At 41.0% G+C, this 65,783-nt stretch overlaps 2 protein-coding genes across 2 annotated transcripts; one reads left to right on the forward strand and one right to left on the reverse strand.

The window, feature by feature from the left end:
* Positions 1 to 5,941: 5,941 nt before the first annotated feature.
* Positions 5,942 to 38,239, forward strand: HACD3 (3-hydroxyacyl-CoA dehydratase 3). The gene is made up of 12 exons (XM_054688163.1): positions 5,942 to 6,162; positions 15,117 to 15,159; positions 17,497 to 17,570; positions 18,305 to 18,469; positions 20,207 to 20,258; positions 21,526 to 21,636; positions 27,713 to 27,840; positions 29,274 to 29,386; positions 32,632 to 32,738; positions 33,590 to 33,721; positions 36,846 to 36,918; positions 37,486 to 38,239. The coding sequence occupies exons 1-12, from the start codon at positions 6,076 to 6,078 to the stop codon at positions 37,526 to 37,528; spliced, it is 1,128 nt and encodes a 375-aa protein (XP_054544138.1). The 5' UTR covers positions 5,942 to 6,075; the 3' UTR covers positions 37,529 to 38,239.
* Positions 38,240 to 38,854: 615 nt separating this feature from the next.
* INTS14 (integrator complex subunit 14) lies at positions 38,855 to 59,434 on the reverse strand. The gene is made up of 10 exons (XM_037502743.2): positions 59,336 to 59,434; positions 57,520 to 57,675; positions 56,588 to 56,706; positions 56,007 to 56,149; positions 54,356 to 54,448; positions 52,476 to 52,620; positions 51,014 to 51,147; positions 44,885 to 45,003; positions 42,386 to 42,451; positions 38,855 to 39,761 (listed from the first exon to the last, which is right to left on the reverse strand). Exons 1-10 carry the CDS (start codon positions 59,408 to 59,410, stop codon positions 39,510 to 39,512), a joined length of 1,302 nt encoding a protein of 433 aa, XP_037358640.2. The 5' UTR covers positions 59,411 to 59,434; the 3' UTR covers positions 38,855 to 39,509.
* Positions 59,435 to 65,783: the final 6,349 nt, after the last annotated feature.

Genomic DNA, 65,783 nt, shown 5'->3' on the forward strand with positions numbered 1-65,783 from the left:
CACGCTGCTCCCCTCAGCAGTGCATTTTGGTCAGTCTGCCTGTTCTGTTCCCTGCTCTGTCTTTGGTGAATTCTCTCACCCCCTGCATCTCTGGCCTGTGCCCTTGTATGCATAAATAAATATAAATCTTTAAAAAATGAAATGTAAAAACAAAAATAAAAAGTTTGAAGTATAAAAGGGCATATAGCAAAATATGTTCTCCCAGCCTGGTCCCCCAGGCACCCAGTTTTCCTCAAAGAAAATATTGTTAATTGGTCTCTTGTATATACTTCCCAGTAACATTTTATAAAATATAAACAAACACAAATATACATATACTGAGAGATGATTGCTTTCACAATTTCACCATTTTTACACAACTGGCAGCATACTTACCAATGCCTGTAACTGGCAACAATGTAGGCAGCCCAGAGTGCCTGAATTATCAGGTTGATCAAACTTAATAGACTATATTCCGTACCTAAAGGAGGCTGAGCCTCAGGTGGAACAGCTCTGCACATTTTTTCAGAAACGAGGGAAATACTTATCTGGAGATGGTGGCAGTGAGGCTCACCCTCCTGGTGTGCTTAGGAAGTCAGTGTTGTGAGCTGGCTGCACAAGATTCCTCAATAAGTGCCTGGGCTGATCCAGTCAGTCTCCCTTTCCACTGTCAGCTTCCCGCTATTTAGAGAAACTTGATTTTGGTTTTGGATATATCTGGCTGGGTGATCCTGCACGAGGCATAAAACAGCTGCATTCTATTGTTCATTTTCTAAAATTTTTTCTGGGAACAGAAGATTTTGTAAAAAGGCTAGCAGTGAGAATGTATATGATCTCTTGCTAAAGGCAGGGTAAGAGCCTTAAACACTGAGCATGTGCTGTGCTTCATCCACAGCAAGCTTTCAGCAAGTGCTTCCTGTGACCTGAGAGGGGAGAGATGGCCCTGGGCCAAATGGGGCCTGACAGCTGTATCTAGAAGGCAGGATGCAAAGAGCATGAATAATTTGCATTGTCGTTTGACTAGTATCATAAGCCTCAGTCCTACCTACTTCAGCTTGCTGTGTTACTTGGTTCTGCCTTCTCACCCCCTCTGCATCTTACAGTTTTATGGTTCACCTAGCTACTATACTGCTACTCTTTCCTCTCTCCATTTCATTTTTTTCTTACTGGATTTTTACTGGAGAAAGGCGTCCACTGAGGGCTTCCCTGGTGGTGTAAGAGGTTAAAACACAACCTATGAGACTGTCCGCAACCACTGCAGCATAAGTTCGATTCTTGGCCAGCCAGGGAGCAACCCACATGGCACAGCAGACCTCTCCTGCCTCACCTGCTGCTCCCCTCAGCAGTGTACTTCGGTCAGTCTGCCTGTCCTGTTCCCTGCTCTGTCTCTGGTGAATCCTCTCACCCCACCCCCCACACACCTCTGGCCTATACCCCAGTTCTTGTATGCATAAATAAATATTTTTTTTTTAAAGGAGTCCACTGAAAGCTGGAGTTCACAGAAAGCTGACCTCATTGCAAGAAAATTATCAGAAACAGTTGATGAGAACCATGGAGGGGGACTGAGTTTAACTCTCCCATTTGATGGCCCAAAGAATTCACATAACACGTTACTACTGGCTCAACCTGCTGGAAGGTTGCTTCACTGGAAGTTTCCTGGGGAACACCTGAGGCAAAATGTCAACATTCAATCTCATTGTTTAACAGTAATTTTCACCTTGGATGGAAGTCAGTTGATAAGCCTCAGATTTCAAATATGCTGGATTGTTATTTTATTTTTTATTATGTATTCATCAGAATGGCTAAAATTGAAAAGACTGAAAATACCAAGGATATAGAGCAACTAGTGCTTTTAAACATTGCTTTTGGGGGTGTAAATTGATCAAAACACTTTGTAAGGTGCTTAGCAGTATCTACTAAAGCTTAACATACACTTAACCTATTGCAACAGGGTGGTCCCCAGGAAAGGGGGAGGTTCCCTGCCCCACCCAAGGGAGGGTGGAGCTGAGCAGGAAGAGAAGAAGCTGAAGAAGAGACTGAGGAAGGAAGCAGGATGGAGCCAGGAGACCTGGAGGAGGTGCATGGAGCCTAGAGACACGTGAAGAAACTGCGCTTGTCTTTTGGTCGTGGACTGGGTGACACAGATGTGGGTGAGACCCATGGGGAGGTGACAATGGCAGCTTTTATCTTGATGTTGATTTTGCTCTTTTCCTTCCGGGCTTGTCTGGTTGTTTCTGACCCTTTTCTGTGGGTCCCCACTGGAAGATGCTTTAGACTTGTGGCAGGCTTTGGGGCCTTGCTCTGGGCCAATCCCATTTGGATGGACTTTTACCCACGAGGGGACGGGTAACTTTGGGTGCTTCATTTAGAAACTAGACTCTGCCTTACCTGTATTGTTTCCTAGTTTTATTAAAGTTCCTTCCCCTTAAAGTCTCCTATGTTTTCTGTTGATGCGGCGGATGGCAAAACCCACTTAGAATAGGCAGGTTTGCGGGGTTTGGGCTGCCCCTCTCCCTGTCCTATAACACTATGACAGAGCAATTGTACTTGTAGGTATTTACTCAAGAGAATGAAGTATTCAAGAGACTGTATGAATACTTATACAGCTTTTTTAAAAAAGATTTTATTTATTTATACAAGAATCGGGGTACAGATGTGCGGGAGGGTGAAAGGATTCACCAGAGACTGAGCAGGGAACAAAACAGGCAGACTGACTGAAATACACTGCTGAGGGGAGCAGCAGGCAAGACTGGAGAGGTCTGCTGCACCATGTGGGTATCTCCCTGGCCAGCCGGGATCAAACCCGTACTGCAGAGGCTGCAGACTCCTTCACAGTGCGGCGCTCAACTGCCTGCGCCACGAGGGAGACCCTCATAACAGTTTTATTGACTATTGTTTAAAAACCGGAAATGATGCAAATGTCCATTATCAGAAGAATGGAAAATTTGCAGTACATTAATTCAATGACATACCATACTACAGAAACAACGAACCTCCCTCCAAAATAATGCACGATTGATTCATACAACATAGACAAATCTCAAATACATTATATTGGAAAAAGATGTCAGAAGTTAAAGTGTGTATATACTGTAGATTTTATATATATGAAATAAAAAGCAGACAAAAATTTCTCTATGGTGCTAGAACTCAAAATAGTAACTATTGGGGGAGGGATAGGAGGCAAAACTATATGAACATTACAGATCTCAATCTGGGTGACAATTAACTATCACCCAGGTATAAGCAGGTAAAAGCTTAACTTAAACTGAATGTTTAAAATTATCCATTTCCTACGTATTTATTTTTTTTTAAGTGTACCATATTGTATCTGCATAGTAAAGGCAATGCAATAAAATACTTTTAGCATTTCAATGTTTTTTTTTTTTTTTTTTTTTATAGAGGCATGTTTTTATTTATTTATTTGTTTGTTTGTTCGTTCGTTTTGTTTATACATGCACTGGGTACAGTCAGAAGCGCGGGAGGGTGAGAGAATTCACCAGAGCCAGAGCGAGGAGCAGAGCAGGCAGAAGGACCGAAGTACACTGCTGAGGGGAGCAGCGGGCGGCAGGAGAGGTCTGCACGCCATGTGGGACCCTCCTCCGGTGGCCGGGGAGCAGCCGGGGATCGAACCGGCACCTCAGAGGTCGCCGGCAGCTTTGCAACCCAGCGCTCAACCGCTGCGCCACCGGGGAGGCCCAGCATTTCAATGTTTTAATTTTCAAAATTCAAGACTATCAAAGCTACAGCTTTCACTGTCTCGTACCTGGAGGATTGCCTCACCTCCAACTGGTTTGTTTGCTATCATTTCTTTCTCACTGACAGGTTCTCCTGCTGAGCAAGTGTTTGATTTTACTAATCTCTGGTTAACCAACTTTCTTGGCTCCCCTGGGTCTATGGGATACAGTCCAAGCACCCCAGAGAAGCAAGATTTCCTAACCTACTTCTGACTTGTTTTTCCAGATTTCTCATGCCCATAACACCCAATACCCAGAACCTTCTACATCTCTTTACCTTTGGACTCCTGCTCTGGGCTCCCACTGTACCACCTCTGAAGAAGAACTGGGGTACAGGCCAGAGGTATTTGTGGGAGTGGTGAGAGGATTCACCATAGACATAGAACAGGCAGACTGACTGAAATACACTGCTGAGGGAGCAGTGGGCGAGACAGGAGAGGTCTGCTGCACCATGTGGGTCACCTCTCTGGCCAGGATCTAACTGTGCTGCAGTAGTTGCAGATAGCTTCATAGTGCTGCGTCTTAACCCCTTGCACCACCAGGGAGGCCCCTACAACCCTCAGTTTTGATTTCCTGTGTCTTTGTGAGCTTAGCACAGCCATCATATAAAACCCTCTACATTTTATGTGATTCAGCCCCAGAGCTAAATTTTTTCTGAGAATTGGGGTCATTTTCCTTTTTTTCTGGATCCCTATACTCAGCTCTTTGCTAAATAAATGGGTGCTAACTGAATTGAATTTTAAGTTCCACTGTTTTGTGGCAATACCATTTACTCTTCAGAGGTAGAACTTGGGGGCTGAAAAGGGATACAGCGGGATAGTTTAAATTAGACATAAATTAGTGTTGTCTTTAGTTTGGATTTCCTATTTTGAGAGGTACAAGTTTCTGGCGCTGTCCCATGGGTTAGTGACTAGCCACATGCGGCTATTTAATATTTTAACTTACTGAAAGTAAAGTTAAAAATTGTTTTTCAGTTTCACTAGCCACATTTCAAGTATTTGAAAGTTTTCTGTGACTAGTGGCTACAGTGCTGGACTTTGTAGAACGGAGTATTTCCATCATCGCGTAAAATTCTATTGGACAGCGCTGCCTATCTCTGGCCTTTATTCTTTTTTTTTTTTTTTTTTTAAAGATTTATTTATTTATTCAAGATTGATTGATTGATTTATACAGGCACTGGGTACAGTCAGAAGCGCGGGAGGGTGAGAGAGTTCACCAGAGCCAGAGCGGGGAGCAGAGCAGGCAGAAGGACACTGCTGAGGGGAGCAGTGGGCGGCAGGAGAGGTCTGCGCGCCATGTGGGACCCTCCTCCGGTGGCCGGGGAGCAGCCGGGGATCGAACCGCCACTGCAAAGGCCGCGGGCAGCCCCGCAACCCAGCGCTCAACCGCTGCGTCTGGCCTTTATTCTTAACACCTTTTAAGGAACACAATTTCACCCTCTTCCCACACCTCGCCCACTAGGGCGATCAGTCCCCTTATTGTGTCTGTAATTACTTGCGTCACTGAATGGGCTGAAGTTTCCAAGACTGCAGGGACTGACTATCTGGTAGCTCCAGCGTTTACCTTTGAAACTCAGGCGCATACTAGGCGCTCAGTAAATTATGAATTGAAGAGAGGGATCTTGCAGACACATCAGTCCCAAGCTCTTTTCTTTTCTTTTTAGTTTTTTTATAATTAAAAAAAAAGATTTATTTATTTATTTATACAAGCACTGGGTACAGTCAGAAGCGCGGGAGGGTGAGAGAATTCACCAGAGCCAGAGCGGGGAGCAGAGCAGGCAGAAGGACCGAAGCACACTGCTGAGGGGAGCAGCGGGCGGCAGGAGGGGTCTGCGCGCCATGCGGGACCCTCCTCTGGTGGCCGGGGGGAGCAGCCGGGGATCGAACCGGCGCTGCAGAGGCTGCGGGCAGCTTCACAACCCAGCGCTCAACCGCTGCGCCACCGGGGAGGCCCCCAAGCTCTTTTCTCATGCTGATCGGTCCTTTATACATCTCCAGCATTATTTAGCCTTAAGCTGATTTTAAAGCTGAAGAAAGCAAAGCGCGGGGCACCTGCTGACCCCAGCTCCCGAGGCGTCCGCGCCAAGCCTGGCGTCACCGCCGCGCCGGCCGCCCCTTCCCGCCTCGGCCCCGCCCCGCCCCGCCCCGCCCGGCGCGCGCGTCGGCCGGCCGCGCTGCCCCCGCCTCCCCCGCGCGTCACTGCGCAGGCGCTGCCCGCGAGCGTGGGGCGTCTCGAGGCTGCGGGCTGCCGGCGCTCGGGAGCGTGGGGGTTTGCGGCCTTGGCGCAGCCGGTCCAGCCGCGCACTCCCTGAGCAGCGAGGCGCATCTGGCCGAGCCTCCCCGGGCCGGGCAGCGTGGCCATGGAGAATCAGGTGCTGACGCCGCACGTCTACTGGGCTCAGCGACACCGCGAGCTGTATCTGCGCGTGGAGCTCAGCGATGTGCAGGTAAAGGCCGGACCCCGGCCCGGGACGCTCGCGGGTCGCAGTTCCCGCGACGCCCCGGCCCCCGCCCCCCTCGTCCCGGCGCGCTCGGGGGACCTCGCGGTGCGCCCGTGCGGTCCGCGACGCGTGCGCCCGCGGCTTCCCGGCGGGACGGGGCTGCCTCTCGTCCAGGCGCACCTCACGCGCCGGGCCCCGGGCGCGACCCCCTCAGGGCTGCGGGCGTCTTAGGGGCCCGGGCGGTGTCGCGCGGCCTCCTCTTTGTTCCGAGTTTGCGGCTTGATGGAGCTCCAGCCCAGCCCCGGAGGCCTCGCCGTCGGGGTTCGGGTTTGCGGCGGCCCTTCGAGGCGTGGAATGAGCCGGTTGGGTCTGGGGTGCATGTGACAGTCGGGCTGGGCCTCTTCGGGACGTTTGGCCCCGGCCTGAGAGGTCCAGCCCGGCCTCTCCGGAGTTCACCCGGCCCGCGGCTCCTTTGGAGGGGCCACACCCACCGCCCAGCCTTTCAGTTAGGGAAATCATTCTAGTTACTTTTAAAATTCAGAAGACCTGAGGAATCGATTTTCACTCCTCCATATCCCCCAACCACTGTTCTGACCGCTGTGAACTCAGATGAGCTGAGTTGCATAGAGAACTTAAAAATTACCTTAAGTTACATTGAGCATTTATGTTTGATCTCCTTGACCCCTCTATGAAAAAACGGGGGCCTCCTAAATGGGGATGGAGATCCCTGGATCTGTGAACTCCCATATCTCTGTCCAGACCATCCATTTCGGTCTTTGAGCAACTGGAGATTTCAGTCTGGAATGTTCTCTCTACAGTCATGCTCACTCCTCCCTGCTTCTTACCCTCTCTGGCACTCTGTAACCTCCTTGACTCTGCTTGAAGTCAGGCGGTTGTGTTGGGATCCATTCCCCTTTCTAGCATATTGTCTTGCAAAATGTAGGTGCCCTTTGAATATGGTCACGAATTTGTCGAATTTAATCTTCGCTTCTGAAATATCAACCTGTTTCCCACTGGGGAAAAAAATAAAAGACAATACTGGCCATAGTGCTTTTAAATAGGATGTGACATTGCATGGTGTGTCATTTAATGTGTTAAACCAGGCTGAATTATACTTTTGCGTCAGAGGCTGAATAAATGTTCTTTCTGTGCTGTCTCCCTCTACTCTCTCCAGGGTGTTTTAACAAAAAAAAAAAAAAAAAAAAAAAGGGAAAAAAACCAAACAAAATCTTTGTAGTTGGGGATCAAAGTCTCCCAGAGAGAGTTCCCTCAGCAATCAACAAGAAAAGTACAAAAAATATGTTATGACAATATCCTTTAAATATTTAGCTAGGTATTATATAGACAAACTAAATAAACTCAGACCTTGCTCTCTCTAGACGTCTATCCTGTAATAAGGAGGTACTATTCTGGGATATTTTTGAAGCAACAAACACAAAAGGTGTTTTAGAGAATGGAAAGAAATGGAAATTAGTTGGCCAACTGGAAAAAAAATGGATCATACTTGTATTTTTCTTGAAAGATCCAAACCCCTTAGTTAAGAAACATGAGAACATATTAATTGTATTTGGTATATTTTAAAATCTGAAGGAATATGCTTGAAATATTATAATTAAAGAAATGGGAGAACTTTCCAGAAATATAGAGACAGACTTCAAATTGTTTGACTTGTGCTGTGCCAGTGCTCTATCACCAAAGACTGCCAGAGCATAGCCCCATATATAAGATGTGGTGTCTCATTAAGAAGGTGTTAGAAAAACCGATCATAGGATTTGAGCTTTGGTGATTGGGGGAGGATATAAGGAAGCGGGGTTCACTTTAGATTAGATGCTGTCAGAAAATGCAGCAATTCCTAGATTGGGTGTCTAAATAAATCTTATCTATAGGGAGGAGAGACAAACACAATAAAATTGTAATTGGTAGAGAAGTAGCAGTCACTCATTTTAACCAGGAGGAGGAAGGGTGTCTGGTATTTTGTGGGTGGCATAGTGGGCATGCTTTTGTCTGTGCTTACACAAAATTATAAAACATTCTTTGTCTCATTTTACCAAGGTTTCAAAATAACCTTGTTTGAGGTTGGTACTTTGTGAGGTTTTTCATGTCCAATAGGAGAATAAGATGGCCTAGCTGTGAGTGCCAGCCCAGCTTTGAATGTCACTGGCTGCCCTTTTTTTAATTTCTCTTTTAATTGCTGTAAATAGTGTTGGTGACACTACTGATTCTGGCTCAGGATGAAGTAGTTTGCATATTAATTCCATGGAAAACTTTTGTGGAGTATCTACTCTTGTCTTATTAATTAGGTAGTTCTTGGTTGTTGGATAGCTCTCTAACGCCCTCTGCTTTCCATAGTGTGTGACACTGCTGTATGTGTAAGTATGAGTTTTAGTGTTAAATTTCTTTTTGGAGGGCAATCAATTCTGCTTCCCTCCTTTGCAGAAACACAGAGAACTGTCCTGTGGTTGCATCTCTGTTCTGTTTTTGGAGCTACAGCGCTAGACTATAAGAAATCACCGCTGATGTGAGAAGGATTGGTGCACAATAAAGACTTTACTGGCAGTATTGTCTTTTAGGTGAGCAAAGTGGCCAGCTAGAAGCCCAGAAGCTAAGGTGGGGTTACTTTTAAAATGAAGTTTATTTTCAAGATACTTCACAGAATTGTTTTGAGGTTTGGATAATGGATTGGAAAGTGGTTTGTAAACTCTCATGTACTATTCAAGTGTATACAAGGATTATTTCTATGATACTAAACCTTAGATGAAAGAGAGAAACACAAAGAACAATAGAACAGAATTGAGTCTGTTAGCAGACTTATTCCTAAAGGATGGGTTTTGCCAGTGATTATGATTGTTAAAATATTTGTTCATTCATCAAGGTTTTTGTTTGTTTTAGTTGTATGTGGACAAAGGGCATTGCTCTGTTTGGGAACTGTTTGAAAGATACTGTCCTTGTCCTTACCTAGTAGTCTGGTAGGAAGAGTGGTGTGATAAGGAAGGCATGAGTGGATCTTTTTACTTACTGTCTGGTGGCCATGGATAATTCACTTAATCTTTATGAGCCCTTTTCTCTGCATATAAATAAATATGAATAATAATACCCAATTCACAGAATCATTTTGAGGTTTGGATAATGGATTGGAAAGTGGCTTGTAAATTCTCATGTGCTGTACAAGTGTAAAAGATTATTTGTGTGATATTAAAACTTAGATGAAAGAAATACAAAAAACAATAGGACAGAATAGAATCTATTGGCAGACCTAACCCTACATGAAAATTTGCTATACAACAGGGGCACCTTTACAAATTAACAGGGGAACAGATGAACCATTCAGGAAGTTGTATGGGAACAATTGGTCATCCAAATGGCGATGAGGTAAAATAAGGTCTTCCTATGTACAAAATAAACCATGTACAAAATTCTGGGTGGGTTAATGACCTCAATGTTTAAAGCAAAACTACTAAAAGAAAATATAGAAGACTATGGTATAGGAACTGGGGAGAATGCATTATAAACAAGGCACACAAAACATAGCCCTTAAAGAAAAAGATGGACAAATTTAAGACAAACTTGAAGATATTTAAGACATGTTTGAGGAAGATCAGCTGTACAACAACTGAAGTGAATGAAACAGAACTATCTATGAAACTTGGAAATATAATATCAAATAAGTTGAAGAATTATATAGGCAGTATGAAACTAAGTAGTGTAATGAATACCCTGCATATTGTAAGTGAATAAACAAGTACCATGGGAATAAAACTCCAATTCTAGAACACTTGTTACTTGTGAGGATGGGATGTGTTTGAAGACGAGGTGGAATAATTGTATGTTTTTTTCATTTTTTAGAAAATATTGAAACAAAGCAAATGCTAATGGATGATAGGTACAATGGTGTTTGCTATATTTTTCTATGTATGGCTGACTAAAATATTTATAATATAGATTAAATAAGCTTAGTATAAGCTGTTCAGAACCACAGAATAAAAACACTCATAAAGCACTAAATTAAACAAACAAGTTGGTAACTATTGAGTACCCACAATGATCCAGACACAGTTGAAGGTACCTGAAGGTACCAGGGTTCAGCTGGTGAGCAGCACATATAAAGATTCTACCTTCATATTAAAGGAGAGATACAGTAGATAAATGAGTAAATAAATAAAATAGTTACGAAGATATGTATTATGAGGTAAATAAAGAGTGATTAGTAGAGGCTATTTTAATTCCGGTGGTTAGGGAAGGCTTCATTTGACCTGAGTAAAACTTGAAGGATAAAATGAGTTACCCAGAGAGCTGGGGAAAGAACATTCTAACAAGTGAACATAATTAAAGGTGGGCAAGGGGTGGGAGGGGGGTCCCAGGACAGAAAGGATATGTTAGAATGTTTGAAGCAGAGTGAAGGATGAGTTAGAAGGAGATGAGATTGGAAAGATTAGCAAGATGTAGGTCATTAGGGTCTTGTTGCCATGGTAAGGATGGATTTTATTTTAAGAGCAAAGCAAAACTCCTAGAGTTTTGGACCTCCCTTGTGGCGCAGGGGGTTAAGATGCAACCTATGAAGATATCTGCAGACACTGCAGCACAAGTTTGATCCCCAGCCAGGGAGCTACCCACATGGTGCAGCAGACCTCTCCTGACCCACCCGCTGCTCCCCTCAGCAGTGTATTTCAGTCAGTCTGCCTGGGTGTTCCCCACTCTGTCACTGGTGAATCCTCTCACCCCCTGCATCTCTGGCCTGTACCCCAGCTCTTGTATGCATAAATAATCTTTTTTTTTTAATCTCCTAGGGTTTTAAGCACAGGAATGCCTTCATCAAGTTTATGTTTTGAAATGATGATTCTGGCTGATATGTGGATTATAGAAGGGCAGAAGTGAGATCTCGACAACCATTTAGCTTGATTGTTAAAGTATTGTGGGTGAGAGAGAAGGTGGCTCAGTCCAGGGATGACAGTAGAGGTAGAGAACCATCTATAGATTTGGGATCTATTTGGAGAGAGCCTTCAGGACTTGATGGATTGCATTTGTTGGGGCTTGGGGGAGTGGGAGCAGGAACTCAACAACTAGTCTTAGAATTTGGCTTAAGCACAGAGTAGATGAAGATACAATTTACTGAAATATTTAAAAATGGAGAAGAGGTTTAGGGACCCAAGTCAAGATCTCCTTCTGGAGATATTAGTTTGTGACTGTTATTTTAACAATTTCCATGTAGAAATTGAAGTAGTTACATAACTACAGGTGGAGAGGTCAGGATAATAGTCTGGGTTGAAAATAGAATTTAATGAAATTTTACACTTAACTGAGTTTTTTTAACATTTTAAAAAAGATTTTTTTAAAAAGATTTATTTATTTATACAAGAACTGGGGTACAGGCCAGATGTGCAGGAGGGTGAGAGGATTCACAAGAGACAGAGCAGGGAACAGAACAGGCAGACTGAATGAAATGCATTGCTGAGGGTAGCAGCGGGCAAGACAGGAGAGGTCTGCCGTGCCATGTGGGTATCTCCCTGGCCAGCCGGGAATCGAACCTGTGCTGCAGAGGATGTGGACAGCTTCACAGTGCTGTGCTCAACCCACTGTGCCATCAGGGAGGCCCTACACTTAATTGATTTTTTTTTTTTTTATAGAGGCATGTTTTTATTTATTTATTTATTATATTTGTTTGTTTTTGTTTTATACATGCACTGGGTACAGTCAGAAGCACGGGAGGGTGAGAGAATTCACCAGAGCCATAGTGGGGAGCAGAGCAGACAGAAGGACTGAAGTACACTGCTGAGGGGAGCAGCGGGTGGCAGGAGAGGTCTGCGCACCATGTGGGACCCTCCTCCAGTGGCCGGGGAGCAGCCGGGGATCGAACCGGCGCCGCAGAGGCCGCGGGCAGCTTTGCAACCCAGCGCTCAACCGCTGCGCCACCAGGGAGGCCCCACTTAATTGATTTTTAAGATCATTATTTTATGTACCATGAAAAAAAATTGCATGCTATAAAACTAAAACTTACATGCTATAATGCGTTATTTCAATACAAAAAGAATTGGGACTCTTTAAAAATTTTTAATGAAAACTTAAAAATACAGCTGATTAAACTGTGATACATTTGTTCTTATCGCTTACAATATTTGATTTTTTTTACTTATTGGAAGACCTCTCAGACTTATTTAAACCAAACGCCACCAAGTTTATTGCTGATTTCAGTGAGGGGGAAATACACACTGTGTGGAACCATGGGGTGTTTCAGAGGGTGTTACACTTAGGATTTGACTGGGTGATTGGGAAAGGGTCTGAGTAAATGGGGATTTTCTTTAGATTGGATGCTGTCAGAAAGCTGGGGGACAGTTCTATGATTGGGTTTTCATGGATGGCATAGTGACCTGTACTTAGACAAAATCACAGAGATAACCTTATTTTTGTCATTTTGTCATGATTTCAGAGTAATGTGAAGTTGGTTGGTATTCTTTGAAATTCTTATGTTCAGTAGGAGAACAAAATGTCCTTGCTGTGAGCTTTAGACCTTCTTGTAATTTTGAGATCTAGATGTGAATGTTAGATCAGTTTCAGATGTCAGAGACAGCTTATTTTTTTTTTCTCAAGGGTTTTTAACAGCTGTAAGTATCTCTGCTCTCTTACTCTTCTGTACACATAAATATGAAAATATATGCAAAATAAGTTTTGAAGGTATCCCTAAATCATCTTTGTATTTTTAGAATCTACTCTTTTGAATCACACTTCTATCCCGAGATGGCACGTTTTTCCATGTAGTAACCTTTTTGTCATTATAGTACTCGTCATGCAGCATTTTTGAAAGATTACTGTTATCAATGGTGTTTTTTTCAAGTGCCTATTTATCCGATGCTAGCACTTTCTGGATCTTACCAGAATGTCAACAAAATGTTTCCAGACAAGAACCAGCACTCGTACTTCCTCACATGGCCTTTGAATGGCTTGTTGACTGAAACATTCAGTTGGAGCTGTGTGGTCATGCCTTCTGGAGTAGTAACCAAGCTTGCACATGCTCAGGCAGTGGTTGCCACTTTGCCAAAACAATTATAAGGTGCTGCTATCATTTTTCATATATAGCCTGATTTTAGAGATATTAAATGTGAAAAAAATGTGCTACTTAGAATTGATAAAGTATAGTAAATTTTTTGAGTTTTCAGTTATAAGTTATAAGAGTAAAACCCTAAGACAGGATGAAATCATCCAGGAAGTGTGAGTATAGATCAGTGGTTACCAACTCAAATGCCCAAAATATGTAATTCCCTTGGTTTGAATCTTGGTTTTACCACTTACTGATTAATTTTTTTAAACGAAAGACCTCAATTTTTTCTTTTTTTTTTTTTTTTAAAGATTTATTTATTTATGCATACAAGAACTGGGGTGTAAGGCAGAGGTGCGGGTGTGTGTGTGTGTGTGTGTGTGTGGGAGGATTCACTAGAGACAGAGTGAGGAGCAGAAGAGGCAGATCTACTGAGATACACTGCTGAGGGAAGCGGCAGGCAAGACAGGAGAGGTCTGCAGCGCCATGTGGGTCAGCTCTCTGGCCAGCCCGGGATTGAACTCATGCTGCAGTGACTGGCAATGGCTTGATAGCGCTGTCTTTAACCCCTGTGCCAACAGGGAGGCCTCTAAATAAATCTAAAAAAAAAAAAAACAAACACCAGAGGAGAGAGAGAGAACACTTTCTAATTCATTTTATGAGACAAATACAAGAAAGAGGAATTATAGGCCAATCTCACATAGAGTTTTTTTTTTATTGCTTCAGGGTGTTTTCCTTACCAAAATTTTAGCCTCTGAGAACATTTACATCAAAACCTGTTGCCCTGAGGAACTATGTCCCTGAGAATGTAACCCTTTTAAATGAGGTTCCCGCTTCCTGACACAGAGAAGAACATTTAAAGTTGTCCCTTCAGGTGAATTTCTCAGCCTGAAATGTATGTTCCCACTAGGACGGTTTTTGACCTAATACTCATGTCCCTTTCCCCCCCATTCTCTTTTTCTAACACTTTGCTTTGAATAGAGCATCTGAACTCCCACTGTCCATTAGTGTACCCACTTCCCAACCTTCTGTCTTGATGGTTTTCTTTGATGCATGACAGAGTACAGAAAGCTGAGCCTACAGAAGAAAAACAAATGAACTAATGATAGCCCTGGAAACTTGCTGCTTCTGGCTGATTAATTTTGAGCTCAGAGATAGCAAGTGAGTTGATTCGCATCCATTGGAAAAAAGAGTTAAATCATTTTAAATTGTGCTGCTAAAGGCTGTAGCAACTTCTGAAAATAAACGAACAATTTGGAGAATTTCTATCTCTTCTAGTCTTGATTTGGATAGAGGTTAAGAGTGAGGAGCCTGAGGCTAAGGCACTGCATTTATCATCTTTATCCAGCTACCTGTAATCCTCGTCCCTCCCCACTACCTATTGAAATTAATTTATTCTTCATGTTGCACTACAAATCTCACTTTAGGTGAAGATTTCCCCCACATTTCTATTCTCATTTTGCTGACTCTCTTAATGCCTTTAACACGTATTGCTTTTTACTACTGTTTTGGTGTTGAGCATATGTTACTTGATACTATTTGATGTGTTCTCACAGGAAATGACTCATCAACTCCACTGAATTTTCTGCCTCCACAGTTCAGGGACAGAGTGGCAGAGATCTGTGTATTGTCTGTAACACTTCCCGAAGCATCTTGAATCATGTGCCATTATCTGAATTGACCGATTCAGCTTCTGATTGTTCTGCATACTTCGAACAGTTCAGGGTCATTTTTGCAGGAGCCTATAATCTCATGTACAAACAGATATAGAGAAATTCTATACAAAGATATGAATAAGCCAGTAAATATATTCTTTGGGGGGGGGCAGGGTAGGAGGAGAAGGGGGAAGAGTGGTGGGAAGTAAGTCTTGGTTTTAATTTTATTATTCTATTCGTTAAAATGCCCTTCTCACATCCTTGTTCTCTTTTCACAGAATCCTGCCATCAGCATCACTGAAAATGTGCTACATTTCAAAGGTCAGTATCTGGGCATATGTTCCTAGCTCTATACAGTTATTCACTTTTTATTAAGGCTCACCTTTCTTGGAGTAAACCAAAGAATTTGTTTAAAGTCCTTCTTTCCCTTGGAGAGAGGCAATAGACACAATGAAAAAGAATCCAGGGCTGGAAATCAGGAGATTTGTCTTATAGTTCTCATTCTGCTACTATCTCAGGTAACATGACTTTTCTAGATCAATGAAATGAGAGTATCGGGTTATAATGGGTATTTCTCAAACTCAGGGATGCACAAACACCTGAGAATATGTCTACAGGCTCCTCCAGGACCATGGACCGCCAAATAAGAAACACGATAGGACTTAAAGATAGTCACTGTAAATGGTTCCAGTCTAGCGGTGCACCCAGCTACAGAAACAGCCACTGAACTTATGTGGCAGTACTTGCTTATGAAGTTGCCACCTAGATGATCCAGAATACTCTTCTTCTTCCTCTTTTTTAAAGCTTATAATGAAAACAAAATATAAGAAATTTTCTAATTGAGACTTTGTGGCTCCAGTTTAGGAAACACTGTGCTGTTTCCTAAAGGCTATATAAAGCCTTTCTAGTTCCAGTATCCCTGATTCTGTGAATCAGTCTCCCTCTCCTTTATCTTCCATTCATCAACAAATTAAACTGTTGTGCCTGATAGGGTAGATCTAGATTCATTGTCATTTATAGGGGTGGGTTCTCCCTGCTTTTTCTCATCCTAGTTCCTTGGACTGTCATTAGTAAGTGACTAGGATTATGGCAGAGAGTTTGTCCTTTATGTGAGATTTCATCTGCCCTAATACACCTGCATGGAAGCTCAGCCTGACTTTTGTATCTACTTTCCAAGATGACAGCAGTGGTGGTAGCAGATTTTGGGAAGAGTTATACATTTAAGGGTAGTTAAAGTGAAAGAAGTACTGCTTAGAGTTTTTAAGACTGTCCTCCCTTAAGGAACTTATAGTCTTAGAGAACAGTAGCCACCAGTAACAAATATTAGGCAGGTTATACTGCATATAGACAGATGAGAAAAGAATCTCAGGAGGGAACCAAATGGTAGATGAGTCAGAGAATTAGAAGGAAAGGTATGTCTGGCACCCACACAAGTACTTGCTTGACTGGGGGAAAGGAGTCATGTCAGGGTAGAGGGATTGTGTAATGTCAATCTAGGGATATTTCTCCCAGTTCTGTTTGTCCTGTCTTTGGAATGAACTGAAAATGTTTTATTTCTCTTTGCTATTTTCATTTGGGATATGATAAAGAAGTCAGCTTTTCCATCCTCTATGACCATTTGGGAGGTGTTAGATTCAGAACTTTCCTGAGACAGTCCAGCATTTCCATGTATCCTGTAATTTTCTTTAACTATAGTCAAGATAGGGCCTCCCTGGTGGCGCAAGAGGTTAAGATGCAACCTAAGAAGCTGTCCACAGCCATTGCAGCACAAGTTCAATCTCCGGCCAGGGAGCTACCCACATGGTATAGCAGACCTCTCCTGACTCACCTGCTTCTCCCCTCAGCAGTGTATTTCAGTCAGTCTGCCTGTTCTGTTCCACACTCTGTCTCTGGTGAATCCTCTCTGCCCCCCCCCTCCCCGTGCCTCTGACCTGTACCCCAGTTCTTGTATGAGTAAATAAATAAATCTTAAAAAAAAAAAAACCTATAGTCAAGGTAATATACAACATAATACTTGAGTTTTCTCTGCTCTGGATTCAGAACCAAAGTAAATGTGAAAATTAAATTTATATCTGTGTGGGGCCTCCCTGGTGGCATGGGGGTGGGTTAAAGACAGCACTATCAAGCTACTGTCAGCCACTGCACTGCAGCTTGAGTTCAATCCCTGGCAGGCCAGGGAGCAACCCCCATGGCATAGCAGACCTCTCCTGCCTTGCCTGCTGCTCCCCTCAGCAGTGTGTTTGCATAGATCTGCCTGTTCTGCTCCCCACTCTCTCTGGTGAATCCTCTCACTCCCCTGCACCTCTGGCTTAAACCCCAGTTCTTGTATGCATAAATAAATAAATCTTTTAAAAATTTTTTATCTGTGCGATACTTTGACTTTGCTTTCTATACTCTTTTTTCCTGCTTAGCATCATCAAGGTTACATTGGAAGATTAAGTAAATACTCTGGAACTGATTGTCTGAAGGACATATGGAGATAAACTTTTGTCCAGGACTTAGTTTATCTAGCTGTTGAGTAGCTCTGCTCACCGGCACCTCTGATTTTTGACAGGACCTATTAATAATTGCATACTTCTGAAAGAACTACACCAAACTAACTTTTGGGTTGCCTTGCTCTGCTCAATTTCACAGTAACCCATATTTCTCTCCTTATAGCTCAGGGACATGGTGCCAAAGGAGACAATGTCTATGAATTTCATCTGGAGTTCTTAGATCTTGTGAAGCCAGAGGTATGTTCTTTCCTTTCTCACTTCCTTTTCCATTTTAGGAAATAACTACTAGTAGTTTAGTGAAATGGAGAGCAGGAGTTGTGAGAAAGAAGGTAAAAGTCTAAGAGGGAAATACAGTTTCTCTCTCTGAAGGAGGGCTCCATTATTTTGGCTATTTTAGTAACCAGCAGTGGCTTAAGGGGTAGAGAACCTATCATGGAGCTTGCGTTATTAGAGTCAAAGGGAGAGTAATAGTGAACTGGAATAGCTTTTAAGTGTCTGAATTTAGCTGGGAAGACTACTTAGGCTGACCGTTGATCCAGTACAGTTCTGGCCTTTGTGCAGGCCTAACTATGGCAGGGACCATTGTCCATTTGAATTCAGTCATCTTCATAGGAAGAGAATTTGGAAAGGAAACAAGTACTTGAAAGGGTGATTGGATGCACTGCCTTGCATGATGGGAGGTTCATGTTAGTTTCTTCTCGGATAACTAGAACTACCTGCCTTACCCTAATTTTCTCTTGTATCATTTACCGGGGGAATTGGAAAAAGACACGGATGATCTTACCATTTCTCCCTTATACTGGCCCTCAGTCTAAATGTTTTCTTTGCATCAGGATTTGTAGGAACAGAGAAGGAAGGGGATAGCTTACCATGCAGCTTTTCTGATTGCCACACTGGCTTGCTCTAGTATCAGGGACAAGAATGGGGGGTAGGAGGAAAGGGTATTCTCACATTCTTGCTTTTTCTCCTAGCCGGTTTACAAACTGACCCAGAGGCAGGTAAACATTACAGTACAGAAGAAGGTGAGTCAGTGGTGGGAGAGACTCACCAAACAGGAGAAGCGTCCACTGTTTTTGGCCCCTGATTTTGATCGCTGGCTGGATGAGTCTGATGCAGAAATGGAGCTCAGAGCCAAGGTCAGTAAGGATACCAGGATTGAGAGAGAAATTATAAGGAACTTAAGCTGTTTGGGCCACCTCATATACCTATTTGGGTCTGATAGAATAAGGCCAGCATTATTAATTCATTTAGAAACGTGGAGATGTGATTTCATAAAAGTACTGGTCATGTATTTTGTGGACTGTCCTTCAGTTGGGGTTTCTTAGGTTTTTTTTTTTTTTTTTTTTTAAAAAGATTTATTTATTTATTTATACAAGCACTGGGTACAGTCAGAAGCGCGGGAGGGTGAGAGAATTCACCAGGCCAGAGCGGGGAGCAGAGCAGGCAGAAGGACCGAAGTACACTGCTGAGGGGAGCAGCGGGCGGCAGGGGAGGTCTGCGCGCCATGTGGGACCCTCCTCCGGTGGCCTGGCCAGGAGCAGCCGGGGATCGAACCGGCACCGCAGAGGCTGCGGGCAGCTTCGCAACCCAGCGCTCAACCGCTGCGCCACCAGGGAGGCCCCGTTTCTTAGGTTTTTTTTTTTTTTTTTTTTTTTTTGGTCATGATTAGAGTGATAGATTTTTGGGAGAAAGACTACAGAGGTGTAAAATACCATATTTATCACAAGTTATATAAAGGGTATGTACTATCTACCTAAGTACTATCACTATTGATAGTAAACTTGATCAGCTGGCTGAGGTAATGTTTGTGAGGTTTCTTCATTGTAATGTTACACCCCCTCTTTGCTAATGTTCCCTTGGAAGGAAATCTATTATGCACGGCTCACACTCAAGGAGTGGGGAATTGTGCCTCCCATTATTAGGGTACATTACCTGCTTACTTTATTTAGAATTCTTCTGCATGGGAGATTTGTCTATTGTTTCCCATTGACATATTCAGTCATTTATTTATCTCAGTATGCACTCATGAATATTTTATAGTTTGGGTTATAATCCAATATTCTGTTACATATTTTTTTGCTATATTGTTCCAGCTTTGGCCATTGGAAGCTTTTTAGTTGACTCTTGTCTCTCTTTGACAAAACTTCATTATCATGATGCTTTTTTTTTTTTTTTTTTTAAGCTCTTCATTAAATTTCTGGCATCATAACCTGCTCCTGGCTTAGGAGGTCTGTTCTTTTTTATTGGAGAATAATAGTAAAAACTGAGATCTTGGTACCACATGCCCATAGTTGTTGGGCTTCTCTCAGCTGTCAGAAGAAGGGAGGATATGTGTACATACTAGTCCATGCATATACATATATCTATAAATATTCTGACTTGTATCCAGTTGTATCTTAGCTATCTGAATTATGCTAATGTGAGTTCATACTGATGTTCAAGACATGATTTTGACTTCTTTTCATACTGATGTTAGAGACATGATTTTGAAAAAATTATCTTAAAAATATAGTCGTCTTGAAAAATAAGATGACAATCTATTTCCTACGTCAAGTTTTTATTTGTTTCGACAATTGTGTTTAGGCTTCTGGATGTCTTTTTCAGTTCTAAGATCTTGAGACTACTTTGTAATTTGGAAGCCAGCTGATTGGTTTACTCTGTGAACAGTGGTTGGGCATTCTGTCATGCTAGTACTACCTAGTAAGGAGGAGTGAGGCTTTTTGGAACCATGAGCTGGGACATTTTCCCCAGTGTAGTATGAATACATTGGAAAAGGTGGCTTTGAGGAGTTAGATCACTTATCCAATATGTGAACTTCTGCACACATCTGGGAATTCTAATGTGTACTTGGAAAACTTCTATCCAAATTTTAGGAAGAAGAACGTCTAAATAAACTCAGAATTGAAAACCAAGGCTCCCCTGAAAGTAAGTTGCCTCTGCTGTTACGGTAGATAACCACTTAACTTGTGATAAAGATGGGGGTACAGATGAGAGAGCTAATACTATAGAGGTGAGTTTATGAGAAATCCTTCATGTCCAGTACTTAAACTGTGCATATCCACATCAGATGCCTTACTTTTTAATGCTTCTTTTCTGTTTGGGGCTTAACATCATCTGGATAAACCAAGATTGGTATTGCAGAATGAAACCTCGGTCTCCTGACTGGCCTAATGTTAGGTGGCAGGAAGTGCTACATAGACATGTGGAAATTACCACATAGGTCCAAGGCTACACTTCTTCCAGCTTGGTGTTTTTCTCCCAGCTGAGACCTCAAGGCTGTGCCACAGATAAGTGTGGTAGTCAGCCTTAAAGATGGAGAGTATTCTGTATACTCTCTATCCATTAGCCTTTTAAAATTCCGGTTCTATTTCTGTCTGTCCAACCACTTATAAGCAAGAAACTCTGTAAGTGTATTGTCTTTTGGGTGACATGGGTTCAATTCTGTTTGTATCTATTAAATTCTTGTTGCATGGAAGCATTGTATGAGATCCTTGAGGTGTAGAGTCCGTGAATCCATCATAGTACCTGTACTCAAAAGAGTTTACCATGGGAGAACAATGAAGGTCTATATAAAACTTAATCTGAAAAGCAGAATAAAGGCTTCCTCATTCTAAATTGAATTTTTGAAAGGTTTAGTGGAATTTGTCTTTCAACTTTAATTTTTCTGCATCTTCTGCCTTACAGCTCTGTAGCACCTTGTTGCAGTACAGAGCCACCTTCTCGTCCTGCCACATCCCCCTCATGGGGTACATGCAGACTGGGGGCAATGGCTGCACCTCCTCTGGCACTGAGAGAAGGGGCCCCTCTTCTGCGCCCTCAGACTGAGAGTTGGGCAAGAGTTGGAGCTGCTGGCGGGCTGCCTCCCGGCTCGCTTTCCCCTTCACAGGGCAAGGGGAGCCCACCACCACCAGGGACGAGGTGCCCTTGAGGGTGCCTGGATCTCACCACCGAGTCCCTGGGGGTACACAGTCAGCTTTCTTGCCTCGCCTGCTGGGGCTGATGATTCAGACTCTTACCTGTTTCTTTATGGGGCCCGGAGCCCAGGCTGGTGCAGACCTGGGCCAGGTATTTGTGTGGGCATTTAGGGATCCAAGTAAGATAGAGGGATGTAGTCATTCAGGTATTCCCCTCACATCCCTCTCGTGCTAAAACTACTGCTTTTAACAGCTTACTGCCTTGCTTTGCTTTTTAGCTCTTACAAGTCTGAAGAAAGGATATCTGTTCATGTATAATCTTGTGCAGTTCTTGGGATTCTCTTGGATGTTTGTCAACATGACAGTGCGGTTCTTTATCTTGGGAAAAGGCAAGTACAAAATTTCAAGACTAGTTTTCTTTTTTTAGTAGTTTGGCCCATTACTCATCAAAAGTAACATTCTGCCTTTGATATTAATAATAACCCCCATACTTGTTTGGCACTTCATGCCTTTCATGGTACTCTCACATCTCTTTGTTCCTATTGTCTTATGAAGCCAGCAGACTGGATATTCTGTCCTTTTAACTGGTGATGAAATAGGCTTGGAGATTGTCAAAGAAATGTTCCACGTCCACATAGCTAGCTGGTGCACTTCCTTCTCTGTTCAGTGCTTGATAATTCATTTTTGATAGTTCATTTATCACTAAATAAATGGATGTAATACATCTAGTGCCAAAGTTATACAAGACCAAAAGGGATCTCACTCTTTTGGAGCCTAAATAGATTCTCTAATGGACTATTCTAAAAATTCATTTTAGAATTCATTTTCATTTTCTAAAAATGAAAAGACTATCATAAATATGCCGGTTCCTTGCCAAATTAACTTATGTTTGACAGAAGTCTGACAAAGTAAATGACAAAGGAAAAGTTTGAGAATATTATCTGAAGTATTCTGAAATTTTATTGTAAATAGTAAATAGATAATAAAATTCAAGGGAAGAAAGTAATGGGAGAGGACTTTATCTACCTGATGTGAAGGAAAGATAATTAAAATAGCATTGCATTAGTGAGTAGATGGCCCAAAAATAGCTCTTACATTTTGTAAAGCCAAGTTACATAAGTGATAAAAAGCAATCATGAATCAATAGAAAGGGAAATGTTGGTCAGTAATTTTTTTATGTACATATAAGTACTTTAAGGAAAAATAGAAGGTCAGTGTTTCAAGGAATGATATTCCCCAAATCCATCTTATTGCTCTGGTATCATAAACATACCTAGAATCTGACTGCTACTAATTAACTTTATGCAACCATCTCCATTCTCCAAGTCACAGTCATCTCCTGTAAGGTTTATTGCCAAAGCCTTCTAACTGATCCCCCTCTTCCTCTCCTTATTTCCCTAGTCAGTTCTCGAAACAGCAACCAGTATAATATTGTTAGGTTACCAGTGAAATTACCTCATACCCCCTTTTCAAAAACTGCCAATGACATATGGAAGAGTAAAAATGGATCCTGGTTCACTCCTGGAAATGGTCTAAAAAACTGTTAAAACTGTAAGATAATGCCATAATGGAAAAGTACTTTTGATAGTTCAAGAAAAAAGTATGAATTTATTCTTCTAGCTTGATCACACCTATATAAAAAGAGAAAAAACTGAACTAGTACATGCAAAAAGATTGGAAGGAAATGTGCTATTTTAAATGGTTTGAATGTGGACAATAAAAATTTCTCCTTTATTTTATAAAATAAATATGGGGGAAAGTTTAAGTATAATGGAAAATATAAACTCTATTTATAAAGAGATAATCCTGTGGACTATTTTATTCTTCAGTCCGAAGTTTTCCCACCTACGTTTTATAGAAGGTGAATTGTGGTTAACTCCAGAGTCATTTGAAAGAAGTGCATGATGTTTTTCCAGTTTCCTTACACCTTAGAAGTCTATAGAGCACAGTACCAAGATAGTGAAAAATTTCCCAAATACCTACTGCCTGCGATCCTGTGTGACTTAAAGGAACAAAGAAAGAAACACAGGAAGTCTCAGACATAATTATTCTCAGACCTGTAGCTTTTATCATATGGAGCTATCATAAGGCCCATGGAATGAAAATAGGGATATTCAAATACATAAATAATTAGTTTAACCCAACACAGTTGGATTGACTCTGAGTGTTCCATGCCAGCATGCTTACTGCTAGGTGACCCAGGCCAAAATTTGCTAACTGCATCATGTGTTTAAAGTAAGCTTTCTGGACTCGTAATTTCTATTTTGGCTCTGAGCCTCTTCCCAGCTGTCTCCTGGAATGGAACTGCTGGTTTAATTCTTCTTTTATCAGTTCTCACAGATGTGGTAAGGACCTGGGGCCTGGCACTGAGGTCATAGTTTATCCTTTGCAGTTTTTCTCCTTTTGAATAAAGGGTGTTGGTGAATAGCAAAATCCATACTTTCATTTGCCTTTTCATGTAAACATGATCTTACTAAATTTCTTATATGAAGGAAACAGCAGCAAACTCTGGCTTATCTAGAACAAAGTCTTGTTTGAACTTGTCTAACCCTCTATTAGTGAATACTTTTTTATTAAATATACTTTTTATTTTTTCCAAATTATAATATGTGTCACAGAAGCATGGAGAAATACTTAAGACAAAAAATTACCCTGTAATCTCATCTATGAGAGCAACAGGTTCTTGGCACCTTAATGTGTATCTGTCCAAACCCACGTAACTTCCTTATGAACAATTCATGAAGTGAGATTGCAAGATAAAAGGGAAAATTGTTTTTAAGGATTTTGATGTATGCCACCCAGAAACACTACACTCTTTTATACTACCACTATTTAAATTTTTGTTCCATTAATATACCTTTTAGTACTGTCAAAAATGGTTGTTTTTTTAAAATCATAAAAGTAAATTTTCTGATTTAAGAAAGTTTGGAAAATGGGGGAAAAACCAGGGGAGTGGTATGGTTGGAGGAAGGGGAGGTGAATAAAAGATTAACTATTACTATTAACATTTTTATACATTTCCTTTTAGTCCTTTTTCTTCTGAAGTTGAAAACATAATTATAGTCATACTGTATATATAATTTTGCATCTTATTTTTCAAGTTTTGATAAGCATTTTATACCTTTTTGTGATTCTCATTCTAGAAATCAAATTTCTATTCCTGAATTGAGATAGGGATGAATTTCCCATAAAATCAGGCAAAGCAGGGGCCTCCCTTGTGGCACAAGGGGTTAGGACGCAACCTGTGAAGCTTCTTGTAGCCACTGCAGCACGAGTTTGATCCCTGAACTCATGGAGCAACCCACATGGCGCAGCAGACCTCTCCTGACTCTCCCACTGCTCTCCTCAGCAGTGTATTTCTGTCTGTTCTGATCTCCACTCTGTCTCTGGTGAATCCTCTCACTCCCCCACAACTCTGGCCTGTACCCCAGTTCTTGTATGTATAAAGAAATAAATATTTAAAAAAAAAATCAGGCAATGCAGCAAAGTCAATTGTTATTTCCCATATATCAAATCTTAAGATAGAACTTTCTGTTTCAAAGTATGGGAGGCCCTACTTTTTCAAAGATAGTTTGTCCAGGAAAAACGCTACTTAAAATGAATCCTTAAAAAGGATACCAGAATTTTGTTGTAAATAGTAACAAAAATATTTGATTGGGATTTTTGTTCTGAAAAGTGACATTTAAAATTATGAAAATAACTTATCATATATAGCAAAATTTAAATTGCCATATAATTTTTATTCTTTAAAGAAAAGAAATAGTCAAATTTTGAACTCATTGGTGGAATTTTTCTGGTAAAATTACACAATAACTATATTCCATTTTTCATTTCGTATTTGGCATTGTAGCGGTTTTGCAAGTGGATCAGTTTTGCAAAAATAGTAGTTTAGTTTTCATCTGATATTATATTTAAATTGTACTTTTTGGAGACTCTTACATTGTCATCTTTGTAGTTAACTATCCTACCTCTGAAATATCCTCAGAGGGACAACTGGTATTTAAGAGCAGGGAGCCAAGAATCCTAAACTTTCTGCAATGTATGGGACAAAGAATTATCTTGCCCAGTACGTCAGTGATGCCCTATTTGAGAAACACTGCAAGGAGGAATGTAGGAATGCAAACGTCAAGTGAGGACCAGTATGAAATGTAGAGGATAATATATTTCACACCACTCAGAATTTATACACAGTTGCTGATCTCACATCAGCACTAACTGTCATTTAAAATGATAATATTTGGGGGCCTTCCTGCTGGCGTAGGCAGTTGAGTGCCACACTGTGAAGCTGTCCGCAGCCTCTGCAGCACGGGTTCGATTCCTGGCCTCTGGCGAGGGTCTCACATGGCAAGACAGACCTCTTCTGCCATGCCCGCTGCTCCCCTCAGCAGTGTATTTCGTCAGTCTGCCTGTTCTGTTCCCTGCTGTGACTCTGGTGAACTCTCTCACCCTCCCGCGCTTCTGACTGTACCCTGGTGCTTGTATAAATAAATAAATAAATCTTAAAAAAAAAAAAAAAAAAAAAGTACACTGCTGAGAGGAGCAATGGAGAGGTCTGCTGCGTCATGTGGGTTGCTCCCTGGCCAGGGATCCAAGTCTGTGCTACAGTGCCTGCAGATAGCTTCATAAGTTGCGCCTTAACCCTTTGTGCCACCAGGGAGGCCCAAATATTATAATTTTTTTTTTAAAGATTTATTTTTATGCAAGAACCGGGGTATAGGCCAGATGCGCTGGAGGGTGAGAGGATTCACCACAGACAGGGGAACAGAATAGGCAGACTGATGAAATACACTGCTGAGGCCCTCAGCAGTGTATTTCAGACAATCTGCCTGTTCTGTTCCCCGCTGTCTCTGGTGGGTCCTCTCACCCCCCACACCTCTGGCCTGTACCCCAGTTATTGTATCATAAATAAATCTTTTTAAAAAATAAATAAAATAAAACTATAATTTTTCCATTAAGTAGATATATTCTAGTTTGCTCAGATGTTCCATCATTTTATTTTATTTTATTATTATTTTTTTTAATAGAGGCATGTTTTATTTATTTATTTGTTTGTTTTGTTTATACATGCACTGGGTACAGTCAGAAGTGCGGGAGGGTGAGAGAATTCACCAGAGCCAGAGCAGGGAGCAGAGCAGGCAGAAGGACCAAGGTACACTGCTGAGGGGAGCAGCGGGTGGCAGGAGAGGTCTGCGCACCATGTGGGACCCGCCTCCGGTGGCAGGGGAGCAGCCGGGGATTGAACCGGTGCCGCTGAGGCTGCAGGCAGCTTCGCAACCCAGCGCTCAACCGCTGCGCCACCGGGGAGGCCCTGTTCCATCATTTTAGATGTTTAGGCCTTTATTTATTTTTCTAAAGAGAACATTTCTTTTTTTTTTTTTTTTTTAAGATTTATTTATTTATTCATACAAGCATTGGGTACAGTCAGAAGCACGGGAGGGTAAGAGAATTCACCAGAGCCAGAACAGGCAGAATGACTGAAGTACACTGCTGAGGGGAGCAGCGGGCGGCAGGAGAGGTCTGCGCACCATGTAGGACCCTTGCCGGCGTGCGGGGATTGAACCGGCGCTGCAGAGGCTGTGGGCAGCTTTGCAGCCCAGTGCTCAACCACTGCGCCACCAGGGAGGCCTGGCCTTTATTTTTTTTTAAAAGATTTATTTATTTAACGTTTATTTATTTATGCATACAAGAATCGGGGTACAGGTCAGAGGTATAGTGGGTGAGAGGATTCACCAGAGACAGAGTGGTGAGCAGAACAGGCAGATCAACCAAAATATATTGCTGAGGGGAGCAGCAGGCGAGTCAGGAGAGGTCTGCTGCACCATGTGGGTAGCTCCCTGGCTGGGGATCGAACTTGTGCTGCACTGGCTGCAGATAGTTTCATAGGTTGTGTCTTAACCCCTTGGGTGAGGCAGGAGAGGTCTGTTGTGCCATGTGGGTTGCTCCCTGGTGAGCGGAGGTCAAACTCGTGCTGCAAAGGCTATGGACTGCTTCACAGTACGGTGCTTAACCCCTTGTGCCACCAGGGAGGTCTCTTATTTAGTACTTTTACACCTCTGCATTTATTTATGATTATACAGTTTTTGAGATTTTTAAGGACTAGTTAGAATCAATATATGTGATACAGGTTTTAGTTTTAAATTAAATGATATGATGGACCTGAAAAGTATTATCACTATTAGTGATATATAGGTTTTTCAGTATATAACTGAATGAGGTCTAAGTGTTCTTTTTTCCTTGCCTTTTAAAGTGAGAAGGACACATATGGTTTGTGTGTTAACGTCCTGGTAACCAATAGAGTTTACTGGTTACTATGATCCCATAGACCTGCTCTCCTCCAGCTTAATATTAACCGATATCATTATACCTTTTATAAAATTCCTTTCATATAAGGAGTTACATAGTTTGAGAAATTATTCTGTTGGAATTTGCCACTTGATTTATCTTTAATATATATTTGTCCCATAGAGTCCTTCTATGACACATTCCACACCATGGCTGACATGATGTATTTCTGCCAGATGCTGTCAGTGGTAGAAACTATCAATGCAGCAATTGGAGTCACTAAATCACCAGTGGTACCTTCTCTTATTCAGGTATTGAACAGTTGAGCTCAAGGGTGGGGAATGAAATATTTCAAGGTTTATTTAATAGTTTGCCACAATTTGCTGAGAAGTCTCAATAAAAATACCTACTTATATAGGAAATAGCATTGTTTTATCTGAACAAGAAGGGAGAATTTAAACTCAGGGATATTTTTCCAAGGTAGATATTTGCTATTTCAGGTCTGTTTGACTGTTTATGACAGCTCCATGAAATAAACAAGTTATTTTAAAAACTGTAGAACTAGGTAAGTTTGATTCTCAGATGGGACCAGAAAAACCTGTCCCTCATTCTTCTTAGAGATATGTTTGGTTTCCTGCCATGTTGAGTAGATGAAGGGTAATACCTAGGAACTGTGTATGTATGTGCGTGTGTGTATACATATGTATGTGTATATATATATGTATTTCAGATATGACGGTGGCTCTTTTGATGTGGGATATTTTCCCCCCAAACATCCACCATGTTTCCTAATATTTAGAAGGGTGCTATTAGGAATGGTGCATTAGAGTTTTTCATCCTCCTTCCCTTTTTCCTAGCTAGTATGATTAAATACCATCTACTCTGTACTCAGGCGGAACCATGTGATTGTTCCTTAGTCTCTTTTGGAATACCATTTTTATAGTTCTGTGTTTTTCTGGTATACCAGCCTAGTATTCTGATAGTATCAGATGAAGGGTAAAGAGTGTTACTATAACAGCCCTTTTATTTTAGAGTTTCTGTCCTTACTTAGTTTTTAAAATAAAAGGATATAGTGGATGACCCACTAATATGGAATATTTTTATATATCAGCACTAAGTACAAATAACCATTAAGGCAGAATTTCTAGGGCAAGATGGAGGGTCAGGTTTAGTATTGCTACATCACACAGCACCAGGGAGTGCTTGTCATGTGAGCATAGTATGAGTGTATCTACCTAGAGTTGGGCAGCACCACATGTATCAACATGGGTGAATCTCAGGAGTAAAAAGCAAGTCATAGAATAATACACAAAAGGTGATATCAATAAGTTTCAAAACAGGCAAAATGAAATAATATACTGTTGGGAATATATATATAAGGGGTAAATTTATGAAGAAGAGCAGTGGCATAATTAATACAGGATAGTAGTTACCTTGGAGGGGTGCACACTGGTAATGTTCTATTTCTTAACTTAGCAAATGACAAAAGTGTTCATTTGGCAGTATTCTTTAAGATGTTTGAATGTGTGTATTTTTAAAAAGATACTATTACACATACATGTCTATTCAGAAAGACTGGTGTGGGCAATTTAACTTGTTCCAAAACTAGAACAGATGATTAAACTGTTTGGACTCAATCTTCTATTTACCTTGTGCTTAGTAGGGTAAGGTTTCAGGTAACACATTTATTTGGTTTTTATATATATGTTTAAACTTTTTTCTCTTTTATGGGTTTTTTTAATAGCTTCTCGGAAGAAATTTCATTTTGTTTATCATCTTTGGGACCATGGAAGAAATGCAAAACAAAGCCGTGGTCTTCTTTGTGTTTTACATGTGGAGCACAATTGAAATTTTCAGGTGAGTATAAATGCAAGCATGATGTTTGCATACTTCTCTCTCTCTGAAGTGACTGTCTTTGAGGGAGTATTAGCCTTCACATTTGATTTAGGATTAAGATTACACGTGTGTATAGTTTAGCTGCATCTGTATGCTCTGCAAATGTGAGGCAGAGTTTTTGTTTTGTTTTGTTTTTAAAGCAGTCATTGGATTTCAGTACCATCCTAAGCACTGGGGAGCAGAGGGAGAGATCCAGAGAATGAAAAGCCCATCTTATCTTTCAGGAACTTGGCTTTCTCTTTGGAAAGAAATAACTCATTTCATAGGAAAAAATTCTTGAAAGGGCTGAAGAGACTTGGAATGAAGGGAATAATCCAGGTTGGGTAAAATTAGTCAAACCAGGCTTCTAAAAGGGATGATAGAAATTAATCTTTTGCTACCAAATTACTGAAGTTTGAATCAACCTCTTATCTGATTCTTCTATTCTTAGTTGTGAGTAGAAGAAATAGTTAAAAAAAAAAAAAATCCAGGGCCTCCCCTGGTGGCGCAGCGGTTGAGCACTGGGCTGCGAAACTGCCCGCAGCCTCTGCAGCGCTGGTTTGATCCTGGGCTGCCGGCAACGGTCCCACATGGTGCACAGACCTTTCCTACGGCACCTGCTGCTCCCCTCAGCAGTGTATTTCATCCATCTGCCTGTTCTGTTCCCGGCTCTGTCTCTAGTGAATTCTCTCACCCACCCGCGCTTCTGACTGTACCCAGTGCTTGTATAAATAAATCTTTAAAAAAAAAAAAAATCTTTGAAAAAAAAAATCCAACGAAAGTAAATGTGTTCTTCTTTCCAGACCATACATAATCCATATTTTTGGGAGCAAGGGTTTTGCAAGTCCACTCCCCAGCTCCAGGTTTGGTGATATTTTGACAAAGTCAACAGATCAGAGGGAGAACAGATACTAGCACTCCTAGACTGTCTTGACTGCTTTCTATCCTGTGGCACCCAGTATACCTGCTAGAGATCTATTTAATACAAAGGTGAAACAGATTATGTACTGGACAAAATTTTTTTTTTAATAGGTTTTTTTTTTTCTTTTAATAAAGGCATGTTTTTTATTTATTTAGTTTGTTTGTTTGTTTTGTTTATACATGCACTGGGTACAGTCAGAAGCTTGGAAGGGTGAGAGAATTCACCAGAGTCAGAGCGGGGAGCAGAGCAGGCAGAAGGACCGAAGTACACTGCTGAGGGGAGCAGCGGGCGGCAGGAGAGGTCTGCGCGCCATGTGGGACCCTCCTCTGGTGCCCGGGGAGCAGCCGGGGATCGAACCGGCGCTGCAGCCGCGGGCAGCCTCGCAACCCAGCGCTCAACCGCTGCGCCACCTGGGAGGCCCCTGGACAAAAATTTTTTAATTGATGTAATACTGGTTTATAACATTGTATAGGTTTTAGGTATATGGCATTGTTTTTTTTTTTTTTTAAAGACATTTAATATTTTATTTATTTTACTTTTTTTTTTTTTTTTTAAAGATTTACTTATTTATTTATTCATACAAACACTGGGTACAGTCAGAAGCGCGGGAGGGCGAGAGAACTCACCAGAGCCAGAGCGGGGAGCAGAGCAGGCAGAAGGACCAAAGCACACTGCTGAGGGCAGCAGCGGGCGGCAGGAGAGGTCTGCGCGCCGTGTGGGACCCTCCTCCGGTGGCCGGGGAGCAGCCGCAGATTGAACCAGTGCCGCGAGGCTGCGGGCAGCCCGGCAACCCAGCGCTCAACCGCTGCGCCAGCGGGGAGGCCCGGTATATGGCATTGTATATCAACATCTGTGTATACTATTAATACATTATGTTCGGTAATCACATTACTGAATGTGATTTCCATCCTTCATCATACAATTTACCACTTTTACCCAATTTATCCACCCGAACCCTGCCCTTCTGGTAACTGCAATTTTGTTCTTAGATTATGGATACTTAATGTTAACTTTTACTTTTTGGAAAGAAACAAGTTTATTTTCTTATATTATCTCTTTGTAAATAGAGTGTGATTGTAGATTAGAGGTCTTTTATATACTTTAATTTTGATAACAGTTCATTTATCCAGAAATATAGTGTTTATCATCCATGTCCAACGGGAACATAGACCAGCACTAGGACTAAATCTAAAAAGCTTCTGAACCTCAGTCCATATACTGAACTATTCCAAAGAAGAGTCCTTTGAGACCTAAACTTCCCCTGCCATTAAAGAGAGTTAATACCCTTTGATAATTTGGGGAGAAATATGATGGGAGGATGACAATTCTGTTCTGAAGAAGCCATCTGAGGCTTGTTATCAAATGATTCTTCTTGTATGATGTTCTAGGGTTGCATTTAGAACCTGCAGTAGGGCCTCCTTAGTGGCATAGGGCTTAAGTCTCAGCACTATCACATGGATGGCCTAAGTTCGAATCCTCGGCCAGGGAGCTAACCCACATATGGCACAGTAGACCTCTCCTGTCTTGCCTGCTGCTCCCCTCAGCAGTGTATTTCAGTCAGTCCTCCTGTTCTGCTCCATACTCTGTCTCTGGTGAATCCTCTCACCCCCTGCACGTCTGGCCTACACTCCAGTTCGTCTATGTATAAATAAATAAATCTTTAATTTAAAAAAAAAAAAAAACAACAAAAAACAGGGCCTCCTTGATGGCACAGGGGGTTAACATGCAACCTATGAAGCTAACCGCAGCCACTGCAGCACGAGTTTGATCCACAGCCAGGGCGCAACCCACATGGCGCAGCAGACCTCTCCTGACTCACCTGCTGCTCCCCTCAGCAGTGTATTTCAGTCAGTCTGCCTGTTCTGTTCCCCACTCTGTCTCTGGTGACTCCTCTCACTCCCCCGACACCTCTGGCCTATACCCCAGCTCTTGTATGCACAAAAATAAAATAAATCTAGGGGCCTCCCTGGTGGCACAAGGGGTTGGGAAGCAACCTATGAAGCTGTCTGTAGCCACTGCAGCACGAGTTCAATCCCCAGCCAGGGAGCAACCCACATGGCGCAGCAGACCTCTCCTGACTCGCCCGCTGCTCCCCCTCAGCAGTGTACTTCGGTCGATCTGCCTTTTCTGTTTCCCACTCTGTCTCTGGTGAATCCTCTCACCCTCCCACACCTCTGGCCCCTATCCCAGTTATTGTATGCAAAAATAAATAAATCTTTAAAAAAAATCTTTAAAAAAAATTAAAAAAAAAAAACCAACAGAACCCGTAGTAGCTTTTAAAATGTTTTTCTCTTATTTTCAATAGGTATCCCTTCTACATGCTTTGCTGCATTGACATGGATTGGAAGGTACTCACATGGCTTCGTTACACTGTGTGGATTCCCATCTATCCTCTGGGATGTTTGGCAGAAGGTACTTTAAGGAACTCTAGGTTTTATAGCCTAGCTTCAAGTATAGCTAAGCTGATAGGCCAAATTTTTCTCTCTCACTCTGCCAGCCTTAGTGTGATATATCAGTGTTGGACTTTTCAGTTCTTCCATCATACTTCTGGCACTAAACTGCCACAGGGAAGTAGCTTATTTTGTAAGGTTTGAAAGTTGGGTTGTCACATACTACATGCTTTCTGTTTATGTGGTGGTCTTTTTTTTTTTTTTTTTTAAAGATTTATTTATTTATGCATACAAGAACTGGGGTGAAAGCCAGAGGTGTGGAAGGTGAGAGGAGTCACCAGAGAGAGTGGGGAGCAGAACAGACAGATGTACTGAAATTCACTGCTGAGGGGAATAGGGGTGAGACAGGAGAGGTCTGCTGCGCCGTGTGGGTTGCTCCCTGGCCAGCTGGGGATTGAACTTGTGCTGTAGTGGCTGGCAGTAGTTTGATAGCACTGTCTTTAACTCCTGTGCCACCAGGGAGGGCCCTATGTGGTGGTCTTAATTTTCCAAATCAGGTTCAGAGATCATCTTATTCTGAAAAATACCCAGTAAATAAGTCAGGTGGGGATTTTTCTCTTCATTTTAGAGAATAGGAAACTGAAGCCCAATGTGCTCAAATTACTATTCCTCATTCATCTTTCTGTTGTTAGCTTATAGGCTTATCTCTTAGGAAAACTGGGGGCTGGGGACCAAGAGGCATGAGCCCTCCATACAAAAGGACAAGGAATAGTTCCAACAAACCCCAAACTGACTTTGAGGGGTTAGAAAGTTTTGTTGCTATATGTTACTGTATTTCATTTGCTTCTAACAAGTTCTTATTTCTACTTTCAGCTGTCTCTGTGATCCAGTCCATTCCAGTATTCAATGAAACAGGAAGATTCAGTTTCACATTGCCATATCCAGTGAAAATCAAAGTTAGATTTTCCTTTTTTCTTCAGATTTATCTTATAATGTTATTTTTAGGTAAGTACTAGCTCTGTAATAGATTTTTTTTTCCCATCACTTCCTAGAGGATAGAGTTAAATGATTCAAAGTTTTCAAAGTCCTTATTAGGGTTCTTATTTCCAAAAGAGTAATACAGAGTTAAGAGAAAGATTACATTGCCAAGAAGACCCACTAGGGGAATGTGTTAGATGTTGGAAGTATTTTTTCCCAAATCTCCAGTGGTTACCTTCTTGAAATACTCTTGGTCATTGGAAATTCACCATAAGATAGCTCACGTTTAAAATAATGTAAGAAGCTCTTTTAAAATAGAGTAAAAACTCATTTTACTTTTACTAATTTCAGTGGCAGATTCCTTATCCAGATTTTACAGAAGTGGTAAAAACAATTGGAAACAAGGAAGGAAGAGGGCAATAAAATCCTCTGAGGAGTTGAGAGATGTCATGATACCTTCTCCCTAACACCTTCTCCCTAATACCTTCTCCCTAACACTAGAGAAGTCCCCTTGCTCTTCATATAAAACCTGCTTGCTTATTGATTTATAAAATCACACATTCTTGCCTTAATTCATAAAAGCTAATAACTGAAAGAAAACAAAGTAAACCTGCATTATTATAAAAGTAAGAGATTTCAAAGTCTTCCTAAGGACTATTTAGTAGATAAAGTTCAAACACAATATAATGTATGTGTTTCTCACCGTTTTAGTTCACAGATGTCTTTTAAGGGGCCCAAAATAATTATGGCTGTCTGGTTTCTTAGCAAACAGAAGGATGTGACAGAAGACAGTACAGTAATTATCTATTGCTGTGCAACACATTACCCCAGAACTTAGCAACTTAAAACAACAAATGTTTATTATCTAAGTTTCTGCATGTCAGAAAGCAGGTTAGCTGCGTCAAGGTCACTTAAGTGATTTCAGTCAAGCTGTCAGCTCAGCTAAGGCTACAGCCTCTGCATTCTTCATTGGCATGGAGGATCTGCCCCAAGGTCACTCATGTAGCTGTGAACAGGAGGCTTCAGTTTCTTGTCATGGTACTTCTCCATGTGGCTCCACATGACATAACTTCCCCCAGAGGTGGGGATCAGAGAGAGCCAGAAGCCACATTGCCTTTGATAATCTAATCTCAGAAGTGACTTACTACCATTTTTGCCATATTCTGTTGGTCACACAGACCAACCTTGTACACTTCGGGAGGCACTACATAGGGTATGAAACACCATGAGGTAGGGATCTTTGGGAACCATCTTGGAGGTTTGTTCTCCCAGTGAGAAGAGACCACAAAAAGTAAACCTAGTGATCTTTCATTTAGTGTTGGGGGAGAACCCTACTACCTCCTTTTGGAGCCCCTCTAGGCTACCAACACATGGCAGAAACAGTTAAATAACATACATTATAGGTGTAGTGTAGGTCGTCATTTGCCAAAGGTTAAATTTTATTCCATTTTTTTCTTTTTTAGAAAGAGTATAGTCCATTTCAGAAAATTTTTGAACCAAGAGTGTCTAAATATTTGGCCCTTGAAAGGAGTAAACTTCAATTTACAAAATGCACCAATTAAAAGAGCTCTATTTTTCTATTACTAGATAAATCCAGTGTTACTGTAACTAGGCTTCCTGAGATATGGGCATAGTGAAAGTGTCCTAGGAATAAATATTGAAAAAACACTTAAAATATTCTACTAAAAGGGTTGGAAGTAGGGGGCCTCCCTGATGGCACAAGGGGTTAAGACGCAACCTATGAAGCTGTCCACAGCCTCTGCAGCATGAGTTCAATCCCCCGGCCTACCAGGGAGCAACCCACATGGCATAGCAGACCTCTCCTGGCTTGCCCGCTGCTCACCTCAGTAGTGTGTTTCCATCAAACTGCCTGTTCTATTCCCCACTCTGTCTCTGGTGAATCCTCTCACACACACCCCCCCCACACACACACCTCTGGCCTGTACCCCAGCTCTTGTATGCATGAGTAAATAAATCTTAAAAAAAAAAGGGGGGGTTGGAAGGGTGAAAGTATTTTAAGGCCTATTTGCTTTTCTTCATGTTATAGTGCTACACACTAATTTGCAGGGTTTTATATACTCATTTAATTGCCTGTAATGATTATTCTTATTCTTCAGAGTGAAATAACTACTAAATTCAAATAATTTAGAAGCAGTGTTACCGCCAGAGTTATATATATATCAGAGCACTTTTTTAAAATATATGTTGTCTCACAATAAATCTGTAAAATAAGTGTTTTCGACCCGCTTGTACAATGAGGAATTTGAGGTGAGGCTAAGTTAGTAGTCAAGTAGAAGTGAAATTTGTTTTCAAACTCTGAAATCCTGTTTTTTCATTCACAGAATCGTGCTTCCTAGAAAAATACCTCTAACTTTTAGACTATTGCTTAATACATGTTTTCACATAGCCTTGAATTAAAAATCAGGTTGTTTCTGTTCAGATTTGTGTATTTCATTTTATGCAAATCCCACTTTAAAGGGAGAGAAAAAAAGAATATTGAACTCTAATTAATGAAATGTTTAGATGTTAAATGTTAAAAAAAAGAGAGGGGTAAAGGACTAATTAGATAAATATATAAAAAGTTAAAATTAGGCCTCCCTGGAAGCCTAGAAGTTAAGTCTCAGTGCTACCACCACGAAGGCCCTGCTCTTCTCTGTGGCCTGAGTTCGATCCCTGCCAGGCAGTAACCAACGTGGTGCAGCACATCTCTCCCGTCTTGCCCACTGCTCCCTGCAGCAGTGTATTTCAGTAGATCCACCTGTTCTGCTTCGCACTCTGTCTCTGCATCCCCCCGCACATCTGACCTACACCCCAGTTCTCCTATGCAAAAATAAAATCTTAAGGAAAAAAGTTAAAATTTAAATCTTGGTGGTATTTATTGCACAATGACTTAATCTTTTTTTGAAAATTATGAAATTTCCATAATAAAACTTTGTAGAAAATTAGATTGTAAACCCACCGGGGAAAAATTGAGGTGCCCCCAATGCATTGTTAATGACTTGTTCTAAGTTGTGTTTCCTGAGCAACTGCAATAAGCACAGTGCTGTGGGAAGTGAAAAACAGACAACCAGAGATTGTCCCTGTCCTGAGAGTTTCTGATATAAACAAAGCCAAAGATTCTCATTTCTGACTAGCCTTTTCTCACTTGCAGGGTTATACATAAATTTCCGTCATCTTTATAAACAGCGCAGGCGGCGCTATGGACAAAAAAAGAAAAAGATCCAGTAAGAAGAGATTTAGATGACTTCTTGCCAGTTTGAGCCTAATCTATAATTCTTACAGTTTTACCTTCTTGTACTGATGTATGTTTTTTTAATGTTAAATGGTCAAATTCTCAGTGAGGTTATCTTCCCTTTCCTCCAATGACATTTCTGAATTTATTGTATTATCTTAGTGTAGTCTTGCATGAGATGGATTCCTAATATCTGATGGCAGAGTCGTTCTTGTGTATTCTGTGACAGTAAAAGCCCTCCCCTACCTACCCAGTCTAGTCGGTCTGTTTCATCAGTGTCCTGACCTTACCAGGTTCAGGCCATTCTTGTAGTTGGGATTTGTTCTTTTCAGCTATTACTTGTTAAAGAAAGCAAAATGAAGTTGTTCTATAGGAGGCTGTGAAAGTGATTCAGGCAGGGCCTAATACATTCTGTACCTAAGGGATTATTTGGTAAGTGGGGTGGCATTGACTTTTTGAAAATCAGGTTAGATTCAGTCATTAATTAAATGGTTGTGTCCTCGTGGGGCTAGAGAACAGGTCTGACATCTTTTGACCTCTTTAACATCTGTTACTACAGGGCTTACCTGTGTAGGCACTTGGAGAGGCACAGAATGATTTGAGAGAAACCAGTCAGAACATTGGAACACCATGATTACTTACATCATTCCTAGCTAAATCAGAACTATTTTCAACACTCAAGAAAGATGAAACATTTCTTAGAAAACAATGAGTATAAGAGTTCCAAACCCAAATGGCTGTAGGGGTCAGTAAAACAGCTGCTGGCGATGCAGTCTGAAGCAAACTGGAAACAGGCCAGACCAAACACACCTTCGGAAAAAAATCTAGACATTGTGAAGTTTGGCCACTGTGAAAAACATCAGTTTCCTCTAACGCATTCCAAGTAAACCAAGTAAATAAGTGTTAGAAGTAACGCTTGTATTAAAGAATCTAAGGCATTATAGCTTTTTCTTGTGCCATTCCCATTGTTCCTGGGGAAAGGAGATTCAATGAGTTATGTTGTTTTTCTGAGCCTAAGATGGAAATTGGTTTGACCTAAAAACATCTGATTAGCATAGGCTGGCTGATTATTTTGTAAGTTCATTGCACTGAAGGATATTTTGCATGTCTGTAAACTTGTCACTACCTGTTTGTATTAACTTCTGATGTTCTTTCAGCTTACTTTCTATGTGTAATTGGGCAGATCAGCTTTGCAGTAGATTAATGCTGCATCTTTGTGGCAGAATCTTGTGTTCTTAGTGATTGTTATAAACCTGTTCATTGCTATTTGAAAAAGGAAGATTGTGTATTTCTATTAAACATTTACAATCAAAATCCTAATTTGTGTTTAAAGATCATTTACTCTGTTTTCCAAATCATTAGTGATAACTCCTTTGTTAGACAAAAGTGTCATATAACAGCTCAGTATGTTAAACAAAAGTGGTTTCTTTAGGGTGGGAAGTGAGGAGGGTGCCCAGTGGTATATGTAAAGGAATATGGGTGCTCTGGTGGCTGGGTGTGGTGATGCGCATCTGAGGTGTAAACCAATTCCCCTGAATCATATATAGCCCATGTTACCTCAATAATAAGAAAAAAGAAAAAAACCGAAGTTGGTTTCCTGGGTTGAAGCCCGGAGGAATAATATAGTGTTTGAAAGCATTGATGATGCAAATAAAGCCTGGAGAAGTTACATGACTTGCCTAAGGTTATGAAACTAGCTAAGGAATTGCAGCCTAAGGGACTACAGTGATCTATCAGAATCTAACTGGATGGAACCTGGCTTAGGCAATGAGGCCTAACCAGTGTCAGAAAGAAGGAAGTCGATATGAAAACCAAGGAACCTTCATGATTTATGAATTGGTACCATGTAGAAGTTGAAATTATATTCAGAAGATAGGACCAAAAGGCTAAAACCCATTAGTTTCCCAGGCAAACTATTTTATAGAAAATCAAGTATTTTATTTTCATTAAAAAAGTTTTGAAGAAGCAAATCATTTTCTGAACATATGGTCATTGTTCAAAAATCTGTATCTCAAGACATACCAAAAGCACCTAAGGGTTACCGTCAAGATTTTGCAAATTTTAAGAGTTCTGAAATGAAGTTCTGAAACCTCATGGTGTCCGGCTTGTGCTTAACAAGTTCCAGACAGTCTTGGTTGCTCATTCCAAGCAAGCATAGAAGCTTGAAATGTCTTTATGATTTAGAGAGGAGAGGAGAGAAGAGAAGGTGCCTTTCCAGAAGCCCATGAACCCTTGCTGGTTAGGCTTCCTGAGGAAGTAGTAGAGAGCTCTGTGCTCATGTCAGTCCTTCAACCTTCTCAGTCCTTCAACCTTCAGGAGATGCCTGCATTATGGGACCAATTATCTTTCAGTCTTAAAGATTCTAAGCCCCAGAAAACTAAAGTCAAAGCCAAAGCAGCCAACCACCCTTCAGAACCCTTCTCAGACTGCAGTGGAGTCACTTAAACCACCAATGGTGCTTCACAGGCAGCTTCAGGGAAGTCTTTGGGTGGCTTACTGCAAAGGTGGACTGACTGGGAACATTTTTACCCTAAATCTTTTTCACTTGAAATGAAAAAAGAAGGCAGGCTTTCAAAGTCAACTTCACATTCTTTCAGTGCTGCTCCCAGAGAAGTCTGTATGTAAAGGTGTGATGTTGTGGTCATAGCCGACATACTCGGTGGTGCCAGTACTGGCCAGTTTGAGCTGCTGGGCAGCATGGGTCAGCTGGAATGCAGCATCGGGATGGGCTGTGTCTGGCAGCAATGTGCACTCTCTTTCCAGCATGTCAGCCACCCCTTTGAGCAGATCCAGGAAACCAAAAGCCAGAGCTGCCTTTCGCAAACGATTCAGCTCCTGGAACAAGATAAAAAAAAACCACTGATGTTCCCGAAATGTGTTCTCACCATATACTTTCTGAATGCTCAGCTTAGAATAAGTTGTCCTTGACCCCAAACTTTAATGGGCATTTTTATCTGCGAAAAATGCGTATTGTACAGAGATGCCAATAACAGTGCTATAATATGACTAGGAGACAGTTCTTTATGATCAGAAAGTGAGGCACAGAAGACAGCTGACTGCGACACAGGCTACCAATAACACAGTTAATAAGCACTTAGGCCAAACGTGGTGGGGCGCTCTGTGTACATCCCTTTATTACTCCTAACTGATTATTTTTCCTTTTACCGAGGTGAAGGAAAGGCCTCAAATTTGATGGTTCTTAACCCTCTCTGGCTGGGTCTGAGGCTTAATGACAATGGACATTTTAGGAGAAGGTTCTGAAAGTGTCAAGCAGTCCGACAGGAAAGACTGCCACAAAATGAGGCCAAATAGTTGATGAAAGCAGAGAAATGCAAAATGCCTCATCAACCACTTAGTAATGACAAGGTGTATAGAGCTTCTCTAGGCCTCAGTGGCCTCATTTGCAAAACTGGAGGAATTCCTCACCTAGTGCAGGTGCTGAAGCAATCAATTGGTAGAAGTCTTTTCCAGCTTTGATATGCAAGATTATAGAATCTGACTGATTCTCCACTATCATCTGTTAACAAGTAAAAAGTTCACAAGAAGGCAAAGTACAGGGCTGACAAACATCAGAGAGCTCTGTTGCCAAGTGTGCTCAGCAAGGGCTGGTGTGGATTATGGGCTTCAGCTGGGGAGGGGGATGGCCGGCTAAGCAACTCTGGTTGAACTCTGATTAAGGTTGTTCTTGCTTGATCTCACCAGCTTGCTACATAATTAGGTTTGAATAAGACAGTGATATAAAGGTAATGAAATAACAATCAGACAAAGTAGTATGTATGTTCTCCGGAAGAACTGCTAGCCTTAGGCTGACTCTGTACCTTATATAAGATTAGCAAGCTAGGACACAGTTGACAACACAGTATACCTCACACTGCCACTTAATTCAATCTCAGCCAAACAGCAGAAAAACAGAAGAAATAAAAGTTGAGCCTAAATGACTGCCTCCATCCTCCACCTCACCCCTTGTAACTTTACTCTCGCCACCAGTAGCTACGGATTAGTTAGGTAGGCATGATTCCAGAGGGCCATTCCTTTGCAATTCATAAATGTACAATTTTTTTTTTAAAAGATTTTATTTTATTTTTATACAAGAGCTGGGGTACAGGCCAGAGGCGTGGGAGGGTGAGAGGATTTACCAAAGACAGAGCGGGGAGCAGAACAGGCAGACAACCAATATACACTACTGAGGGGAGCAGCAGGCACGACAGGAGAGGTCTGCTGCACCACGTGGGATTCTTGCTGGCCAGCCGGGATCAAACCTGTGCTGCAGAGGCTGCGGACAGCTTCACAGCACTGTGCTCAACCTGCTGCACCACCAGGGAGGCCCCATAAATGTACAGTTTTTTAAATTAATTAATTAATTAATTAATTAATTAATATAAGCACTGGGTACAGTCAGACGTGTGGGAGGGTGAGAGAATTCACCAGAGCCAGAGCGGGGAGCAGAGCAGGCGGAAGGACCGAAGTACACTGCTGAGGGGAACAGCGGGCGGCAGGAGAGGTCTGCGTGCCTAAATGTACAGTTTTTAAGAAGACATTCCTGGAAGCAGCTGCTTTGGTACATCAGTAAGAATGTTCTAGACAATCACCAACCCAGGAAGTTATACACACTGGTTGCCGGGAGTTGAACTGGATTCCCATATGGGAATGGTAAGAGTTAAGGATATGACCCATAGGCCCTTTCAGCTCCTCTCAGTCACTCACAGCAGTACCAGCACAGAGAAACCCTTTAACACAAAACAAGGCCATTTAGGGTCTCTCTGGTGGCACAGGGGTTAAAGTCTCAGCACTATCAAGTTTTCGCCAGCCACTGTGGCATGAGTTTGATCCCTGGTCAAGGAGCTAACCCACATGGTACAGCAGACCTCTCCTGTCTTGCACACTGCTCCCCTCAGAAGTGTATTTTAGTAGATCCGCTTGTTCTGCTTCCCACTATCTCTGGTGAATCCTCTCACCCCCTACCCCTCTAGCCTATACCCCAGTTCCTTACATGCTTACATAAATAAAAATAAATCTTAAAAAAAAGTGACATTAAAAAAAAAAAGGCCATTTAACTACTTCTGATTTTTGGATTTTAGGATCAACAATGGCTCTATCGCTTCTACTGACTTTATAGATGAAAAACTGAAGCAGAAGACAGAATTTTTAATTCCTTTCTATATTCACTCTGCTACCTACCCCACTTTTACTATTGTGAACTATTTATTAATTTATACTTTTTACATCCTTGTTCATTCTCCTCATAGGTATAAAACCCCATAAAATTACCACCACCAAGACATCCGTGAACCATCACCATAGCCTCATGCTCTTCCCTCCTGTTTATGATCCTTCTCCCTGCCCCTCCCCAGCTGAATGTCTCCAATTTTTAGTTTGCCTGCTAGTTTTGTCTTGAACCATTTATTTTTGATACCTATCCCAGGACCCACCCTCTTCCACTATAATTCTGATGGTCTTACCTTATAGAATGTCTGTGTTTTTTCAGGTAGTTTCCTTGCATTTCTTAAAATCTTCTGTACATCTGTCTAGCAAAGGTAAAATGAATTCAATATTAAAATTCTGTGGTAAAAGGGAAAAGAGTATAAAAGGATGGCTCTAAATTTTAAAGAAAACAAAAACAAAACTACAGTGTTAAGATGAGTATCCCTTTTGAATTAATGTCACAGTTCTGTTCAAAACTAGTAAAGCACCTACCTCCCTTCTTCAAAATGCTCCATGGTAATAAATCCCTTGGTGACAGGAATGAACTTTTGATACAAAAACACTCATTAAAATGGTCAGCTGCTTTTGACAAGGGTGCCAAGACCTTTCAATGGGGGAAAGGAGTCTCTTCAACAAATGGTGTGAGGACAACTGGATAGCAACATGCAAAAGAACGAAGTTGGATCCTTAGCTCACACCATCTACAAAAGTTAAAGTGGGCCAGACGTCTACATGTAAGAACTGAAACTATAAAATTCCTAGAAGAAAATGGTATTATTCAGAACTTTGCATTTGGCAATGGTGTTTCTTCAACACAACAGAAATCAGCAACAAAAGAAAAAATTTTGACTATCAAAATTAAAAATTTTGTGGATCAAAGACACTATCAAGACTATAAAAACACAACAGACAGAATGGGAGGAAAGAATCAGAATATATAAAGAACAAACAACCCAATTAAAAAATGGGCCAAGGGCTTGAATAGATATACAAATGGCTCTCAGCTCATGAGAAAATTACAACTGTCATTAGTGAAATGCAAATCAAAACCACAATGCCATAACACCCCACATCACATTCACTAGGATGGCTATACAGGGAAGAGAAGGTGAAAAAATAATAGGTGTTGGTGAGGATGTGGAAGAAGTACTGATGAGAATGTAGAACTAGGAACCTAAAACATTGCTGGTAGGAAAGTAAAATGGTATGGTTACTTTGAAAAGCTATTGGCAGTTCCTTAATAAGTTAAACAGAAATACCATATGGTTCAGCAATTTCACCTATAAGTATGGGCCCCACAGAACTAAAAACATGCTCAAATAAGAACTTGTAAACAATGTTCATAGCAGCATTATTCACTACAGCCAAAAGATGGAAACAATCTGAATATTCATCAACTGAATGGATAAAATATGACATGTTTACATACTGGAATATTGTTCAATTATCAAAAAGAATGAAATACTGTGAAACTTGAAAACACTATGCTTGGTAAAAGAAGTCAAACACAAAAGGCCACATGTTGTATGATTCCATTTACATAGGGACAGAAAGCCAGAAACAAAAGTAGTTGCCAAGGGCTTGGGGGAAGAAGGGAATATAGAGTGATCCTGATTAATGGGTACAGGTTTCCTTTTAGGGTGATGAAAATGTTCTCAATAAGATAGTGCTAATGGATTGTGAATGTATGAAATGCCACTGCATTGTATACTTTTGTACATTTTATGTTATGTGCATTTTAGCACAATAAGAAACTAAAACCCCAAATTTAAAAACTAAGAAAAAGTCAGCTATAACTGGTGGTAAAAGTGGTTCTAATTATCCTTTTGACAGAGAAATGATGGGTCAGGGGTGGCAGGAAAAAGAACCTGGGCTTTCAACAACGAGCAAGGCCCTTCTGCCCACTTAATTATGGCAGGATGTGTCCATTCTTTGAGGAAAGGGGTTTGAAGAGACAATGCCGTCAATACAAACGACTTCTGTCGTCAGGTGGTCTGACTGCCTCTTCTCATTTGGCTTAGGTTGGTCTGACTCATTGGAGGAACAAAGAGAAAAAAAAGGTACTCAAGGGGGAAAAAAGCTCAAGAAGTGATTTTCAAAAATAAGTATAAATGAATTTATGTCAGTAGAAGGAGAATGTCACTGAGCACCTTGTCTGAAAGTAGCATATCTTGATAATGATACAGTCTTAGCTTCCCATGAAAGTGTTCTGTGGAATTACAATGCAGTGCAATGAGTTCTACTGTGGTGATAGAAAAAATAACCACCGGAAGATTTTTACGTGTTTCTCAAAATTGTTGCTAAAGATAACACCCATTATGTTATTCAATACCTCACCATGTCAAGAATTTCACATTAAAATTCAGTGCCAGGAGAATGTGTCTCTAGAGAAACTGACATGCTTCCTTTTATCAGATAAGAAAAGCCATATCACCCAACACATTTCTTTTTTGACCTCAGTAGCAGGAAGCTCAGAGCCAAATTGCTCAAATACAATTATCATTTTGCTTGGGCTTGTGGCAAAATTGTCTTCTCTCTTCCTCTAGGTTTTGTATTGCTCTAAATTTTGTAAAAGATGATTTTGCTAGATACGTGTTTTACTATAGATTACCTCAAAGACTTTTTGGAAATAATGACAAACATTAGAAGTAAATGAATTACAGAGTATCAAAGAAAAGGAAAATCAAATCAAATGCCTGTCTGCTAAAAGCCCTCTTCCTGTCCCCAGTGGAAAGCACTGTGAATGGTAATGTTACCTGCAGGCCACTGGGTTTGATCCAGACAGTCACATTCTGGGCGTAACTGCGTTTGTTTTTGGGCTGCAGGGGGAATGGACTCTTATTGTCATCCTCACCATAAGGGTTTTCTTTAGCGTCTAAAAGAAAAAAAAAACACTCTTGAAATGACATCTGGCAAAAACAAGGTTATATTTCCAATTAGGCTAGAAGCTCTGAGTCATTCTGTCTTAACATCCTGTAACTTCCTGAATTACAATAATCCATTAACCTCAGTTAGGTTGGGGACCCTATACTCAACAGAAAGTTCCTGATGTAAGAGACCAAATAATCAACTGGGCCCATGTGAAAGTAGTTCAATATTTTTGAAGAAACAAGTCCACTTACCTGCTTTATAAATCAAAGAGGATAAAATTGCTGCTAAAGATAACACCCATATATATGACATTGTTAAAGTACATATTTTTAAATACCTCTGTATATAATACATACTGTAATTCTGAAGTCTCCCCCAGCATACTCCAACAGAAATTTCTGCAATGGTGGAAGTATTCTAAACCTGTGCTAATATGGTAGCCACTAGACCTGTGTGACTACTGAACATTTGCCACATGGCTAAGTGTCACTGAAGAGCTGAATTTCAAATTTTGTTTTATTTTCTTTTTAAAGATTTATTTATTTATGTATACAAGAACTGGGGTACAGGCCAGAGGCGTGGGGTGGTGAGAGGATTCACCAGAGACAGAGTGGGGAACAGAACAAGCAGACTGACTGAAATACACTGCAGAGAGGAGCAGCAGGCGAGTCAGGAGAGGTCTGCTGCGCCATGTGGGTAGCTCCCTGGCTGGGGATTGAACTTGTGCTGCAATGGCTGCGGATACTTCATAGGTTGCGTCTTAACCCCCTGAGCTACCATGGAGGCCCTTGTTTAATTTAATTTTATTTTATTTTATTTTTTTTTTTTTTATAGAGGCATGCTTTATTTATTTGTTTGCTGGTTTCTTTGTTTGTTTTGTTTATACATGCACTGGGTACAGTCAGAAGCGCGGGAGGGCGAGAGAATTCACCAGAGCCAGAGCGGGGAGCAGAGCAGGCAGAAGGACCGAAGTACACTGCTGAGGGGAGCAGCGGGCGGCAGGAGAGGTCTTCGCGCCATGTGGGACCCTCCTCCGGTGGCCGGGGAGCAGCCGGGGATCGAACCGGCGCCGCAGAGGCCGCAGGCAGCTTCGCAACCCAGCGCTCAACCGCTGCGCCACCGGGGAGGCCCTTGTTTAATTTTAAATAGCTTCATGTGACTGGTGATGACTGGCTGGATTAGATTGCATAAGTTTAGATGCTGAAAAAACTAGAGAGAAAAATTATATATAGGAAAAGGACAAGAGAAGAAATACTTTTTTGGTGAAACCTTATGGCTTATTAGTTTACAGCTTCCTGAATCATGTTGGTTTTAGAGTCATGTGGATAAAAAATAAATTTGTCTGCTTTTGTAGGTGCTTTCTGACCCAATGAAAGTTTGCCATAAAAATACAAAGCAGGGGCCTCTCTGGTGGCTCAAGGGTTAAGACACAACCTATGAAGCTATCTGCAGCCACTGCAGCACGAGTTCGATGCCAAGCCAGCCAGGGAGTAGCCCACATGGCACAGCAGACCTCTCCTGACTCGCCCGCTGCTCCCCTCAGCAGTGTACTTTGGTCAATCTGCCTGTTCTGTTCCCTATTCTGTCTCTGATGAATCCACTCACCCCCTGCGCCTCTAGTCTGTACCCCAGCTCTTGTATACATAAATAAATCTTTAAAAAAAATTACAAAGTCTACATCTAATTTTATCCTTATTTTTTTAAAAAAGATTTATGTTTATTTATATATACAAGAACTAGGGTGTAGACCAGAGGTGTGGGGGGTGAGAGGATTCACCAGAGACAGAGTGGGGAACAGAACAGCGGATTTACAGAAATACACTGCTGAGGGGAGCAGTAGGTGAGACAGAAGAGGTCTGCTGTGCCATATGGGTCAGCTACCTGGCTGGGGATTGAACTCGTGCTGCAGTGGCTGGTTATAGCTTGATAGTACTGAGACTTTAACCCCTGTGCCACCAGGGAGGCCCCTCACTTTATCCTTACTTTCTGGTGTAGACAGGGCAGGAAATTATTTTCCTACAAGTTTAGGAACTTCCTTGCTCAAATAATGATGCTGAAAACCAAAATTAGCCCAGTTTCTCTAACTGATCCAGAAGCTCTCTAAGCCTAATCTGGTCATTAATTTTAATGCCTCACTGGTCCCATGCAATCCTGTGAATCCCTTTTCCTCCCCTGCCCTCCAAGAAGTATAAGCCCAGCTTTCCAGACATTTCTAAGAATATTTGTCACTATATAAGCCTGTTTAGTCAGGTCAAGATCACAACAGTCTAGGGCCTCCCCAGTGGCGCAGCAGTTGAGCGCTGGGTTGCGAAGCCGCCCGCGGCCTCTGCATCGCCGGTTCGATTCCCAGCTGCTCCCCGGCTGCTCCCCGGCTGCTCCCCAGCTGCTCCCCGGCCACCAGAGGAGGGTCCCACAAGGCGCGCAGACCCCTCCTGCCGCCCGCTGCTCCCCTCAGCAGTGTACTTTGGTCCTTCTGCCTGTTCTGCTCCCTGCTCTGGCTCTGGTGAATTCTTTCACCCTCCCGCGCTTCTGACTGTACCCAGTGCTTGTATAAATAAATAAATAAATCTTTAAAAAAAAAAAAATCACAACAGTCTATTCCCATACAACATCCTCATTTCCAACTTCCCCATCATTATTTTTGCTACTTCTGTCGGGAATGCTTTCTTCCTCATTCATTTATTTTCTCATTTGCCAGTTCATGATCAACAGTCAGACTCCACCATGTAGCAAATTGTGCTAGGAATTGTGTTTAGAGAAGATATTTTTCTGGTTTATGGAACTTATAAAGAATATTTATTAAACTTTAACTATGTGCCACTCTACAGATATAACTTTGCTCCTTACAGCAGGGGATTAGATATTATTCAGCAGGGGATTAGATATTATTCATCCCATAAAGATGAGTAAACTGAGGCTCAGAGAGATTGTGCTTACAACACAGGTAAGTGACTCAGCTGGGTCTGGTTTCAAAGCCAACACTTTATCAATGAATAGTGCCATTCCTCACCTACCCAAAATTACCTCCATTCCAGGTCCACATTCTATTCTACTTCCCTATGAAGTTGTCCAAAATTTTTTTGGCAGTAATTTCTTTAGACCCTTTTATTCTATAATACTCAGTATCAGTACCAAACATTTCAACATGTAGTCATGGCTTCTTGCACTCTAACAGTTTGGTGCCACTAGACAGTAAGAGGCTATGTGGTAAGAGGATACAATGCATTTGTGAAAAAAGAGCAGGAAACTATCAGATATAACAACCATAATAGCATAAATTAAAAAAAAAAAAAACAGTTGCAAGATAAAGTTGAAAATAATCTTACAGAAAGCAAAACTAAAAGAATGGGAAAATAAGAAGGTAAGAAAATTATACACATACACACACACCATAAATATGTGTTCAAGAAAGGGACAAAAAGAGAGCAGAGAGAGGACAATCAAAGAAATAATTCATGTTCCCAGGGCTGAAGGACATGAATTACCAGGTGGAAGGGCCCAGTGAGTGCCCCGCAGGTAGAAGTGATGGGTAGGATTTTAATTGTCATTCTCACTGAGGGGGTAGACCAACCATTCCCACCTTTACTCAGAGATTTCAGTTCTTTGTCTTATTTGGAACTAAAGTCATGTCTCTGATCCCTGTGCGAGCACCTGGATCCTAGCTCAAAGACTGGCAAAGTATGGGTTGCTGCCTCTTTTGGGGTTAAGAATGATTCTGATATTTTTTAAATGTCTGGGGGAAAAAAGTCAAAAAGAATGTTTTGTTATATATGAAGATTACATAAAATTCAAATTTTTTATGTCAATAAATATAGTGTTATTGGAATGCAGTCACTCCTTCATTTATATATCATCTATGGCTGCTTTTGTGATATCATGGCAGTGAGTTTTGTGATAACTCTAAGGAGTTATCATAACTCTTAGTAGTAGTTATGATAGAGACCCACATGGTTGGCAAGGCTAAAATATACATGCACATAAAAGTTAAGACACTCTATTTTCTTCTTGAGTCTCTTCTTGAGTTCTCCCAAAGAACACAGAAACATTTAATTCAAAAGGATGCCTGCACCCCTATGTTTATAGCAGCACTATTTACAATAGGCAAGATATGGAAGCAACCCAAATGCCCAAAAATAGATGACTGGATCAAGAAGATGTGGTATATACACACAATGGGATACTATTCAGCAGTCAAAAAAGATAAACTCATGCCATTCGCAGCAACATGGATGGAGCTGGAAGGGATTATGCTCAGTGAAATAAGCTGGAAGGAAAAAGAAAAATATCGATGGCTTCACTTATAGGAGGAATATAGGGGAACCAAATAAAAGATCAGGAAAAAAAATTAAAAACCAAAATAACAGGCAACTATAAATCAGGGGCATTCTGTGGGAGCGGAGGGTGGGGTGGGGAGGGAGAGGAATCAAAATTGGGGAGAGAAAAGCACAAGGGACTATGGTGATGGGGCACAGGTGAACTGGTGGGAATTTTATGGGGGCTACACCTGAGAGGAGAAAGCAAACATTGTACAAAAATGAACAATGATGTAACATATACATAAATGAATTAAAAAAATATATCTTTTGCATGGATCCCATCCCCATGTCCCTCTTCTGCCTCTCATCATCACATCTTTAGGACTGTCAGTAGACTTCTCACTGCAGGATGTCCTCAAATCCTTCCACAGAGTTATCTTTCTAAATACAAAATTTGTTTCTTAGATTTCAGCCACAACAGCACAACTCCAGGGAGTATCAGTACTAAAATATAAAGTCTCCTAATCTGTAATGTTAGCTAGAAGGATCTGATCATATTATTCCCCCTTCAGTGGCTTCCTATTAACGGCAGAATAAAATCTCATTTTTAGGTGAAGCCAGTTCAGCTCTAGAGGCTGCCAAACTTCTAACTTACCATCTGCTCACCCAACTCCCTTGCCCTTTGTGTTCCATCTCCTTTCCTTTCTGTAGTGTTCTATTTGTCCAGGAAGTCTTTTTTCCTTCATTGGTTCAGTGATTTCTTCTTTTCCCTCAAAATTAGGCTAGCATGTCTTTTCCCTTTGAAGATTTTCCTGAGAGCCCTAGGCAAAACTGATGATCCCCTACAGGCCAACTGTGATCCTGCACCAGCCTGTATTTACTATTCCATTCTCCACCAGTCTTTGAGTAACTCCTGCTAACTCTTTTGTCCCCTAGGACTACAACAAAGTAAGATGCTTGGTAGATGTTCCTGAAATTCCTAGACTCCTGTAGAGTCAAGGATGACTCTACAGTTGGAGCTTGAAGGCCTAGGAGTATAAAAGTCTCAATAAAAAGGAGGAGGAAAAACAGAATCAGGAACAGTTTTTCGGAGAAAGGGGCAAGAGACAATGGTTTTTGCAACCAACATACTGAGCCTTAGACTGTGAAGAATATCCAGGTGGAGAGGTCCAAGTGCAAACCGAAAATAAGATGCAAGTTGCAGGGAGAGAACAGAACAGTAAGGATAAAAGTTACAGATTTGGGGAGCCTGAACCTATAATGACTCTTGAAAGAAGGCAAAGGAAATCTTGGGAAACATGAGGCAAAAGTAAACAAAGAAGAGAACAAGAAAAAGAAAAGTTGGCAAAGAAAAAGGAAAGTGCCAGGAGAACATAATGTTAGGGGAGCTAAAAGAAGAGAATTTCAAGAAAGGAGATTAAATTATCTAGAATGACTTAGGGTTACCTGTATTGAAAATAGTACTCTAAGGAAGAAAAAGTTTATGGAGACTCAGGAGAGTAGCTTTTCACTCTTTAGTTAGAGCATTTGTAGCAACTTAAAACGACCTAATGTTGGTGTGCCCTGAGCTGTAAAGTGTTCAAACATCAAATTCTTTTGAGATTCTCCACATACATGCCCAGCACCAGAGACCACAGCACACTCACAAGGGAGGCCATGCAGCTCTCTGACTCCACGCAGCTCTCTGACTCCACAGAGTCATTCAGAATAGCAGAGAGAAAACAATATCAAGATAAATAAAACCTGATCTAGTTATACCTGAAATAGGACCCAACTGTGCCATTTTCCCTAGCCATGGGAGAGGTTCTGGGCCAGGTTCAAAGAGAGACATCATGAGGTTTGATTTCTTCTTGCTGTCAGCTTGGGAGTAGAGCATTCCATGCCATTCAGAACTAGATGGAGAAAAGATGGAAGATCAGAAGACCATCGAGTACCAAGTAAAAATAAGTTTAGCCTGTGTTTTTCTCTTGAGAGACATGGGCTTCAGCTTTGAAATCAAGTGCATTACTTTTACTAAAGTCAAATCCTAAATCTAAAAATGCACAGTGCTGCCCCCTATCATTACCATTCCAGTAGGTAGGACATATATCATTACTCGTGCAAAATTATGTAGATGGAAGTCAAAAAGCAATCTTAAAAGAGAAAACAAAAGTCATAAGGGCAGCAAGTAACTGCAGGAATGGTGAGGAGTGAGGGTTGTAACCTACGAGTCTTTTTTGCTGCCTCCCTGAGTTATTCAGAGTAGCACTAACATAGAGAATCCCTTGCAACAAAGGGTATGAAGTCTTCACCTGGCTTCTCAAAGGGCCCCAGATGATTCCCATATTCAGAACCAGTTTGAGAAATATGGCAAACTAAAACTTAATACAAACTGCATTCTTCCTTTTGGAGCAGCTAATTTTAACTCAAGCAGAAAAGGAGCCTTGCTTCCTCTGAGTACTCCTAATGTCTTGATTTTCTCTACCAGGTAACCACAAATGATAACCACTTGAAGAGTCACCAACTTTTTTCACACACTAGGTAATGCAGAAAGGGAAACAGATAGTTTTGCAAATTTTGAGACTGCAGAGAAAGTGAAAACCAGAAGGGCTTTCCTCACAGGGAAGGAATATAGGAGAGTAGTTACAAGCAAGGGCACTGGAGTCAGAATACATGGGTAAGAATCTTGGCTAGCTAAGTGACCTGACCTTTATAAGACATAATTTCCTCATATATATAATGTTGATAACATTGATACCTCCTGTAGAGTGTTGTTGTGAGGAATTAAATGAGATCATATATGTGAAGTGCTCAGCAGAGTGTCTCGTCCCAGAGGAGTGCTGTTACATGGTAAAACTTTTAATCAGTATTACCAGCATCTTTTTCATTTAGTTCTACCCCATCATTTTATAGATGATGAGTCTGTGAATACTGCATAAGATCCTGTAGCAAGTTAGTCGCATTGCTGTAACTGAATCTAGGTATCCCAGGTAGAATCAAAAAAAGGTAAATGGAGAAGGGCTATAGTATAACAGCAATATAATTAAAAGGCTCACTCCCTACTTATTCTATGAAATGACCTGAAGAATAGTTTAGAAGTAATGGTAGATGGGAGGGTATGATAGAGAAAGGGAAAAGGTGACAAGGATCCTTCTATTTCTTTCAGAAAAATATGGGAGATACTCTGCTTTGGGAATGGATTCTCCCTTTCTCTCACCCAAAGGTAAACAAAATTTCCTACCCTAGTTGAACAATTGCCACCATTCCTTCCACCTTTAGGCTGCCATGGAGCAGGACACAAAAGTTGGGTATTTTGCCTGCAATCTGATTGGCTGAATTTTCATCTTCATTGTCATCAGTTATGCCAGTGCCCACCTCATCACCTTCTGTGAAAAGAAGAGAGAACAGGTGAGGCTGAGATTAACTATAAAAAACCCAAACCACAATCACACTCTTGACTGTTTCTAGCTTTGGAAGGAAAGTACATGAGTTTTAAAGGAATATTAAACTAATTATGAAAAATTCATAGTCTGGTCTTCCCAAGTCCATGTAAAAATTAGTTGTCAGATGTTATATGAATTTCATTTATATGAAACATTCAGAATAGACAAATCTGTAGAGATGGAAAGGATATTAATGGTTACCTGGGACTAAAGGTTGATGGTCAAAGCATTGCTTTTCAGGGTGGGTAAAAATTTAAAAATTTTTAAAATTCTGTTCTAAAATTGACTGTGTTGATGGTATCTTGATAAATGGTATATTTATAACACTGTACATATACTAAAAACTAGAGAATTATACACTTGAAATGGGTGAAGTATATGGTATATTAATTATATTTCAGTAAAATTGCTTGTAGGGCCCATGGGAAAATACAGTTTTTTTTTGTTTTTGTTTTGGTTTTTTAAGATTTATTTTATTTATATAAGCACTGGGTACAGTCAGAAGCGTGGGAGGGTGAGAGAATTCACCAGAGCCAGAGCAGGGAGCAGAGCAGGCAGAAGGACTGAGGTACACTGCTGAGGGGAGCAGCGGGCGGCAGGAGAGGTCTGCGCGCCTTGTGGGACCCTCCTCCGGTGGCCGGGAGCAGCCGGGGATTGAACCGGCGCCGCAGAGGCTGCGGTCAGCTTCGCAACCCAGTGCTCAACAGCTGCGTCACCGCGGAGGCCCGGAAAATACAGTTTTTTCAGTGTTTTTCACCATCTTCCAGCACAGGTGGCCTAGTAGATAACATGTAGCCTTGAGATGTAGTCTGCATGTGTGGAAAGCAGTAAATAATATGTAACCTTGATGTGTAGCTCACATGCACAAAACATACGATGCAAACTAGGCCTAAACTTGGTCTTGTGTTGGCTTTGTCTCTAAATCATATAAAAGCTAAAGGGTTCCTCTGCAGGGCCACTCACAGCATTCACTGGCCACTCACTGGTCACTCACTGGGCATGGGGCCACTGCAGCAGCCAGAGCCCAGGGGGGCTGCCACTCCCGGCCACTGCCACTGTTGCTACCTGTGTATCTCCTGTTGCTACAATAAAGACTTGTTCCTGGCCTCACATATGGGCTTCATGACCTGTTTTCTCATCTGCTGACATCAAGAATTGGGCAAGCTGTAGCTGAGGCCCAGAACTGCTACATAAAAAAGTCAACTTTCTACTGTTTCCAGTGGGATGCTCAGCTAGATGCTGAGGGTTTCAGATACCAAGGATGTCCAGAGTGTCCTCAACTGACATCTTTCAGGCAGCACATGGATAGGAACGCTCCAGGGTGAACAGTGGCTACTCAACAAGCTTCCTGACTCAACTCTGCAACTCTAGGTACTGTCATACACTCAACTGACAATTGAATCATCTTGCATTTAACTTCACTATTAAACTATAGCCTGAGTTTGATTCCAGGCCAGAGAGTTAACTCATATGGCACAGCAGACCTCTCCTGTCTTGCCCGCTGCTCTCCTTAGCAGTGTATTTCAGTGTATTTCTGCCTTTTCTGCTCTCGACTCTCTGGTGAATCCTCTCATACCCTGCACCTCTGGTCTATACCCCAGTTATTCAATGCAAAAATAAATAAATAAAACTTAAAAAAAAGAGAATAACCTTAGATAAAAAAAGATGGAGAACTCACCTTTGTTAAGTGCTATGGGTAGAACCAGATGTCTGGACAGAACAGGGGGACTTGAAATATCAGCTATATCAATAAACCCCACTATTTCCAAATCTGAAAGGAAGAAATCAATACAGCATTAATTTGTGCTATAGGAAAGTATTACCATATTCTAAGTAGTATGTTTCACAAATAATGATCCTTAAGCAGAGAATTAAAATATGATGACTAGAAAAGTTATTAGAAGTTTCTTTGGAAAACTCTAATAATTTGCATTTTAAGTAGATCAGGAGAAAATAACTGGACTTTGCTGTTATGAGGTTAGGTTTCTAGCCAAGGCAAATCTTCTGTATAGCTAGGGATGTTTGGGTCACCAGGTGGTGGTGTAATCCAACACTTCCACAAGAATGTCAAGCCGCTGTCCTTGGAAGGTAAAAGCTATTTCATTAAAAACATTTCTCTGAGAAAGAGATACTTTCTTTACAAAACCAAGGTAGCAGTCTAAATATGACAATGATTTTTTTATAGAAGCCATATTAAAGATAAAAAGCATCTGTTGAAAACTTAAAATAAATTCAAAATAAAAGTTGTAACCCAAAGTACTTTTTGAAAGCTTTTTTTCTGTTTATATAAATAGTATAAAAACTTAGAAGTTGGAATACACTAAAAATTATAAAGAAAAATAAACTCAGTCATTATTGATCACCAAAGGAAACCTCTTAATATTTTTTTGAATTGCTTTTCAGCCTTTTTTCCCCCTAGATATATATACACACTCATATTCTCAAAACAATTAAAAAAAATCAGGAACGTAGTAAGTACACTACACTTCTAATATAACAGGAAGTCTGCTTCTCTGGAGATTTGCTGTCATTACCTTCGTTAGCTGATTAACAAATGAATCACCATAAGCAGTTATATATTTTTCATTTGAATAGAAAAAGGCCTAGATTTTATTTATTTACTTTATTATTATTATTTTTTTTAAAGATTGATTTTTTTATACAAGAACCAGGGCACAAACCAGACTCGCGGGAGAGGATTCACCAGAGACAGAGCGGGGAACAGAACAGGCAGACTGCCGAAACACACTGCTGAGGGGAGCCGTGGGTGAGGCAGGAGGGTCTGCCGCGCCAAGTGGGACCCTCGCTGGCCCACCAGAATCAAACCAGTGCTCTAGAGGCTGCAGACAGCTTCACAGTGCTGCGCTCAACTGCCTGAGCCAACAGGGGAGGCCCAAAAGGCATGTATTTTAAAGTGGTCTAAATATAAGCTATAACAAAGTTTTTAAGACTAAAAGTTTACATGGGAAGGTGAAGACCTTAAGTTACTCATCAAGTTTTTTTATACTCTTGTATAAAAAAATCAAATGCTAGTGAATCTGACCATGATTCCCAAATCTAATAATTTATGGTAATAATTATCTATGATTAGAGATAATTTGTGGGTTCAACATGAAAGTCCACTAAATCTGCCACTCCTTAGGCAACACATCCTCCCATCAAAAGTGTACACATGTAAAAAAAAAAAAGTGTACACATGTGACATTAGTACACTAATATCAGAATTTACTTTTCTTTTCAACATGCCTGGACAGAGAAAAGTAAAAGTGAAAAGTTAGGGAGAAAAAAAGTAAGGATAACAGAAGAAGAAAGAGGTTTTAAATAGTTACCTGTATTAATTACTTTAGGGATAGGATCAATTTCCTCATCAACAACAAATGGTTCTGGCCTGGGGAAGACTTGCACATCAGCAGTCAGGTGGCCACACTTGAGAACAGCATGGAAAGGTGTATATGCCAGGTCTATCAGTTTTCTAGGACATGATGATTAATTGGTAGAGGAAGATACATAAGATACATAATAAGATACATGTAAAAATAATGTTTTCAAGATGCAAAATTTTTCATTTAAGTTAACTTCACAACTAATAGCTAACCATTTGTAAGACAGGACAAACTTGACATTTCTTGGTGAGAAATTTTCAATTTTGAGAAGCTTGAAAGCAAGTTAATCTTAGAAATTGAGTCACTATAAGGAAGTCAATATCCACAGGCATTATAGATTTAGTTATGCTGAACTTTTAAGGGAATGAACAGTTAAAAATCGCTAATATGAATTATTTTATCTGAAAATGTGAAACTTGGGGTAAGTGGAATGATACAATTAGAAATGGTAAGACATATTATTGCTGGATATCAAATTATAATATTGGATTGCAAAGAAGGCAAAAAAGCTCTATGTATATACTCACCCAAACATAGACTGTACATTTTTCAGGCATAGCGGGCCATCAATAGTAAAGATCTGCCCTTCACCATTATTTAAATCTATGAGACGTTCAAGGCAATCCAGGGAATCAGTGCTCTGAAGCTACAAAGCAAAATGGATGACCCTTTTACAATGGCACAACATGTCAGATTATTATCAGCATGCCAAGGTCAAACCCATCACAATAACACAGGCAATAAATAATGGAGATTTTTTTTTAACAACATGAGAAGAAAACAAGTATAACAATTTTGTCTCAAGGTTACCACAGAGAAATGTTATTTAAAAAATGACACCAGTGGAGCTATTTCAGTCAGAAGTAGTTTTGCAAGATTCTCAGAGGTGACCAAGGTTGTTATTTACACAGCTCCCTCCAAAGTATTGCTAACATCTTTTGGTAAGAAACATCATCATCATTTTACAGATAGAAAAACTGAAATGAAGAAAGGTTAAAAAACTTGCCCAAATAAATGGGAAAACCAGAAAGTAGCATTTAAATTTAAAAAACATACATCAGAGTAATATTACTTTACAAAAAAAAAAAATCAAAGCACACTGCCATCAACATTTCTGGCAAAATGAAAATGAGGGAATTCCTAAAAGGGAACTATCAAAGACCAAAAAACTGAAACAAATGAACATTTCAACTCTTCAAAATCTTAAAAAGAGTACTTGTGGGAAGCAGGATGGATAATAATTCCAGCTATGTTCCCTGTGATGGGACAACACACTCTGAACTTTCAAAGAACATCTGAAACTCAGTCTTTCAAATATAGTTAGGGACCAGCCTTACCTGAAACAAATGGAGTTTACTGTTTATTAGTACATGAAGATAATGCTAATGGAATATACTAAAAAACGAAGAGTTCTAAAATATATCTAATCAAACTGTAAAAACTTAGTAAGAAGCATTACCTCCTCCAAATTTGCCATGCACATGATGTATAACTTAGATGGGAAAGGAAAAGGTAGTGGAAATCTGTTGCTCTCACTTCGTTGATTATGAGTTGCTAGAGAATGCCGCAGGGACCCTCTACCAATGCCAAGACAGCCATCTGTCACCAGAACAACCTGTTTGCAAAAGTGAGAAGAGCTTTGTACATGAATTCCTTTCATATTTAAGGCAGTCTAATATAGTGATGTTTTCATTTCTTCTTGGTTGCATTTTCATTGAAAAACCTTCCTCTGTAGGGATACAAGCAACAATGTGTATAAATCTCAAAAACACTTTGTGAAGTGAAAATTGATAGACACAAAAGAATACACATTGTATGATTCTCTAAAGAAATTATTCTTAAGATAAATTATAGGGAGTTCTACAGCAGGTAAAACAAAGCTATATAAATCAAACAGAAACTGTGGTGTGTGTGTATGTGAGTGTGCGTGTGATACTGACTACAGAAGAGTAAGAGGAAACTTTGTGGGGTAATGGAAATGTTCTATATCTTAATAAAAGCAATGGCTACATAGGCGTATGCTTTTGTCAAAACTCAGTACATTTTACTTTCTCTAATCAAATCTAAAAAAAAGCACCTAAGAGGGCCTCCCCTGGTGGCACAGCGGTTGAGCACTGGATTGCGAGGCTGCCCGCAGCTTCTGCAGCACCAGTTCGATCCCCAGCCACCGGCGAGGGTCCCACAAAAAAAACAAACAAATAAATAAATAAATAAAACACCTAAGAGTACATTAAAAAAGGACAAAAACATTCATAACCAATTTTTAATTGTATTAAAGTTATAACCTATCTCTTAGGTAAGGAGTAAGGTCAAAAACAGCATAAGGAACTATTTCATGTGTGTCCCTAGGAAGTACTACCACAGAATTTCCTGATGCTTTATTTTCTACCCCTGATGAACAAGTACTTTAAAAATGTATTTATAGGGCCTCCCTGGTGGCACAAGGGGCTAAGCACCACACTACGAAGCAATCCGCAGCCTCTGCAGCATGAGTTCGGTCCCCAGCCAGCCAGGGAGAAACCCACATGGCGAGGCAGACCTCTCCTGTCTCGTCCGCTGCTCCCCTTAGCAGTGTATTTCAGTCAGTCTGCTTGTTCTGTTCCCCACTCTGTCTCTGGTGGATCCTCTCCCCACCCCTGAATCTCTGGCCTGTACCTCAGCTCTTGTATGCATAAATAAATAAATCTTTTTTAAAAAAAGTATTTATAGAAGTCATTTAACCAAAAGTGTACAAACCCTCTCAAACACATTCTTGATCAACCTGTAATTTGAAAATGCCAACAAAATATACCAACAGATGGTAGTTACAAACCATTTTTCTTTTCTTTATTGCTTTCAAGTGAGCTCGTGGTGAGTAGACTTTCCAAGCATTCCAGGAGAGGGTTATTTTTGCTTTCACCAGCTTAGCCTAGAAACTTGGTAATAACAGGCCATTAAGGCAGTGTCAGGCAGTACAATGTGAGGTGCCAAGACTGGCACTTCTAAAACCCAAGAATCCTACCAATAGAGGTCCCCTGAAGGGATGTCATCTTTTGGAAGATACTAATCAGCTATTCGATAATTTCCTCTTCTAGATACCAACAATTGCTATATGATTTACTTCTGTCACTAGCTTTTTCAGATGCTATGTGATTATGAAATATTTCATGTAATGGTCAAATGAGACAGACTTTACTCAGATAGTAAAGACATGGTCCAGCTGTCTAAAAGCTCAGTTAGAAAAATTCTCCATTCAAACAATCCGTTTTACAGTAACTTATTATTAAAAAACTTACTAGTATCTTCCACATGTAGTACTGTTTTGGACTTGGTTTGCCATAAAACTCATCAAGCGGGGGGCGGAGCAACATGGCGGCGAGGAGACGCTGCGAGTAAGATCTCCCATTAAAAAAAGTTAATAGGGAGGAAAAGCGGCAGGTCCCAGTGAGAACCGGGACACGGAAGATAAACGGACGACTCCAGCAAACTGCCCGAAGAAGAAAGTTGCCATAAAAGAGGACCAGAAGGGAGGGAAGCGCAGAACCCTGCTCCCTCTCCCCGCCACAGAGGCGGCACTCTCCGACCGGCAGAGAGGAGAAAAACAACAAACTAAAACGACCCACAAGAACAAAGGACGCAGCAAGCGGGACTGTGAGTGGAAAGGAACTATTGCAGCCACCACACCCTGTGAACGGGAGCTGTGGAGAACCCCCGCAGGATCCGCCGCGGAGGTGAGCTCCGGGCGCCATTGCAGAGAGCCCCGCCCAGGAGGAGCCCAGCACCAGCACACAGCCCGGGCCGCCCGGTAAGCCTGCGCGGAAGCGGCGCGCCGGAAAACAGACGCGGAGAGCGGGATTGCGCGGGGAAAGCGGCGCGGATTGCGCGGATCGGATCGCAGCTGCCCAGGTCCCCGCGCCTGCGACCTAGGCTTGCGGGGAGACGACCTAGGCTTGCGGGGAGACGCGCGGAGGCCCTCCCGGAGTGAGCAGGAACCAGGCGCCAGGCAGGGGAGCGGGATTCAAAGGCGCCATTCCCGCGCCACTGATCTGGGCTACAGCCCGCGTCCTGGAACTGAGGGGCTTTGGAACTGAGACCCGGGGCACGAATTAGGGGCGTGGGTTTCCCCGACGGTGGGGCACAAGGCAGACACAGCACCCCAAAGCCGTTGAGGTGTACCCTACCATCCCCGCTCTGCTCCCTGTCCCACGGGGTGGAAAATCAGCTCCCCAAGGGCTCTAGGAGAGATCTCTGGCGCCACCTAGCGACTTGAAGCCAGCAGAGGCTCCTGAAGGAGATAGTGGCCAGCTGGGAGTTAGCCCACGCCGGGCTCCTTCCGACCAGTAGTCTGAGCCCACAGGGGGAGCGAGCACCCCAGCCGGGGCAGACCAGGCACGCAGAGAAGTGTGCTTGACACCGTACGCGCAGGGAGTGTGTCCCACATCACCATTTTAGAACAGGGACATTTCTTCAGTAAAGACTACCTGCAGAAGGCTTCCTCAGGAGCCAGAGGTGAGCGGGGGAAGTTCGCCCATGCCAGACCCCTCTGGCCTGCCAGTCCAAGCCCAGAGGGAGCAGGAACCCACCGCCGGGGCAGACCAGGCGCACAGGGGAGTGTGTCCCCAAATCGGCATTTTAGAACAGGGACCTTTCTCCAATAAAGACTGCTTGAAACTGACAGATGACTCCTGGAGGAACCAGGGGGGAGCAGAGAAGCCCACCCAAGATGCCGGCCAGTCCCAACTACACAGTGTCCCAACGCATACGGCAAATTAGAAAACAGACTGTAGGGAGGAGAAGAACCACACGCAACCTAGCAACTCTCCAGAGAAAAAGCACACCACAAAAAGAAAACCAGCCCCCAGATGGCAACGACAGTCACTTGGAAGAACTTCTGAGCCTTCCAGAAAGAGAATTTAAAATTGCCGTGATTAAAAAACTGACAGAAGTCATAAAGGAAAACAATGATAAGGGAAAAATAATCAACGATCAGAAGAATGAAATTGAGTCCCTAAAGAGGGAAGTAAAAGAAATGCAGGAGATCAAAGAATTAATGGAGAACTAAGAATTCTGGGAAAGCAATGAAAGCAGAATAGATGAAATGGAAGAACGAATAAGTACTCTTGAAGACAACAGAAATAAAAAGAACCAAAACAGAAAAGGAAGAGAAGTACGAAGGAAAGAATGAAAAAGACTTCGGGAACTATCTGACTCCTGAGGAAAGGAAATATAAGAGTTATAGGATACCAGAAGGAGAGGAGAGAGAAGTAGGAACAGGAAAATATTCAAGAGATAATTGAAGAGAACTTCCCAAATGTGAAGGAGGAGCTGAAAATTGATATACAAGAAGCAAGAAGAACACCAAACTTCCACGACGAAAGGAAAATACAGCAAGACACTAATAGTAAAGCTCCCAAGAATCCAGGACAAGGAAAAATAATGAAGCTGGCAAGGAGGGAAGAAACAGATAACATTCAAAGGAAAGCCAATCAGGCTGACATCAGACTTCTCCGAAGAAACACTACGGGCAAGGAGAGAGTGGAGGGACATAGTCAACAGACTCAAGAAAACAGATGCAACCAAGAATACTCTATCCCGCAAAGCTATCTTCCTCTTTGAAGAAAGAATATGGACTTTCCCAGACAAAACAGAAACTCCGGAATTTCATTGCAACTAAACCCCCACTCCAAAAATACTACAAGGAGTCCTAAAGCCAGAACCTCAGAGGGACGAATAACAATGAAAGAAGGCCAAAAAAAAAAAAAAGTTATTAAAAGAATAATAAATAAAATCAAAGGAAAGACAAACACAATGCAAATAGAGATGTTAACATTCAATATTAACTCTAAATGTAAATGGACTAAATTCTTCAATAAAAAGACACAGAGTTGCAGCCTGGATTAAGAAACAAAACCCAACCTTTTGCTGTCTCCAGAAACACATTTAGCTACAAAAGATAAAAATAGGCTCAAAGTTAAAGGATGGAAAACAATCCTACAAGCAAATGGACCAAAAAAGAAAGCAGGAACAGCTATACTTATATCAGATAAACAGATTTCAAACTCAAAAGAATAAAAAGAGACCCCAATGGTCACTAACATATGATCAAGGGGACAATACTTCAAGAAGAAATAACACTCATTAACATATACTCACCAAACGAAGGAGCACCAAAATATATCAGACAACTGTTGTCCTCTCTGAAAACAGACATCAGAGAAAACACATACGTAGTGGGAGACTTCAACACACCACTATCAACAATGGATAGATCAACAAGACAAAAAATAAGTAAAGAAACCAAAGCTCTAAATAAGGACCTAGAGCAATTGGGCTTAACAGACATCTATAGAACACTAACCCCAAAAAAACGGAGTACATTTTTCTCAAGCGCACACGGATCATTCTCCAGATCAATCACATACTGGGGCACAAGACAAACATCAACAGATACACCAAGATTGAAATCATATCAACCATCTTTTCTGACCATGAAGGCATCAAACTAGAAAACCATAAAAAAAGAAGGCAAGGAACTTTCCTACCTCATGGAGATTAAAAACCACACTACTGGAAGACCACTGGACTAATGAGGAGATCAAAGAAGAAATTAAAAAATTTTTTGAATTGAACGACAAGGAGGACACCAATATCCTAAATGTATGGGATGCAGCAAAAGCAGTAATAGGAAATATATAGCAAATAGAAGCTCACATCAAGAAACAAGAAAGAGCTCAAAGAAAAAACCTAATCTCGAAGCTCAAAGATCTAGAAAAAGAACAAAAAAACCCCAAACCAGCAGAAGAAAAGAAATAATAAAACCAAAGCAGAAATAAATGAATTGAAACTAAAAAACAATCCAAAGATAATGAAACCAAGAGCTGGTTCTTTGAAAAAATCAATAAATAGACAAACCCCTAGCCAGGCTCACAAAGGAAAAAGGGAGAAAGCACAAATAAACAGGATCATCAATGAAAGAGGAGAAATCACAACGGACACAGCAGAAATCAAAAGAATAATCAGTAACTACTATGAACAGTTATATGGAAACAGTTTAACAATCTAGAGGAGATGGACAAAATTCCTACAACTCTACAATCACCCAAAGCTAGATAAAGAAGAAATAGAACACCTAAACAGACCAATTACAATTAGCGAAATTGAAATGGTAATCAAAAACCTCCCCAAAACAAAAGCCCAGGACCTGATGGATTTACAAATGAATTCTACCAAACATTCAGAGACGAATTAGTGCCTATCCTTCACAAACTCTTCCAAAAAATTGAGAAGGAAGGGACAATACCAAACACGTTCTATGAAGCCAACATTACACTAATACCAAAACCGAACAAGGACAACACAAAAAAGGAAAACTACAGGCCAATCTCCCTAATGAACACTGATGCAAAAATCCTCAATAAAATTTTAGCCATCAGAATCCAACAATGTATCCATAAGATAATTCACCACGACCAAGTAGGATTCATTCCAGGGACACAAGGATGGTTTAACATCCGAAAATCAATCAACGTATCCAACACATCAACAAAAAGAAATATAAAAACCATATGATAATATCAATAGATGCTGAAGAAAGCTTTCGACAAAGTGCAACACCCATTCATGATAAAAGCCCTTGAAATTCTTGGGATACAAGGAACATACCTTAACATCATAAAGGGCATCTATGACAAGCCAACAGCCAGTATCATTCTCAATGGTGAAAAGCTGAAAGCAATTCCATAAGATCTGGAACAAGACAAGGATGTCCCTCTCACCACTGCTTTTCAATATAATACTGGAAGTCTAGCCAGGGCAATAAGACAAGAGAAGACATCCAGGAATCCAAATAGGAAAAGAAGAAGTCAAACTATCACTATTTGCAGACGATATGATATTATACATAGAGAGAACCCAAAAACTCCACAGAAAAGCTAATTCAACTCATCAATCAGTTCAGTAAAGTGGCAGGAACAAATCAACACGCAAAAGTCAGTAGCCTTCCTATACACAAACAATAAATCTGAAAGAAGAAAATCAAAAAAACCATCCCTTCGTTATTGAAACAAAAAAATCAAATATTTGGGAATAAATCTAACAAAAGAGGTAAAGGACCTATACAAAGAAACTATAAACACTGTTAAAAGAAATAGAAGAAGACACAAAGAAATGGAGGAGATTCCCTGCTCATGGATTGGAAGAATAAACATATTAAATGGCCATTCCTCCAAAAGCAATATACAGATTCAATGCTATTCCAATCAAATTTCAATGTCATTCTTCAAAGAAATAGAACAATTATTGATGAAATTCATATGGAATCACAAAAAACCCCGAATAGCCAAAGCTCTCCTGAAAAAAAAAGAAGGGAATGGAGGCATCACACTCCCAGACTTCAAACTATACTACAAAGCCATAATCATCAAAACTGCATGGTATTGGAACAAGAACAGACATTCAGACCAATGGAATCGAATAGAAAATCCAGAGATAAACCCACAGTTTATGGTCAACTAATCTTCGACAAAGGACCAAGACTATGCATTGGAGCAAAGAAAGTTTGTTCAATAATGGTGCTGGGAAAACTGGGTCGCTACATGCAAAAGAAAGAAGCTTGACCACTACCTCACACCATACACAAAATCAACTCAAAATGGGATTAAAGAATTAGACATAAGACCTGAAACCATAAAATACATAGAAGGAAATATAGGCGAAACACTACGTGATTTGCACATCAAAGACATCTTTACAGACACATCACCCAAAGCAGTTGATAGTGAAGGCAAAGATAAACAGCTGGGACTACATCAAATTAAAGAGCTTCTGCACAGCAAAAGAGACAATAACAAAAACAAAGAGAAACCCCACCAACTGGGAGAACATTTTTGCACCAACACTAATGATAAAGGACTGATCACAAAATCTGCAAAGAGCTGATGAGACTCAACAACAACAAAGAAAAATCCAGTCAAAATGGGCAGAAGAGCTTAAAAGAAACTTCTCTGAGAGGAAATGCAAATGGCCAACAGGCATATGAAAAAATGTTCAACATCACTTGTCATCAGGGAAATGCAAATCAAAACTACCATGAGATACCATTCTTACACAGTGAGATGGCACATATTAAAAAACTAGCAACAACAAAATGTTGGCGAGGGTGTGGGAAAAAGGAACTCTTCTGCACTGTTTGGTGGGAGTGCAAAACTGGTCCAACCACTGTGGAAAGCTGTGTGAGATTCTGGACCTACTAACATAGAGCTTCCATATGATCCAGCAATTCCACTCCTAGGTATTTACCCAAAGGACACAGAAACATCAATTCAAAGAACACCTGCACCTAGGTATAGCAGCACTGTCTACAATAGCTAGCTTGGAAACAACCCAAATGCCCAAAAATCGATGACTGGATCAAGAAATGTGGTCATATACCTGGATATTACTCAGCATTCAAAAAAGATAAACACATGCAATTGCAGCAACATGGATGGCGCTGGGAAGGGATCATGCTCAGCGAAATAAGCCAAAAGAAAAGAAAAAATACGGATGGTCTCACTCATAGCAGAATCTAGAAAACTTAATAAGGACCAGGAGAATGAATAACTAAGAAAGTGAAATCAAAATCAACAAAAAACTAAACCAGAGACACTTTTTGGGGGGTGAGGGCGGGGGAGGAATTGGGGTCAGAATGGGGGGCTGCAATTGTATGTGGAATATAAAAAAAAATTTATTATTTAAAAAAAAAAA

This window comes from Talpa occidentalis, unplaced genomic scaffold (genome assembly GCF_014898055.3).
Source record: "Talpa occidentalis isolate TD23 unplaced genomic scaffold, MPIMG_talOcc4v2.1 talOcc4.11, whole genome shotgun sequence".
In the NCBI taxonomy this organism is placed as follows: Eukaryota; Metazoa; Chordata; class Mammalia; order Eulipotyphla; family Talpidae; genus Talpa; species Talpa occidentalis.

Coding starts and splice junctions, on each gene's coding strand:
- HACD3 (XM_054688163.1), top strand. CDS start 6,076: ATGGAGAATCAGGTGCTGACGCCGCACGTCTACTGGGCTCAGCGACAC. Junction 20,259..21,525: donor AAACCAAGGCTCCCCTGAAA/GTAAGTTGCCTC, acceptor TTTGCTTTTTAG/CTCTTACAAGTCTGAAGAAA. Junction 33,722..36,845: donor TCTTATAATGTTATTTTTAG/GTAAGTACTAGC, acceptor TCTCACTTGCAG/GGTTATACATAAATTTCCGT.
- INTS14 (XM_037502743.2), bottom strand. CDS start 59,410: ATGTTGCTCCGCCCCCCGCTTGATGAGTTTTATGGCAAACCAAGTCCA. Junction 56,150..56,587: donor AATGTACAGTCTATGTTTGG/GTGAGTATATAC, acceptor ATCATGTCCTAG/AAAACTGATAGACCTGGCAT. Junction 54,449..56,006: donor CCCTAAAGTAATTAATACAG/GTAACTATTTAA, acceptor TCTTCCTTTCAG/ATTTGGAAATAGTGGGGTTT.